This window comes from Euphorbia lathyris, chromosome 4 (assembly GCF_963576675.1).
Source record: "Euphorbia lathyris chromosome 4, ddEupLath1.1, whole genome shotgun sequence".
Classification (NCBI taxonomy): Eukaryota; Viridiplantae; Streptophyta; class Magnoliopsida; order Malpighiales; family Euphorbiaceae; genus Euphorbia; species Euphorbia lathyris.
This window is the reverse complement of record NC_088913.1, coordinates 42592961-42655180: the sequence shown is the minus strand read 5'-3', so window position 1 is coordinate 42655180 and position 62220 is coordinate 42592961. Positions and strand designations below refer to the sequence as shown.

General features: G+C 38.2%; 1 protein-coding gene across 2 annotated transcripts; it reads right to left on the bottom strand.

Moving 5' to 3' along the window:
- Nucleotides 1-22833: 22833 nt before the first annotated feature.
- LOC136226846 (transcription factor bHLH10-like) lies at nt 22834-24261 on the bottom strand. Of its 2 annotated transcripts, none has more exons than XM_066015504.1 (3): nt 23615-24261; nt 23104-23550; nt 22834-23022 (listed from the first exon to the last, which is right to left on the bottom strand). In XM_066015504.1, the coding sequence occupies exons 1-3, from the start codon at nt 24137-24139 to the stop codon at nt 22927-22929; spliced, it is 1068 nt and encodes a 355-aa protein (XP_065871576.1). In that variant the 5' UTR covers nt 24140-24261; the 3' UTR covers nt 22834-22926. The 2 variants fall into 2 exon arrangements, with proteins under 2 accessions (XP_065871576.1, XP_065871578.1); XM_066015506.1 differs by having other exon boundaries at nt 23104-23520; nt 23615-24256.
- Nucleotides 24262-62220: the final 37959 nt, after the last annotated feature.

Genomic DNA, 62220 nt, shown 5'->3' with positions numbered 1-62220 from the left:
CTTCGATGCGGTAAAGTTAAGCATAGGTCGGAGATGCCAATCGTAGCCTTGAGGCTAGCCAGGAGAGGTCTTCCGATAATGGCGTTATATGTTAAGGGGATGTCCACCACCACCCATTCGGCGGTGTCTTCTACCATTTCGTCGCTTTCTGCGAGCATCGCTGGGAGAGAGATGACTCCCTTCATGGGGGACTTCTATTTCTGACAATCCAACTAGGGGAAAAGTTCCTGCTCGGAGGGCCGTGTGAGTATTTTTCATGGCACGGAGCGCTTTCCAGGTAAGCAGATTTATCGAGCTTCCCGTGTCTACTAGTACCCAGTGCACCTTAAAGCCGACGATGCTAATAGTGACCACGAGGGCTTTCGAGTGGCTAGTCCGGAGCGGTGGCTATAGTGTCAGGGTCTGATCAGCTGCTTTTCTCTTTCGGGAGCTCTCCAGAGGTGGACAGAGTGCCGGCGCTCCCTCTGTTATCACATGGATCTCACCTTGGAACCTTGGTCACTTTGCCTCATCCGTTCGGCCAGCGTCGCACTGCTTCGGGCTTTGCTATCTTTGTCTGATGGGTCTTGGTGGGGCACCTTGTTGTGTGATATGCTCGATTTCCTTTTGTAGTTGGTAGCAGTTCTCCATGGAGTGTCCAGAGGATTTGTGGTACTTGCAGTATTCCTTCTCGACGCGGGTTTTTGCTTTGTCTGCCGACGGAGCCAGGTGTGTGTGTGTCGTCGAGCCTGGTTCTGTGTAACATAGTGTACCTCCTTTCCTCGGGACCGGTCCCCTCTGCATTCTGATTTTGTCTGCTCCACTTGCACCGGGAAAGGCATGGGGGCTTCCCTACGCATCCGTCCTCCATCTCGCGTTTCCCCGGTTAGCCTGCTTTTCTCTTCTTTCCGCAGGTCTCCTCTGGCTTTGTCCTTTTCCGATTCTTCGTATCCTACTGGCCGATCACAATCGTCGTGAGCAACTTCCAGATTGAGGCCCTTGACCTGAGAGGCCATGTGGTTGAACCTGGAGAGGAAGTTCCATAGCGGTTCGGTTGTCCGCTGTTTGAGCCCATTGAGATCCGAGCTGATCTTCCTTACCTTTACTACTGCGGCGAATCTAGAGAGAAAGAGATCTTTCAATAGATCGAAGGAATCAATGGACTCGGTAGCCAGTCCTCGATACCATTCTTGCGCACTTGCGGAGAGCGTAGTGGGGAAAACTTTGCACATGACATCTTCGTCCTTGGAGTAGAGGTTGATGGTGCTCATGAAAGAAGCCACGTGATCATATGGGTCCTCGGTTCCCGAATATTAGGATAACCGCGGGGCTTTCCATTCGTGAGGGAACCTCGTTTCAATGATGCTTTGCACTAGCGGAGTTTTGCGGGAGGTGATGCTTCCTCCCATCACTCCCCCAAGCGTCCTCTTGTTCAGAAATCTCTGGATCTTCTGCTCCAGTAGGTCCTCGCTGCAGACGGTTGCTGGTCATCCGGAGGTGGCGCCACCCGCGCCTAGGGCTGGCGGGGCGGGCTCGTGTTGTCTTTCGGGGAGCACGTCCTGGGCCGCCGATCCACTTGTGACATTGCCAGCTTGCCGCGGTGCTGCTGCCTCCTTGAGATATTGCCATATTTTAACATTCTCCTCCTGCAAGTTTTGTTGCTGTTCCATAACCTTCATCTGAGCCGCCGAGCGAATGGCTTGGGTTATCTGAAAACCCCGTTTGGCGCTGAGAAGTTGCGTAGTGTTGTATGCTCCTTCCTCCTCGAGATCCACTTCCTCCATCAGTGGAGCCAGGTTCCTGGGAGAAATTAGGGTAAACAACGCAGGACGCGCCTCGCCGGTCATCGAGCTAGTTGCTGCTGCGCTCGGTACTCCAGCAGGGGTGAGCTCAGTTGGTGTCTGCATCTCACCGAATGTTTCAGAAAATCACTCGTAGTCCACGCTCACCGCACCAAATAATTAGGGAATGCACTACAGTGATTCAGGCAGCCTTGGCGGATTCCCGCGGTTCCTGGTAATCGCCTCTGTGCGGGGAGCGGTCCCTGCGAACACTCCAACGATCAAGACAATTTGATATTCAATGGGGATTAACAAAGGAAATATTCAAGAAGATGTGGGGTTAAGACAGTCTATTCAAGAAGCACCCCCCTTTTCCCTTTCATTGTTAGGGGTATTTATAGGAGATCAGTGTGGGCTTCCGGGCCCCTGGGCCTAGTCTTGGGCCGGGATATATATATTCCGAATCATATAGTATTAGTGCTAGTATGGTGGATGCTTGGCTTGTTGCTGGTGATTTTAATGATATTGCTCTTATGAGCGATCAAAGAGATGGAGGGAATCATTATATTAATCGGTGTCTGAACCATAAACAGAATATCGATTTGTGTGGATTGTCGGACCTTGGTGCAGCAGGTCATAAGTTTACGTGGAAACGTAATAGCACATTTGTTCTCCTGGACAAAGTTTATGCTAATATCACGGCTCGTAGTAGGTTTCCAGAGGCGGCTGTGCTGAATCTTCCCTTCCGTCATTCTGATCATTGTCCTATCTTATTCAGACTGGTTAGAGCTCCTCATCCTAAAGGGGTGAGACCTTTTTGGTATTTGGTGGTGTGGGAGTCTCACCCTGAGTTCAAAAAATTTGTTCAGGACAATTGGAAGCCTCATTCTAATGTGTTACAAGCGGCAAATGGTTTTAGAAGTAACGTGGTGGGCTGGAATAAGAATGTTTTTAGCCACATTATCAGAAGGAAGCATAAATTCTGAGTAGGATTGCCGGGATTCATCGCGCCTTGGAGATCAGGTATGACCATAGTTTGAATTGTCTACTTAGATCTCTTCAGAATGAGTTGGAAGCTTTGTTGCGGCAGGAAGAGTTGCTTTGGTTTCAAAAATCAAGGAAAACTTGGATTAAGGACGGAGATCGAAATACTTATTTCCATCTCTCTATGGTTATCAGAAGGCAAAGAAATCGGATTGAAGCTATCAAAAATCCTAATGGAGAGTGGGTTTATGAGGATGAGGACATTCGTGATTTGGCCCTGAATTTCTATAAAGAGTTATTTCAGGAGGATCAAGTGGATTTGGATAGAGCTCAGACTAGCGCTACTTTTCCTACAGTTAGTGAAGAGAAGATTCTTGAAGCCTTTCACCCGATTGATTATAAAGAGATTAGTCAGGCTATCTTTAGTATCGGGGCTACCAAAGCTCCGGGTATTGATGGGCTCCCGGCTGGTTTTTATCATAAACATTGGGGAACGGTTAAGGATGGGATCTGCAGTTTTGTCGAGGGGGTTTTTAGAGGTTCTGAGGATATTAGGCTGGTTAATAAAACTCTACTGGTTCTGATTCCTAAGGTGGAGAAGCCTTCTTCTTTCTTACAAATGAGGCCGATTAGCCTGTGCAATGTTCTCTATAAGGCTGTTACCAAAATTGTGGCTAATAGACTTCATTGTATTCTCCCTAATATTATCAGCCAGAATCAAGGTAGTTTTGTGTCTATAGACAGATGATGGACAATGTCGTTATTGCACAGTTCATTCGATGAAAGTTAAAAAGGGTAAGCGCGACATTGTGGCTTTAAAACTTGATCTGGAGAAAGCTTATGATTGCCTTAATTGGAGTTTTCTTCTTGAGAGTCTGGAGAGAGCTGGGATCCCGGAGAATTGGAGGAGGTTAATTGAGGTTTGTATTACTTCTCCAGTTTTCAAGTTTCAATAAATGGGGATATGTCTGAGGATTTTACTCCTACTCGGGGTATTCGTCAGGGTGACCCTATGAGCCATTTCTTGTTCGTTATTGCTATGGAGAGGTTGACTCACCTTATACAAAAGGCTGTGGATTCTGGGAGTTTTCATCCTATTTCCATTAATAAGTTTTGTCCCCCTATGACGCATTTATTTTTTGCGGATGATGTAATGATGTTTGTCGAGGGTAGTAAGGAGCAAATTCGGGTGATTATGGATATTCTTAATTGCTTTTGTTCTGCCTCTGGACAAAAGCTTAATATCCAGAAGTCTCGGATTGTGTTCTAAAAATATAGATCAGGGCGTTTGTAAAAGGCTGAGTGAGTTGCCAGGCATTCCTCTTACCAATTCTTTGGGCAACTACCTGGGGATTCCTCTCCATAGTGATAGAGTCTCTAAAGCGTCTTTCAAGGATGTTTTTGACAAAATCAATTGTAAAAATGCTAGTTGGAAAGGTAATTCGCTCCCTCTTGCAGGTCATCTTACTTTGATTCAGTCAGTAAACAGTGTTGGTCCCTTATAACGTTGCAAGTATAGTTCCAAGGGGGGGTTAGGAACTATTTAAACGTTTTCTTAAGTTTGGGCAAACTTCTTTTCTTAAGAGAAAAGGTTTTAACAGCAGTGCTGAGTGATCAGTAAGATACTGGCTTAGTCAACTGGTGACTAGGTCAGTTTCTTGACTTGAGTCAGGAGATAGCACTTAAAGTCTATTTCTGAGCTCAGATGTTCGATGCGCACAACTCAACTTGACCTCTTTACTTGGTCAGTTTTTGGTTATTTAAGCAAGCAATATATATAAGGAGTTTAAGGTAAGAAATACGTTACTCAACAGATTTATCCAGGTTCGGCTTCTTCTAAGCCTACGTCCTGTCCCCGGAACACGTTCCGAGATTTCGAATCCTCTACTGAGCTCTTTAAAGGTAGAGCCTCAAACCTTTTACAATCTTAGCAACTGAGTATAACAAGAGTACCTTCCTCTATACCTCTACTCAATCCTAATCTCTCGCTGAGTACTATAACCGAGTACTCAGCCTCTCCTTTCTACTTTCTAGAAATGATAACTGTTTGTCCTAAACAATGATTTGCTAAGACACCTTAGATGATTGAATAATCACTCTAGACTTTTACACAAAAGATATTGAATGTAGTGTAAGGTTGCTTTGCTTTTTGCTTGCAGAACTTTGCGTAGAGATTTGGTCAGCGTAATGGCTTGATCAAGTTCTGTAAGTGTTGAAGCTTCTGATGGCACTCTATTTATAGAGATGTCTGGGCATCGGTCATTTCGAATTTCGAAATAACCGTTGGAGGGAAACGGCTTCCTGTCGTTGTCATCCTGACTTGCTCAAAGCTCTCGGCCAATCAGATTTGTGTATCTTCTGTCCTCGGTCAACTCAGCTGAATGTCTCCCCTTTTATGGTAAAGTCAACTGGACATCATACTGTGTCATCTGATCTTTACCCAAAGTAGAAATACTTTGTCTGGAAGTTTTCCTTAGCCAGCTGCTGTCTTGTACGTTTGTCGAATCTACTCAGCAGCTTCATCTTGAAGTTGTTCCCGAAGGTCTTCTAGATCCTTCTTTCGTTGAGTTGCGTTTTGTCCAAAGCGACAACGTTTTGACAAACGCGGGCCGAGTAGTACTGAGTTGTTTGACTTGGGCTTTGACTTCCGTATTGGGCTTGGGCCTTTTGATTCTTGTGTCTTATAAACAATTTAACTCAACATTGAACAAACACATTAGTAGAACAAATCAAAGCATTTAAACTTAGTGTGTTTAGAATATGTATTTCAATTATACTTAAACAATTTTGTCAAATCAAAATTATGTGGAAAGGTGTTTCAACAAACTCCCCCATTTTGATGTTGGCAAAACTATTCAGCGAGGAACTCAGTATTGAGCTCCCCCATGATAGTTGACCTAACTTAGCAAACTCCCCCGTAAGGGTTGACTGCTGACTTAGTTTTACTCTAAACATTTAAAGGTTTAATCGAGTAAGTCTAAGGTCAGTTTTTCAGATAGGTCAGCTCATGTAACATATTCTATTTTACTCAGTGTTTAAGCGGAAGGTTTTATCATTCAGAGGGCGCTGAGTAAATTGTTGTTCAATGAGTTTTATAAGACAATGTTTTATAAACACATAGGTCAATGTCAAACATGTTATCAGCATTTGATTCAATCAATAAGTTTCATGAGTATTAAACATAGCTGATTTAATTGAAGATACATAATGACATTATACACAACATCGTATACAAATAATTCATAACTCAGAGTTTTGAACGGAAGATGCAAGTATTGATATTCAAAATAGATAGTCAGTGTTTACAATCAACAGTTCAAAGATAGGCAAAAAGAAATACAGACTACATGCTTAGCCTATACTGAGCTAGCCTATATATCTATTTCTTTTTCTTCTGTTGGGACTGACTTGACCCATGCTATGTTCTTGCTGGTGTTCTCACTTGATCTTTCTCCCCCGTTTTGTCAGCATCGGGAGGAGGAATTCTAAAGCTGTCGGTTAAGACAGCCCTGGTTAGTTCGTTGGACAGCACTTTAAGTCGGTCAGCGCTTTCATTTACACCATAAAAAATGGCAACACCCTGATTTGAGACTTCATCAGGTATTTTGAGTTCGGCAGCACTGATCATACTGACGATGAAAGCTTCAGACTTACCAATCCATATAAGCGCATCAATCAGTCCAGCAATGACTTGATGAAAGGTTTTGAGTAGGTAGGTGTCAAAGTACTAACGCTGAACATTTGTGTGACGGATGTGATTGAAGGTTTGCCTTGTGATGGACATCATTTCGTTTTGTTTCATTTGGTCAGTGTCCATCTCCTGCTTGTTCAGATTTAGCAGTCGAACAGCTTCCCCAATTTGCTCTACTGAGCACTGAGAGTAAGAGACCATTTGCGCATTGGTCTTGAGTTGCTCGGTGTGAAGCTGAGCAAAAAGCATCTTTACCTCATCAGAAGTTGCATATCCAGGGTTCACAGCTGACAAGGTCTGTACTTGCTGTTGTAGAGCATTTAAGTGTTGCACAGTTGTCAGCTGGATCTCGGCCAGCTTGGCGATGGAATCCTGCTTAGCTTGCTGTGTTTGATAGGAGATGATGACATTCAGCAAGTCCTTGAATCCCTTAACTTCGTTGAGAAGCTGAGTGACCTGGGAAAGCTGAGTAGTCTCAATAGATGAAGACCCAGCAGCAGGAGGAGTGGATTGTTGAAGGTCTTTGATCAACGCTTGCATTGAGTCGATTATTCTTTTACCGGACTCAGTGGCATTCAGATAGCTTTGAGAGCCTTCAGTGGCATTAGTGTGACCGGTAGGAGGAGGAGTCAAAGGAATGACATGGTCAGTGACTGGAATGGTGTTTTCAATCTGCACTTGGTTCATTTGAGGACGAGTTTGATCGGCAGATAGATGAGTTGGAGAAGTAGAAACTCAAATACTGTCTGTGCTGACGGGGGCAGATGTGTTTGGAGTCAGCACAATGCTTGGATGGACAGCATTAACAGCACTCGTCTCAACCTGACTTGTTGAGGTGGCAGAAGCATTTTGGATGCCGCAGGTTTTCTACCAACAAATCTGAGTTTTAGGGCAGAGGGGTCTTTGGTTGGTTGTTGAATGGAAAAGGTAGGAAGAGTTGTTAGTTCAACAGGAGTCTCACTGACTTCTTTCTGACTTGCCTTGATGAGTTTTCTTCTTCGAGGAGGAGGAGGTTTGTCAGCTTGAATAGACTCTCCTAAGTGAGAAGGAGAAGTTTCTTCCTGATCATGATGAGGGAGGTCAGCTTGCTCTTGGACTTGATCAACATTGTGTTGATCAAGTTCTTGCTCTTCTCCAGCAGCCAACCCAGTATTGGCTTGCTCAGCTTCAATTTCACTAGCTGTCTCCTCGGAGTCAGCATCATCGTTGTTCTCATCATCGTCATCAGAATCCCCATCCAATTCTTCCTCAACTTGTGCAATGAACTGGTCATCCAGATGCACCTCTTCTTCTTGTTCCTCAGACATAGTTCCTAAACACTGTGTGTAGTGAGAGTCACCAGGCACAACAATGTTAGTAGGGATAGTATCGAGGGGAGTCAGTGTAGAAGACTTGTGCTTCTTCTGAGGTTGCACATCAGCATCTGTTCTGTCCTCAGTTTCAGGCTCATCTTGCCTGTTCCTTTTCTCAGCTGACTTAGGTCTCTCCTGACCCTTAGTACCAGCTGACTTTTGCTTCTTAGCTGGAGACTCAGTATCATGTGAGGGAGTCTCAATAGCTTTCCTCTTACGAGAAGCGGGGGCCTTAGTTCTTCTCCCTTTCTGCGAAGCAACTGTTTCCTCAGCTTGTCCAGCAGCAGCAGCAGCTTTACCTTTCTTCAAAGGCTGACCGTACTTCAATGCTCTCAGCGAAGCCGCTGTGATCTTAGATCCTCTAGCTGTTTCTTCATCAGCCAGGTCTATCTGATGATCAATGAGGATCCTAGTGATGAACGATCCTAGCCTCAGCGTGCCAGTACTGCGTTGGAAGCCAGCGATAAGGAATACTGGCATGTTGATCGGTTTGTACATCAGCATATGCCAGATGAAGCATTGTTCGAAGTTCGTTGCTGAGGTAGTGCAGTTGATCTTCGAATAGATAAAATAACTCAGTAGATAATGAGCCATCTTCTAGTGCTGACCCATAGATGAAGCTGAGACTTCTCCTGAGTGGCCTTTAGGTTTGTAGAAGTTGACCTCGTACCCAGTACCATCCTGATCTCCAGATCTCCTTAGCCTTGCTCCCTCAGTTTTTAATTTGAGCAAATTTCCTAGGTAGAGAGGGTTGATGAAGATGGTTTTCTCTTTCACCACGGTTACCAGGTAATCCTGGTTATCATCAGCAACGCGGAGGTTGTGGTAGAACTCCTTAACAAGGTCAGGATAGGTGTGATCCCTAATCGAAAACAGGTCGGTCCATCCATTCTGTGAAATCCACTCACAGAAGGGTTGTTCTGATTGTACGAAGGCTTCAGATACCCATCTTGAGGGCTCAACCTTCCATTCTCGGACGTTTTCTAAGACCTTTGTATAGGTCCTGACTTTTTCAGGCTTTCCCTTACCAGAGGAGGTTTGGCCAGTTTTTCCTTTGCTCGGTGATGTGACCTTGGTAGATTCCGGCACAGAGGTTTGCCTGGAAGTTTCATCGGAGCTGGGCTTAGAATGACCAACATCGGAGATGTTGAAGGTAACTTTAGTCATAGTTGAAGAATGCGTTTGGGAAGCTTTGAGAGGTTTTAGAGAGAAAGTTTTCTTTGCCTTAGAATTCGGTAGTCGTAAAGAGAAAGCAATGGGGATTTATCCACTATTTATAGCGGTGAAGTGTGGATCTTAACGAATCCATGTGTCAGTTTTGCCTCGGGATTGTGAACCGACAAAAATCCTGGCTTTTATGACACATTCGGCGCGTACGTCATCCTAGGTGGCTATACGCGTGCTTTTGCATTTATTCTAACGGATCTAACACTCAGCGTTTAGAATACTAAGCGTTTCATATTCTGAGTGGTCAGTATTGCATAGAGGGATGATTTCTAAGTTTAAACTAACTTACTCAGTGTGCAGGTTTACTCAGTATTTGCTGTTCAATTAATTTCAATGAGTACTCAGCAAAAACAATCATTCAGCATAGTAATTCACTCAGCATGCATATTCATTTAGTTCAGGAATTTACTGAAGAGGATTAAACATACCAATAGCTTCTCTCAGTATGCTGAACTGCTCACGGGCCAGTGGCTTCGTGAAGATATCTGCAAGCTGCTCGTCCGTTGGGACAAAGGTCAGCTTGATCTCACCCTTGAGTACATGATCTCTAATGAAGTGATGTCTGATGCTGACATGCTTCATTCTGCTGTGTTGAATTGGGTTCTTTGAAAGATCAATTGCACTTTTGTTGTCACATTTGACGTCAATTGTCTTTGTTTGAACACCATAGTCTTCAAGCTGTTGCTTAATCCATATGACTTGAGCAACATAATGACCAGCAGCAATGTACTCAGCTTCAGTGGTAGACAAGGCTACTGACGCCTGCTTTTTGCTGAACCAGGATACAAGACAGCTTCCTAAGAAGTGACATCCTCCAGAGGTGCTTTTACGTTCCAGCTTATCCCGTCCATAGTCAGCGTCAGTGTATCCGATGAGTGTGAAATCATGAGTATTGGGATACCATAAACCTGCGTTCACTGAGCTTTGCAAATATCTAAGGATTCTTTTTACAGCTATGTAATGAGATTCCTTAGGGTTAGACTGATATCTAGCACAGTAGCATACTGAAAACTGAATGTCCGGTCTACTGGCTGTTAAGTAAAGTAGAGAGCCTATCATACATCGATATAATTTGCTGTCTACTGACTTACCATTCTCGTCAGTGCAGAGGACAGTGTCAGTGCCCATAGGAGTGGATATTGACTTGCAATTTTCCAAGTCATATTTCTTTAATATCCCCTTGGCATATTTGGCTTGACTGATGAAGATGCCATTCTTTCCTTGTTTAATTTGAAGACCGAGGAAGAAGTTGAGTTCTCCCATCATGGACATTTCAAACTCAGTCTGCATTTGTTTGCTAAACTCCTTGCACATTGATTCGTTAGTTGCACCAAATATTATATCATCAACATAGATTTGGGCCAGCAGGGTATCTTTACCCTTTCTCTTAATGAATAAGGTTGTATCAGCTTTGCCCCTGACGTAATTTCTAGTCAGCAGGAAACTGGTCAGCCTCTCATACCAAGCACGTGGTGCTTGCTTGAGGCTGTACAGAGCCTTTTTGAGTTTATAAACGTGGTTTGGGAATTTAGGGTCCTCAAAACCTGGAGGTTGATTAACATAAACCTCCTCGTTTATAACTCCATTAAGAAATGCACTTTTGACATCCATTTGGAATAATTTAAAGTTCATGTAAGATGCATATGCACATAGAACTCTAATTGCCTCTAGCCTTGCCACTGGGGAAAAGGTCTCACCATAGTCAATACCTTCTTGCTGACTGTAGCCCTGAGCTACAAGTCTTGCTTTGTTTCTGACTACGTTCCCTTGTTCATCCAACTTGTTTCTGAAGACCCATATTGTTCCAATGGTCTTCTGACTCTTTGGATGAGGCACTAGCTCTCATACATCGTTTCTTCTGAATTGATCGAGCTCCTCTTGCATTGTGTTCATCCAGAATTCATCTTCCTCAGCATCAGCGAAGTTCTTAGGTTCCTGTACTGAGACAAAGGCTACATTGCTGAGGTACTTCCTGAGTTGATTCCTCATCATCAGGGTATTCCTAGCAGAATCAAGGATTGCACTCTCTGAGTGCCCTCTTGGAATCCTTATCTCTTTAGGTAGATTTATGTCTTATGTTGTCTGTGTTTCAACAATCTCTGCAGAAGTAGATGGGTCAGTGAAAGTAATCTTAGGTTCACTCTTACTCTTGGTCAACCTTTTAGTAAATGACTCAGTAGCTGGTTCTTGGTCAGCGATTACTGAGTTTGGATCATCTTCAGTCAGCGGCTGGTATCTACCTGCAGGGTTAGTTTCGTCGAACTCCACATGTACTGACTCTTCTAGAACTTGAGTTCGCTTATTAAAAACTCTGTATGCTTTGCTGTTTGTTGAGTAGCCCAAAAAGATAGCCTCATCAGCTTTTGAATCAAACTTTGCTAAGCTATCTTTGGTATTTAAAATAAAACATTTACAGCCAAAGGCACGAAAGTATCCAATGTTGGGCTTTCGTCCTTTCCAAAGTTCATAGGGGGTTTTCTTTAATATAGGTCTAACTAGAGCCCTATTAAGAATATAGCATGCTGTGTTAACAGCCTCTCCCCAAAAATACTTTGGAAGCCTATGCTCATCCAGCATTGTCCTGGCTATTTCAACCAGAGTTCTGTTCTTCCTTTCAACAACCCCATTTTGTTGATGTGTTCTAGGAGCAGAAAAATTGTGGTCAATGCCGCTGGCTTCACAGAATTCAACAAACTTTTGGTTTTTGAATTCTCCACCATTATCGCTACGGATGTGAGCTAATTTTAGATCTTTATCATTTTCAATTTTTCTAACCAATTTTGAAAATGTCTCAAAGGTCTCATCCTTGCTACTCAGCAAGATGACCCACGTGTACTGAGAGAAGTCATCTACAATGACCAAGGAAAATCTTCTTCCACCCAGACTCAGCGGCTGGACTGGACCGAAGAGATCCAAGTGTAGTAACTCTAACGGACGCTTAGTTGAGACAATATTTTTGCTGTGAAAAGATTGTTTGGTTTGTTTTTCAGCTTGGCAAGCGTGGCATAATTGATCTTTTTCAAATTTAAGTTCAGGCAGTCCCTCAACCAGTTGCTTTCTTGCTAATTTGGCCAGGAGGTCCATGCTTACATGACCAAGTCTCCTGTGCCATAGCCAGGAATTTTCTTCCTTTGATACTAAGCATACAATTTTTGAAAACTTTTTCTCTAAGTCTAGCATAAAGACATTATCTATGCGAGGGGCAGTTAAAATTAACTCATTTGATTCACCCTCGTATATTTTACATCTAGTAGCATCAAATATAACTTTTCTCCCATTGTCACATAGATGAGCTACGCTGAGTAAGTTATATTTGAGTCCGCTGACTAGGGAGACAGATTCAATAGTAGGATTACCTCCAATGGTTCCTGACCCTACTATCTTACCCTTCTTGTTGTCTCTAAAACTTACACTTCCTCCTCGTTTACGCTCAAATGTGATGAACTGAGTTTCATCACCAGTCATATGCCTTGAGCATGCGCTGTCAATATACCACATCTTTGACTTCTCGGCACATCTCAGGCTTACCTGCATTGTAACTAGTTACTTTTAGGTACCCAATTCTTTTTGGGTCCTTGCTTGTTAGGTGCAATAGGTAAAACATCATATTTTATTTTATGGCGACATACTTGGACAGTATGGCCATTCTTTCCACAGAAGTCACAGCTGACCTTCTGTTTAGGATGTTTCACTGACTTGTCAGCACCCCAGTGCTGAGCGTGCCAGCACACCTTAGTGGTGTGTCCTTTCTTCCCACAAAAGTCACACTGGACTTTTCGCTGGGGATTCCATCTCTGCTGAGTACCTTGGTACTGAGTTCTCAGAGGAATGTTTCTTTTATTTGGAACCTTTAATTGGTTCTGGATAGTTGTGACGTCCTTTCTCAGTTTCTTTGAAACTGATTGGACTTCAGAGACAGACTCATGTATGATCTTCATGTTATCATGCAGAGTTGAATTGTCCTGAAGAAGGAATCTGAGGTCACTCAGTTTGACCTCTTCCACTTCGTCACAGCGCCTGCTGAGTGCTCTAACTTTCTTATTACACTTCTTGACAAGTGTGTAGAGATCACTCAGGGCATTAACCATATAGTTTCTGAGCTGGGGAAGAGTAATTACCTCATTTGATTGCTCCTCGTCATCTGATGCGACAGATAGGTCAGTATGCTCAGAGATGCACGGCTCAGTAAGTTCGTCAGCCATGAAGCATATCTTCGCTGACTCGGTGGCCTCAGCTTCTGTAGATGAAGACTCATCACTGTCGCTCCATGTAGCCACCATTGCTTTCTTGCCACTCTTCTTGTCTTTCCTCAGTGTGGGGCAGCTTGACTTAATATGGCCAGTTTGATGGCACTCAAAGCATGTAATGGGCTTTGAGCTGTCCTTTTTGTATTTGCTGTCGCTTGAGTCAGCTTTATACTTATCAAACTTTCTATAAGGCTTCTTAGAATATTTGTCGTTCTTCCTGAATAGCCTTTTCATCTTCCTTGTGAACATGGCCATCTCCTCGTCATCAGTTGAGCTCCCGTCAGTGGAGTCAGCTTTCATGACAAGAGACTTCTGCTTCTTGTCTTCAGATTTTTCCTTCACCTCAAAGTTTTTCATAGATATCTTATGGGTCAGCAACGAGCCGATGAGTTCGTCATATTTGTAGGTGGTTAAATCCTGAGCTTCCTCAACAGCGGTCTTCTTTGCTTGCCAGTCTTTAGGAAGACTCCTGAGTATCTTTTTGACTTGTTCTTCGTCAGTGAAGATTTTCCCAAGTCTCTTGAGCTCATTAATGATGTTGGTAAACCTTGCATTCATGTCTGAAATGCCCTCATCATTGTTCATCTCGAACAGCTCGTACAGTCTCATCTGCTGATTCACCTTGGACTCCTTTACTTTATTGGTTCCCTCATAGGTGACTTCCAGCTTTTTCCAGATCTCTTGCGCCGACTCACAACCTGAGATTTTATTATATTCTGCAGCATCGAGCGCACAGTGAAGCATATTGATAGCCGAAGCGTGATTTTGAAGCTTCTTAAGATCATCCTCTGTCCATTTGGCCTCAGCTTTTACAACTGTTTGGCCAGCCACAACTTCGACAGGTACAAATGGGCCTTGAACTATAGATAGCCAGACACTCATATTTGTAGCCTGAATGAAGTTTTTCATCCTATTCTTCCAGAAGGTATAGTTAGACCCGAAGAATAGGGGAGGCCGAGTGATGGACAGCCCCTCAAGCAGTATCTGAGTTGTTTGGTTTCCTGGGAGAAACCGAGTACTGTTTTCGCCCATGGTAGGGATCAGCTCAAGGTTGTTAGACCTTTTACAGTGAGCTTTTAAGCTTTGATACCACTTGTTGGTCCCTTATAACGTTGCAAGTATAGTTCCAAGGGGGGGTTAGGAACTATTTAAACTTTTTCTTAAGTTTGGGCAAACTTCTTTTCTTAAGAGAAAAGGTTTTAACAGCAGCGCTGAGTGATCAGTAAGATACTGGCTTAGTCAACTGGTGACTAGGTCAGTTTCTTGACTTGAGTCAGGAGATAACACTTAAAGTCTATTTCTGAGCTTAGATGTTCGATGCGCACAACTCAGCTTGACCTCTTTACTTGGTCAGTTTTTGGTTATTTAAGCAAGCAATATATATAAGGAGTTTAAGGTAAGAAATACGTTACTCAGCAGATTTATCCAGGTTCGGCTTCTTCTAAGCCTACGTCCTGTCCCCGGAACACGTTCCGAGATTTCGAATCCTCTACTGAGCTCTTTAAAGGTAGAGCCTCAAACCTTTTACAATCTTAGCAACTGAGTATAACAAGAGTACCTTCCTCTATACCTCTACTCAATCCTAATCTCTCGCTGAGTACTATAACCGAGTACTCAGCCTCTCCTTTCTACTTTCTAGAAATGATAAGTGTTTGTCCTAAACAATGATTTGCTAAGACACCTTAGATGATTGAATAATCACTCTAGACTTTTACACAAAAGATATTGAATGTAGTGTAAGGTTGCTTTGCTTTTTGCTTGCAGAACTTTGCATAGAGATTTGGTCAGCGTAATGGCTTGATCAAGTTCTGTAAGTGTTGAAGCTTCTGATGGCACTCTATTTATAGAGATGTCTGGGCATCGGTCATTTCGAATTTCGAAATAACTGTTGGAGGGAAACGGCTTCCTGTCGTTGTCATCCTGACTTGCTCAGAGCTCTCGGCCAATCAGATTTGTGTATCTTCTGTCCTCGGTCAGCTCAGCAGAATGTCTCCCATTTTATGGTAAAGTTAACTGGACAGCATATTGTGTCATCTGATCTTTACCCAAAGTAGAAATACTTTGTCTGGAAGTTTTCCTTAGCCAGCTGCTGTCTTGTACGTTTGTCGAATCTACTCAGCAGCTTCATCTTAAAGTTGTTCCCGAAGGTCTTCTAGATCCTTCTTTCGCTGAGTTGCATTTTGTCCAAAGCGATAACGTTTTGACAAACGCGGGCCGAGTAGTACTGAGTTGTTTGACTTGGGCTTTGACTTCCGTATTGGGCTTGGGCCTTTTGATTCTTGTGTCTTATAAACAATTTAACTCAACATTGAACAAACACATTAGTATAACAAATCAAAACATTTAAACTTAGTGTGTTTAGAATATGTATTTCAATTATACTTAAACAATTTTGTCAAATCAAAATTATGTGGAAAGGTGTTTCAACAAACAGTGTGGCTCCCAATCATGTTATGCAAGCTTGTCGTCTTCCTGAACCAGTTCTTAATAGTTTGGATAACATCAATCGGCGCTTCCTGTGGGGGGACTCAGAGGAGGGAAGGAAAATTCATCTTGTTCCTTGGAAGGAGGTTTGCCAACCTAAAGGTATGGGTGGCCTTGGGATTAGACAGACAAGGGATAATAACAAAGTTTTGTTAATGAAACTCCTTTGGAGGATGTGGCAATCTCCATCGGCTCTGTGGGTTCGGCTCCTGTGCGGGAAATATAGGAACGACGGAATTTTTGGGGGACAAAAAGAGAGAGTTCAGGTCTGTACCTTTTTATGGAAAGGGGCTAATGTAGTTTTTTCTGAGTTTTGTACTGGTATTGGTGTTGGAAATTAGGCTAAGGTATAGCAGCAGAAATATAAAATTTTAACCTATTTCCATTAACCCTAGGATCCGTTAATCGTTATTTCATATAAAGAGGGATAAGAAGAATTACCTTTTGATGATCAATCTATTGTTGTTAATGAAGTGCCCACAACTCTTCTTTGAGTTCCCAAGCACAAAATAGAACACAGGAAGATTAAGTTAGAATCAACCGTTGAATAGCAACCAAAGTAGATTGCCTCTAATTAATCAACACAAGATCAAGGATAAAAGAAATAAATGAAATCAATTGATCGGAAGGAAGCCGTAGAAAATCTCGTCCTCGAACTGGGAGTCGAAAATTCTCTCTCTTGCACTATATAGGATTTCAAAAATCACTCTAGGGTTAGCCTTAGTGTCTTTGGCCGAAATTCCCATGGGTATTTATAATCTCTTGTATCTAATCCCTAGTTAGATAGAATTAGGTTACTGAATAGGAATTCAATTCGGAATAGAATTCCTAATTATTATCTCATTATATATCTAATATATTAAGGATAATAATAATAACCTTATTGGATAATAATAGGAGTATTATAATCTAATTAAAACTCCTAACTTATTTATCTCTTAATTAATTTAATTCATAATCCTAATCTAATTAGAATTAATAAAATCAAATTAATTATTCATGTATTTTACTACATGGATTTCGACCCCCCCTATGGTCCATGGGCCTTATTGGGCTCAATTGGGCTTCCATCAATTAATTAACATCTATCTTTCTTTTAGGTTCCAAGTCTTATGTGTGACCCATTAGGTTCCTATTACTTCTAGCCGTATGCAACTATTAAATTAATTTTCAAAGAATTATATTTAATCTTTGCATAACAGAATAATGTACAGAGTATGTGATTAGCAAGTCCGTAATCATTCCCCCAGAGCCATAAGAAGACAGGTTGATTTTGTCGTTAACCTTTCTGTATTAGTTACAGTATAATTCGATCCTTTATCAACTACATCCTTGAACTGAATCTTATGACTATGGATGATGTCAAGTCACATATAGCGAGACGTTCGTTTTACTTGTACAGGCCGAGTCAACTTGAATAGATAGGTTAAGTGAAATCTGTATTTCAAGTCTTAAGCTATCACCTTGCAAGGATTTAGAGTCGAGTCTTCCACAAGCGATCCTTGGATGTATCTCCCATTTATCGGGAGTGATAAATGCTCAATCCAATATATAACGATCCCGCAATCACTTCCTGTGATACCCAATGTCTACTGTTCACACCCCAGAGTCATCTCTGTTAAGGATCGTGTTACACCAGAGTCAAAGCGTCACATTCCGTAATCCAGAATACCAATTAATATTCCTTTGAGTCTGAGGATTAGTTATATCTATTAATACCAATGAGATGAACATGTGACAAGGATGAATCTACCCATCCTGTTATCTCAAATCGGATCCCCAATCCTAATGAACTACTTTTCATCGGATCCATGTAACTGTCCAGATATCTGTATATATGAAGCTTGTGAGATCAGCTTTCTATCGGACAGAAGACATTGTTACATGCAAGTCTCAATAGTGATATATCAATCCTAAACATATCACTTGACTTGGGGTGGTTTTAAGTTTATTAGTTTATTATAAAGTTTTGTCTCACTTCATGCTTGTATGAACACTTTATAATCACTTTAAAACAAACTTACGGATTTCCTTTTATTAGACTTTATTTAGTGCTTAAAAGGGATTGCCTTTATATAGTTATAAAACATATATTTCATTAAAACAAATGATATAAAGAACAATTCATTTATATTAAGTTTGTATCCTAGAACAATTGTCTATAGGACACTAAACCCCAACAATTGGTTGGTCGGTTGGGAATGGTAGATCGATTAGTATTTGAAATGATGCCTGGCTTGGGAAGCGGCCTTTATCAGAGATTTGTACTTCTACTCCGCTTCCTGAGGTCCTAAATTGGAGAATTGCAGATGTTGTGTCTAAGGAAGGAGAGTGGGATTGGTCTAAATTTGAGCTTTTTTAAAATCTTGAAACTCTCCTGAGAATCCGGGGAGTTAAAGTTAGCAGTTTGGAGGAAGATGGTGATTCTCGCTGTTGGTCTTTTACTAATAATGGTGCTTATTCTTTTAAGTCTGCTTTTGAGGCCTTTAATCAAAATTTGGATGGATCTCCCTCTAACATTTGGAAAGGCATTTGGTCCTTGAAGGTCCCTTATCGTATTAGGAGTTTTCTTTGGCTTTGTGCTAAAAATAGGCTTATAACGAATGTTGAAAGGAAAAGACGACATTTGGTGGATTCTGATGTTTGTAGTAGATGTAAAACTCATGCAGAAACCAGTTGCCATGTTTTTAGAGATTGTGCTTGGAGTAAGGCTGTGTGGAGGAAAGTTCTGCCTGAGCAGTGCCTATATGCCTTCTTTTCCTATTCTGAACAAGACTGGTTTAGTAAAGGTGTTGAAGGGAATTTGTTGGATGAGCTTGAACATGGAGTAATTCTGTTTGCTGTGGTCTGTCACCAAATTTGGCATTGGAGGAATGTTGAGGTTTTTGCAGATGGAGCGGTTGTCATTCCTAATTTACTAGCTTTCTTCTTCAAAAAGGTTAATTCTATTATTGGGAGTTTCAAAATTGATAGTATAACTGGTTCTAACCAGATGTCGAATGTTCATCTAATTGGCTGGGATAGACCAAGTGAGGGGATGGTCAAGTTGAACACCGATGGACCGCGCAAAGAGGACGGAAAAATTGCTGCCGGCGGTGTTTTGAGAGATGCAAGGGGTGCCTAGGTGTCTGGCTTTGCTTAGAATCTGGGTTTGGGATCCTCTTTTATTGCTAAGCTTTGGGGTATTTTGTCTGGCCTTAGGATGGCAAAGGATTTAGGAATTAGGAGGCTGCTTGTGGAGTCAGACAATCTCAAAGCTGTCAGGATGATTTCTAATAAAAGGACTTTGTGTTTAGGGAGTCAGAATTTAGTTAAAGCTATTAGAAGGAGTTACTCCTCTTTTGATTCTATCAACTTTTGTCACGTTTACCGGGAGCAGAATCGGGTGGCTGATCGGCTTGCTGCTGAGGGGCATGAGAGGGCCTTGGGCGTTTCTATTTTCTCTTCTCCTCTTGATTTCTTGTTACCTTTGCTTTCTGATGATGTTGTGGGGGTTAGCTTTCCTAGGCTAATCCCGGGTTAATTTTTGTTGGGTTGTTTGTTTGTTTTTCCTTTTCTTTTTCTTTTTCCTACCAAAATAATAATAATAATTTATTTGCACAATTAAAACTAACGAAAAATATGTTAACGTGAAAAATGAGATGAAGTGAAAAACGAAAAACACGAAAAATGCAAAAAATACAAAAAAAAAAGAATCAAAATCAAATACAAAATTAGATTAGCTGAAATCAATTTAATTAGTGCATATATATAAAAAAAATTAGTTTTTTCTCGTTTTTAAATTTTCATGTTTTTCTACTTTTTGCGTTTTTTAGAATGATAAGAGATTAGATTGAGCTGTGAGATTTGATATATGAGAGGTTAGAGAAGCTTTGAGAGTAACACTTAAGATTACATGCTTTGAATGTAATGAGAATTCAACTCATTTTTCTATGTAATGGGGATTACAAGCTTTATTGAACAAAATGTAACCTATGCTTTTCTCATTACATTCCAATAAAATTAAAAATTGCATCCAAACATAGTAATAGGCTTTTGATATAATGGGCATTGTATTACGAAGTCCATTACGTCTTATCAAACGTACCCTTAATGTATTTAATGATACATTCTTTATTTCTAGTCGTTGGTGCCTTATGTAGGGATGTAAACGGGTTGGGACGGGACGGGGAATGCATTTTCCATCCCCGTCCCCGACTAGTCGGGGATTCACCATCCCCATCCTCGCGAGTTAAATGAGGACAAACTTATCCCCATCCCTGTCCCGTGGGTAATCCCCGTCCCCACGGGAATCCCCATTCCCCATTTACAGATGTTCAATAAATGTTATCCACATTTCCTATTCCTCATTCACTGCGGGGAATCACATTTTATGTTTAAAAAATCAGTAAAGATAAAAACGTTTAAGAAAGAGTGGCTAATAATACCAAGTATTAACATCCATTCTCAAATTTTTCAAATAAAACAAAAACTAAAAATTGAAACAACCAATCACCTAATTAAAATGTACTTAAATCATAAAAAAAATCACTTATCATGGGGAATAATCGGGGATCCTCATCGGGGATTAATGGGACGGGGACGGGATCCCCGCGGGGCGGGGATACCTTTCCCCATCCCCGTCACGAGAGACAAAAGTATCCCCATCCCCGTTCCATGGAGATCCTTATCGGGGATTTCTCGTCCCCGTTGGGGCGGGTCACCGATGGGGACGGGGAATCCCCGCCCCATTTGCATCCCTACTTTTATGGAACTATTTAATGCTATTGATTGCAGTGGTTGCATGGGAAATGGCTTAACGACAATAAGGGTGAATCTATCTTGGAAGGAGTGTATGTTCTAGCCTGGCGGACATAGGTCCTTTACGAGGCGTATCCACGTGGCGAGGTCTTTTATGGCATATGGCTTCTGACATATGGCGTATGGCTTCTGACATACGCCATTGCCTTGACTTAGCGGATCTTGTCCCACGGTGGAGCGTTATACCAATTCATCCTTCTATGTATGGATTCTTATGGATTTGTCCAAAGATAATATCTAGATCTTATTAATACTTTTAGAACAACATAACTTTAATTTTTCAAATATTAATAACAGGTTAATGTGTAATTTTTTGGTTTGTATATAACTTATGTAGTTATTTGTGTCAAATGGCTCGTATTACGTTTTTTTACCAATATTTAGTTTAGGGCTTTTTATATGAAAATTATATTTGACTATAAAATTATAATTAAATCATATTACCAAAATTAATTCTAAATATGTCACTATTTCCTATATATCATAAATAAAGCATGATTTTATATCATAATTTTAGAATTTTAGACCCTGGAAAATAAATCTTAAACCTCTAGTCTATAAACTTTAATCCTTAAAATATATTAAAAGTATTGTTTTGCTTAGTTTGACAAAGATGAAATTTTTACTTGGGCATGCTTGTTAAAGAGATTTTTAAAGTAAAATTAGAAGTTTGAGTAATATTAGAGGTTTTGACTAGTCAAACCTCTGTAGTGTGTTTAGTGAAGAGATATTTGAAAAAGTTGATTGGATTCAAAAAGCTAATTTTGAAAAAACTCATTTTATAAGCCTTTTCAATTAGTTTATTGCTCCATCTCTTTTTATGGACATTTTTACCCTCTAATTAATACCCTTTAATCTCAAATAAATGTTTTACCATGTTCTTATTTGATATTTTACATAAATAGCTAGCAATCAAATAATTTTATCAAACAAGTTCACACAATCCACTTGTCAAATTAGCTAGTCAAATCTGCTAATAAAAAAGGTAACCAACTAAGAGTTAATGTAATCAGCTAACAGTTAATTGTTAAACATGTTCTTAATATAATTCTTCAAAAATGAATTTTCGTATAAATTTCCCTTTTAATTTTATTAGTTACTCATGTTAACCAACTTAATTTTCACGTCCCTTTGTGTCAATTCATTTAAAATTGAGTTGTGTTTATGTTGATCTAAATCATGTCTTTTATCAATTTTAAGTTCTTAGTTATACATATCAAGGAGTCGAAAATTTAAATTCTTACACTTTTTTTTTTTTTAATTTCAAATCTAAAAACCATTTGCATTTGAATTTTGTTAATCGAACTTTTAAAGTCAATTAATTCCATAAGTACTAATGTTGAGCTTAACTATTAATTTATGATTATTGTCAAAAACTTGGACATCAAGTTTTTTTTTTTTTTTTTTATTTGTGTGGGGAACAAGTCTAGTAATCATGGGGATGAAGCCTTGCGTCCTATCAATACAAGTCTCAAATAAACACAAGATTGAAGTACTGTATGGTGGAGCAAAGAATTATATGAAAGCAATATAAAGGACAATTTCTACTATATGCAATATTTTTTTAATCCCCACCATATGTTGTATTTTTTTGTGGCGATATAAAACATCCACCATAATATATTACATGAATTGTGGCAAAATTATAGTGTATACTTATATTTTGTGGGAAAATTATGAATTCCCACAAATATATTGTAATTAGTGGGGATTTTAGTTTCCTCACTAATTTTTCACCACAAAAAATTCAATTTCTTATAGTGATCATTTGCGTTTAGAATTAATGAATTTTTTTAGTTCGTGAGTTTCATAAATTATTTTATCTTCAGTAAATATTCATCATTCCTCGTAGATGTGGACATAATTAGCCAAACTGCATAAAAATTATATTGTGAGTTAATTAACCTATAATTTTTTTTGATCGTATATCAAACTTATTTAATCAATACCTGATTCAGTCTAACAACCGGAATATATAAACTAATTTTGATATAAATTTATGTATAAAACAGGTATAAGCTGAAATGAAAAAGATTGTACTATTACTAAGGGTCATTTATTTTGTGGAAATAATATTTTCTTGGCTTTTCAAGTTTTATAGTCTTAGAATGAGAAGTTATATTTTTGAGCATTTGATGTAAGTGTTAGAGTATTATTTAAATTATGGAATTAAAACAAAATGATGAAAAAGGTTTTGAACATAAATGAATTCATGAAAATCATTACAATATAACTAAAATTTCATTTAAGTGCTAGTTGTGATTAAAAAAGAATATATGAAAAGAGAAGGCAAGGTAAAAACAATAATGTTTGAGCAATTAATTAAACATCTGAAAATAAAAAGTAAATAATCTTATTTAGGCGTTGATTAATGAGTAATACTAATTATAGGATGGAGTTGAAGCATTAGGTCCTTGGAGTACTTCCATAATCCTGTTTGCGATGGCAGTTGCATAAACACAAGATCCTTCAGTTATCTGCGCAAATGGATTAGAATTAGAAATAGAAATGAAGAAAATGAAGATGTAATTAAGAAAAAGGATGGATGTAATTATTACTTTGGTGTTAAAGAGAAAGCTATAGTAATCACCAACATGGCCACCAGCAACATGATGAAGATCAAGGTGAAGTTCATCAAGGACTTTCGATACATAAAGCAAACGATTCATTCTCTTTCTCTGAACAAGTTTAATGGTAACTTCATCATCGATTATTCGAACATCAACTTCACTATCCTTTGATTTCCTTTGAAGCCAAGAGCTTCTTAGTGATCCATTTCCATTCTTGAATGCTTCTTCACCACCGGGTTCCGTTGAATCTAATTCTTCTTCTGTTTTGAGTCTCTTGATGTTCCTGTCTCTACCATTACCACTACGACATCTCTTCTTCTCCACTAACATTTTCAGTTCATTTACGCTTCTCATTAGCTCTTTTATGTATCCAATTGCATCTCCAACTATTGATGCTCTATCTTTCTTTCCCATCAAACAACCATACAAAACAATCTACTCAATAATAATAATCTCAAATCAAATAATCAAATCAAATAATAAAACAAATCTCAGGTACCTTGGTAGGGTTAGGAACTAAATCCCTTAGGATTTGGTAAGTATCCTTGACGTGTACTCTCCTTTGGCGTTCATTCACGAATTGTTTGCTTACTTTTCCAGATTTCCTTATTGCTCCTCCTCCTTTACCCATATTAAAATTGAATTCCATTACTCCATCATCAATCTGCTGTTCTCCTTCGCAATCCTGGTAAAGTGGAGATTGAAACAAATCCCTAATCAAAGGAGGTTGGGGGAGGTACAAAATAGGGTCAGAAGAAATATCGGGCATGGGAAGGTCTCCGGTGAAGGAGATTGAAGAATTGGGTAGGAATGAAGAGCATTTGGATAAGTGGTAAAGGGTGAGATCTGGTACTGGTAAAGAAGAATTGAAAGGTAAAAGGTGATTATTGGATGATGAATCTTGGAGTAAAGCCGCCATTTCAAGGTGATTCTGAAGCTGAATTTCCATGGCAGCAGAAGAAAGGTCTTGTGTTGAAAGTCTGTGATTATTGTTCTCTTCAAAGGAATCTGTTTGTTGGTACATTTTTCTTTTTTCTGGAAGAAGAAATCAAATCAAATTACAGAGGAAAAAGAAGTTAGGAAATTGAAAAAGAAAGAGAGAGAAAGATGGAACTGCAAAAGGTGCATGCCATACCATACGTATTATTATTCTCACAAAGGGAAGTTGGTTACTCTCATTCTTCCTACTGGGCCCCACTCTCTTTTCTTTTCTAATTTTATTACAAATTCAGTCTTGCTTCCTTAACCATCAAAAAAGTGACCACTCGATAAAGTAAATTATCTACCCTCCTTTTTTTACATTTTCTTTTATTCTTTCTTTAACATGTATAAACAGATTTTACAAAGGAAAATTATAAACTTGGGTCAAATAGGAGATTCATTTACATATTTAATTCATTTACTCAAAGTACTGTATATTTAGATTATTTTTGTATGACTTTTCCAAAATACCATCAATATGTTTGTAATTTTACGGCGTGGCCGTCAACCTCCCGTCTGACTTCGTGAAACGATGCTTTCGCAACGTATGCAAAGCTAATGTTTGGCTTAGTTGATGATTTTAATCCGCATATGCGAAATCTGGACGTGTTTTTAAGAGTGTTCGCAAAGTGGTATATAACAAAAAAGGTCAAACAACAAGAGATTCTAACATTAAATGCATAATATTATCAAAATTTACAACAAAATTGCCACAATAAACTCCTTTCAAATCATTTCAAAGTAAACGTGGTGAATCTGGAGGGAAATTTCTCTCTTTACAGGAAGTTCAGACTTTTTGGGATAATAAATGGAAGTGCAGACTTTTTGGGATGGATGTTTTCCATGGTGCACACCAAGGTTGGTACAATCTCTCATAACAAATCATTTTAAAGTGAATGTTTCAATCTTGAGGGAAATTTCTCCCTATATAGGAAGGAAAGTCATCTCCCCTACACCTCATAAGCCGCCTTCCAAAAAGGGATGTTATGTATTCAACCACCTTCAGAAAAAATTAACCGTGTTAGGCAGAAAAAATGACGATTTGTGTTCATTAAATGAGGATTAGCGAAGCATGCAAATGTAAATGTGTAGAGAAGATGATGATTTTTCTTAGCGAATCGATGTTTTCGCGAAGTATGCAAGGTCTGAAATGTGACGATCTACGTTGCATACCGATGCTTTCGCGAAGTCTGCGAGTGAAATCATGAACTTTTCTACTCGCAGACTTCGCGAAATAATCGATTCGCTAAGTAGATCGTCACGTTTCAGGCTCTTTCTCATTGCAGATCTTCACGAAATCATCGACTACGCGAAGTGATTTTCAGGGAAAACAGAGAAAACAGTAGGTACTTACATTTTTCGCGTCTTTCACCCTTAAAATCGACAATAACAATATGATAAATTGAGAAAAATAATGAAAATAACGTAGAATAACCATTTCTTCGATGGTCACAAGAAGAAAGAAACAAAGGAACAAGCAGGAACAGGAATATGAAGAACCATGGCTTCATTTTCTAGGATTAGAAAGATGAAGAATCAAGAGATGAAGAGAGGAAGAAGAGAAATACATTGTGATGTGGAGAAATTGTGCACATTTCGTGCAATTTAAAGAAAGAGAGAAAGATCAAAGGTCTGAAAATCATTTGGGGAAGAGCAGCGGGTTCGCGTAACCGGAAAGGAGAAGAGGGAAGATAAAAGGGTAAGGTATTTTGGAAAAGTCACACAAAAATAGTCTAGATATGTAATAGGTTAAGAAAATGGGTTAAATATATAAATGAGTCTCCCATTTAATTCAATTTTATAATTTTTCCATTTTACAAATCAAATTGTTCAAATAAATAATTTGAGATTCTTTTTGGTTATTTATTTATTTATTTAAGCATTAGAATAAAAATAAAAACCAACTAACTTGTACCAACAATCCCCAATAATAAATATCTCATAGCAACAATAAACATCTGTTTGTTTACTACTATTATTTATTATTAGCTAATTAATTATTAATATTTAATAAAATTATAATTAAATATTACTGTTAGTATATAAAATGTTTAATACATATATATTTTAAATAAATTATAAAAATAAAAATTATAATACATAAATTAATAAAAAAAATAATCTAAATAACTAAATAATAATTAAAAATTTCTACCAAAAAAAAAAAAAAAATAATAATTAAAAATATTAATCTATTGAATAAAGCAAAACATTGTCCTTTCGAAAATAATATTATAAAAATATTAATAATGTTAAATAATAAATATGTTTTTTTGGAAATAAAAAGAATAAATTTACCAACATCAAATAAATACAGATAACTATTCATGAAAAACTAAAACGTATGAAAAAAGCTCCAAATCGCTAATGTTTTGGAGCTTTTCATAAAAAAAAATGTTTGTATATATTTGAATTTTATTTTTATTAGGCAATTTGTAAATATAACCCTGTGATTTCACTGATTTACAAATGGATGATTGTGGTTTTTTTGTTACTAAAAGAAGATTAAGGTCTTCGCCTTAGCAAAACTAAGAATTTTTAGGTTGACATCGTGAGTTTTGACTATTGATAATATCAAATTAGAAAATTACAATTAAATTTGTTTAGTGCTACATTTATCATAGAACTATGTTTTCGATTTTCCAAAAATAATAATTTTTGGAGTTTTCTCTCTCGTAATAAAAGTTACCTAAATTACCTCAAAATTAAAAAGTTAATCAATAGTCAAAAAAACTGAGAGTGCCAACAAAAGAAATCTCTTGTTTTGCTAATGACGAGTACCCCACTCCTCTTTTTACAAAAAAAAAAAACATATACTCTAATTTACAAACAAACGAAACCATATTGGTTATATTTGAAATTTGCCTTTCTTTTTTTTATAATCTTTTTTACAAGAAAATGGATATTTCATTAAGAAACAGAATTCAAAGCCATACAAATAAAAGTGGGGGCGCAAAGACCCAAATCCCACGGTCAGACTCAGAACTAGATGCCCTAGTTAACAAGTGGGCAACCCAATTTGCAGTCTGTTTAGAGAATATAACTATATTAAGATCCTTTAAAAGAGCTTTATCCAAAACAATGACAAAATGAGAAACCAGCACACTAGTACTATTAAGTGCCAAAACTAGGAGTTACGAATCCGATTAATCAGTTAATTAGTGTACAATTGTACTAAATTGGTAGACAAACATTAAATATACCAATAATATAATCAGTTACGGGCAATCCAAAAACTATTATACTTAACAAAGATTCTAATAATATAATTCTAAATCAAATATAACTTAGAACAATAAATGACATATACTAATTATATAATAAATCTAATTTCTAATTATATTTAATTTATTTCGTTCTGTTCGGTTAATTCGGTAATTTTGATTTAAAAACAAACCGACCGAAATTACCGAAATATTATAAAAAATAAAACCGAAACCGAACCTAATAGACTGAAAACTGAACTAAAAAAACCGAAATTTATCAGTTCGGTCGGTTATTTCGGTTCGGTTCGGTTTTTGCACACCCCTAACAATAACTCAACATAATTTTACGAAACACTAATAATTGATCAGCTAATAATAAACAGTTAACAACAACAGTAAACAACTAACTACACCAGCTAACAGCAACAACAACTATCAACTAATAGTTAAACCAAACAGACCCTAAAAGCAGCTATTACACTATATTTTATGTGGTTTGGAATAAAAACATTGTTTCAAAAAAAACACCCATAATTATGAATAGCTAAACTAAACATGTCGTTAATTAAGAAATTATAAATTTATAAAGATCCCCCCCAAAAATATAAGATAACAATTAATCACCAAAAGTATAAGATGACAACTTAATTTTTGTTTTTATTTTTTAGACATTATTGTATTATTATTTTTTCGAAAAAAATAAATAAATAAGTACTACTAACATAGACAACAGATGAAACATCGTAACTTTAAATTTACAGAGAAGCAACTGTAATTTAATTTTTATCATCTGAACTATTTTGAACCTTCAGATCTAAATTATTTATTTTATTTTATTTTTAATTATGAAATAATAAGACTATGAATAAATTTTTTTTATCAATATATAGTTTTTTCTTATTTTTTTTATCATCATTCATGTTATTTATATACAGTAAAACCTCTATATAGGAATACACTTGGGACCGAACTATTTGTATAACAATTGGGAGGTTATTACTAAATAGAGTTTGGTATAATAAAAAATTTCAACATATATAATTTTAAATTTTAAATAATACCACTTGAAATTGGTTAAGATTATCATAGGCATACATGGTTTATATATAATGTATAACAATAGACATTAATGGAATAAATTAAATATTTAGAATTTCAATTTAGAGTTTAGGTTTTCAATATATAGATAATTGAAAGAGTTTTATGGGAAAAATATAAACATCAATGAGAATACTAAATATTTATAATTTCAAGTTGTAGTTTGGGTTTCCAACTCGTAAATAATTTCAATAGTTTTTTTTAATATTTTATGATTTAGTTTGAATTCTTAATATATACATATAAATATATAATTATTACTATATGGAGGCATAATTTCTAAAGGTGGGACTTGAAAAGTGTATAACAAATAACGTTTGTGAGGTTATTCCTATTTATAACTGGCTCAAGTTGGGACCAAGTTTTTTTTATAACAAAATAGAGGTTATTCCTATATAGAGTATTCCTATATAGAGGTTTTACTGTATTTAGGTATTTAATCATCTTGTTGTTGTTTTTAATTTTTTTATAGTACCATCTTGTTGAATTTAGATTTGAACTATTCTTAAAAGTCAAATCTGGAATATTATTTAAGAAAAAAGAGTTGTTAACTACTTCAACTAACAGTTTATATTATTTTTCGGTCTAAGTGCTTCAAATTTTCCTATTTTGTGGATCTATTTTGAAGAAGAAGTTCATTCTTCCTCCTTCTCTCGGGTTAAGTTTAATGTATTTTTCTTTATCGTAATTTCTTTTTAATCAGTGTTTATATATTTTATCGGATCTCTTTATCAGTTTGAATTGTATTTGCTCTCTATTATTTTGCTATTCAAACGTTTTTCGGATTTAGCAAGAACGGAAATGATTTATTTTGTCCGTGGATCAATATATCTACATGGTTTTAACAAAAAAGGGACTTAGATCCGACCTAAATGATGGGTAAATTTCACCAATGGTGTACAACCTTTGCCTCATTTCACACTTTGGTGTACAACCTTCATTTTGTCACACTAATATATACGAACTTACAGGTGACCTCACACTATGGTGTACAGCAGGTAAAAATGACCGGTCAATGCAAAGTCAACGCGCCACATCAGCGGTTTGACCGGTCAAAAAGTCAAAAATTGACCCACCACATGTGCAATTACTTTTATACCCTTTTATTTTCCACTAATTAAAAACTCCTACTTTCTTCTTCCTCCAACTTCTCTCTAACTCCTCTCTCTCTCTCTCCTTTTAATTTTCTACTGCTCCTTTTATTGGCCCATGGTGGATTGTGTCCTCCTTGCAACAACAGATTCTTCATGCATCCTCCTCACAACAAAGGTGCCTAAAAATGCAACAAATTCTTCATGCGTCCTCCTCACAGCAGCTATGAAAATTATCAATGACACAACTTCAAACGCAAAATTATAACAAGATCTGGGACTAAAACAAAATGGATAATTTAATAATGATTACCAATTTTCATAATGCAAGTTGAACATGTGTAATGATGGGTTGTCTAATGATTACATGATTCAATTTGGGGGGTTTTTGGATGTGGGTTTAGTTTAGAGTGAGAAAGGGAGTGAAGAATTTGAGGAAGAGAAACCATTGAAACTGGGGATTGAATACAAATTGAATTTGGGATTTTTCTGGAATTGGGAAGATGGTTAGTAAATCACATTGTGTCTGCTTGTAACACCTGGATACTAATTAGCAAATTAATAAATTAAGCTAGTGTAAGTAAATTACCTATTAAAACATGCTGACAATGCTAAGATAATATGCGATAGGATTGGTGTGTTAGAAATCTTAGATTTCATCATAATATTAGACAAACATAATTGCCTAGATGTTTGAATAAAATGATTTTCACAAACACTTAATAACAGTCAGAAGAGCGTACCTTGATCCATGATAATTATAATCGAGTTCTTCTGGAATCACGAGAATTGTGTTTCTCTCACTTAACCCTTTAGACTTTACAGATTTTCTAGATGGAGAGAAAACGACTTTTAGATAAGTTAGAGAGAGGACCAATTCTTATTTATGTTCTATAAATATACCTTCCATCAAGGCATCTCTTCATCCATAAGGTACATTTTCATTAATAAACCAATAGGATTCAATGTACCATTTGGTTGATCAAACATGATGATTGATCGTACCCTTACGTAAACTGGCCAATAGGATTTATTGTTTTATTTTATCAAACCATATAAGTATATAATATACTAGACCATATTTTAACTTGATGTAAATTATGGAAAATCCAACATTCTCCCACTTGGTCCGTATGAAATTATATATATACAGTTTAATAACAAACATAAGGCGCGCATTAAAAATAAATCCATTACCATACTGGTCACAACATAAAGTCATTATTAAGCAATAAGACTAATAAGGATCATAGCGGTCGTATGTCAGTTTATCGACATAGTTCCTTCCATGTATCACAATATAAATCTTATGCTTTACATGAACTATAATAAGGTTTTTCATGATGGTCCAACAATAATGTCTTTCTTGGAGACTATATCCTGTTTAATTCCCTTAATGCATTCATGTATATATACTATTCATAAGAAACAGGATTCATAAAAATTTATATCAGAAACAATATTGAAATGAGCTCAGAGTGTCAAATACATTATAACGTAAGATATAATTATAACATCATTAGTGATATCCGATAATCCCCATTCTTTCAACATGTTCCCTAAATACCTTAGGGGATAATCCTTTTGTCAACGGATCCGCAACCATAACATTTGTGCTAATATGTTCTATTGACACTCTTTGTTTCTGAACTTCTTCTTTAACAACAAGGTATTTAATTTCCATATGTTTAGCACCTTGAGAATACTTGTCGTTTTTTTTTAAAAAAAAAACTGCTGCAGAATTATCACATTAAATTTTCAGCGGCTTGGCAATACTATCGACAATTCCAAGTCCTGAAATAAAGTTCTGCAACCATAATACATTTATCGTGGCCTCAAATCATGCCACGAATTCAACCTTCATAGTGGATGTAGCAATTATTGATGCCTTTTAATATATGCTTTCTGAGACAATCCCAATAATCCTTGTGATTTTTCACGAAATATTTCTATTCCAATCACATAGGATGTCTCAACCATATCTTTTATTTCAAAGCTTTTAGAAAGAAATTCTTTGATTTGACGTAATAAACCAAGATTGTTAGTTGCAATCAAGATATCGTCAACATACAGAACTAGAATTATAAACTTACTCCCACTGATCTTCAGATATATACATTGATCAATAATGTTTTCCTTAAATCCAAAAGATGAAGGAATTAAGAACAAACGTTACTAGAAAATTTTCATTCACTTCCATTTCCATAGACTTTAGTCTTGTAGCAAACATTTCAATAATATCTTGATGCATGGTACAAGAACCATCAAACTTAATAGTGGTTAAAGTACCCATTAGTGTCCCAGCAAGAGACTTATCAGCAGACTCAGACTGGGAACATTCTTCCACAAATTTCATAAATTCCCTAGCACTTTCGGTTTTATTTATCGTGGACTTTATGTTGTTTGCTACTGTCATTCGCATAAACATTAAGCTTAGTCTGTTAGATTTTTCCCATGCTTTATAGGCAGATCTCTGTTCGGCACTACTAGTAGCGGTAAGTGCATTAGGTGCATCAATTAAGAGTGCCAAATCAAGATCTAAAATGCCAAGGTGAAATTGAATTTGTTCACACCATTCAGAGAAATTAAGTTCATTGAACTTAGTTACAGACATAGCTTGCGAATGAAGAGAAACAGGAACAGATGCTTTAAAGATATATAAATATACCCATCCATTAATGCTTTGAGTAATAAATTTAATTTCAATAATATAGATCCATAATTTTACCATCATCAAATGTACATTGAAATTTTCCTTTGGGTAAAATAACAATATACAACAATCAAACAAAACATAATTGATGCTTAATTTAATTACACGTAATTTGTAATTAATATACTCCAATTAGATATATTTGTTATCTTTGGATATACTAAACATGTCTAATCAAGCATATCAATTTACCACATAATGTCCATAAATTATTAAATAATCAATCAACCTTTGGGCGATTCATAATATTTTATAACAATGAACTCCAATATACTCGTGATAAAATATTTTCATATTATCTCAGTTATAAGCATCACATACACACGAGTAATTCAATTTTCTTTAATATAACATCTATAAAACCTTTCTAATTTGGCCACTTTGGTGACTAACAAATTACACATAATATAGATATCAAATTAAATATATATACTCAGAACAACAGTTCATATGTACATTATGCATATAAATAATTTGTGCCCATACTTAAACCTTTGCCTTTAATTTGAACATTGTAATATTGATAACATCGGGATATTATCGCAAGGATCAAAAGAGATAATCGCCTCAAGTATGCCACGTGGCATAGGAAGCCGCCCGGTGGATCCCCCTGGGTTAGCTCTAAGAGATCCGCTGGCGGATCTCTATGGCGAATCTCTCCATTTACCTAAGTAACGGCTAACCGTCAACTCGGCCATAATGATCATTAAATGAATCATTAATAGTCTTAACCCGCCAGGTTAAGAGTAACTTGTAACCGCCATTAAATGAGCATTAATGGAGACTCTCTAGTTACCTAGAAGTTACAAATCCATCAAACTATAAATAGCCTACGTCTAGGCTATCGAGGTATATATTCTTACTCTTCGCTAAGCTTTGTCCATACAGTTTATTCTCCATATTTGTCACTGACTTTGGCATCGGAGTGTCCCCAGCCGATCCCAACGGCGCCTCACAGGGACGTGATCCAATCAGAAATTTCTCCAGTGTTATCAATTGGTGCGGTGAGCGTGGAATCCTTGGTCAAATAAAGGATTTTTTGTTCACACTGAAACTTCATGACGAAGGAAAGACGAAATTCCTCCTCTGAGATTAAATCACTGATAATTACACCGCCAAGTGCTGGTCGCACAGATACGACCACTCCTGAGAATTGTTATAAATGTCACAAGGAAAATGGCTATGCGGATGCTCGCTGGAAGTTGACTTGAAAAACCAAACGACTTGGTGGACAAGGTAAATTGGATCGATTTATCCAAATAGAAGGAAGAGAAGATGATAGACTCAAGGAGGACTCGACGAAAAGGAAGAGAAAAAACATAATTAACGTCATATCTGGCGGACCTGGTTATCAGCCAACGGCAAAGAAGGCAAGGATGACCACCCTTGAGAGAATGTCATTAAACCGCCCTTTTTCAGATACAGGTCAGAAGATTGCACCCCATGCGGACGCACTGGTTGTCACCGTGAGGGTTGAAGGTTGGGAAATGAGGCGAGTAATGATTGATATGGGAAGTTCATGTAACATCATTACGCGAGGAGCATTCGCTAAACTCAAAATTGATCCTGTCCGGGTAGAACCAACTGTGGTCGATATTTTAGGAGTAACTGGTCATACCATTCAGACGAAAGGTCAGGTTACTTTGGACTGCGAGCTTACTGGGGATGATCAAGTTTGGAAAGAAGATTTGGAGTTTTCAATCTTAGATGGACAATTAGCTTACAATGTTATCCTTGGATGACCTTTTATCTCCGAAGTTGCAGCTCTTATCTCCATTCGCCATTTAACACTCTACATTCCCACGGTCAAGGGATGCATGATGGTCAAAGGTTGTCAAAAAGTAGCCCAAGAGACATATTCTGCATCCTTAATGATTCGCCCTCAATCTAAGGAGGAGGATGAGGAGGAACGCGTCACAATGGCTTTGGGGGAAACCGAAATGTACCCTGTGGCGGATGGGAAGCAGGTGCGGATAGCTAAAAGTCTACAAGGTGAGATTAGAGACGCAATCACCAAAGTACTTGGCGAAACTGAAGATGTTTTCGCGTGGAAGGATGAAGTACTCCCCGGGATTAGCCCAGACGTGATCACCCATAAACTCAACATTGACAAAAACGCGGTTCCTGTGGCTCAGAAGAGGAGAAACCATGGTCCGGAAAGGAAAAAAGTGATTGAGGATGAAATCGCCAAGCTCCAAAAGGCGGATGCCATCGAGGAGGTGCTGTATACCCAGTGGTTGGCGAACATCGTACTAGTCAAGAAAGCTGGCGGGTCTTATCGTATGTGTATCGATTTCACAGATCTTAATAAAGCTTGCCCCAAAGATAATTATCCTCTACCGTGCATAGACATGCTTGTAGATGGAACTTCCGGTCACGCAATGTATTCCTTTACTGATGTAAAGTCTAGTTATCATCAAATCCCTATGGAGCCCTCGGATAGAATCAAGACCTCGTTCGTAACACATCAGGCCACTTATTGTTTCAAAGTTATGCCCTTCGGGCTCAAGAATGCGGGAGCTACCTATCAAAGGATGATGAACAAGATATTCGCGGACAATAAAAGTGGTAATTATTCCGTCTACGTAGATGACATGATCATTAAAAGCACGACGGCAGAAAGGCATGCAGAAGATATAAAGGAAGTACTGGGCGTACTGTGACACCACAACATCAAGTTAAATCCCGAGAAATGCACTTTTGGAGCTACATATGGAAAATTTTTAGGATTCATGATCAGTGAAAAAGGAGTTAGCCCAAACCCTGACAAAGTCAAAGCAGTTCTTGAGATGCAAGCGCCCCGGAACATCAAGGAGGTACAACGCCTTAACGGGCGTATCATAGCCTTGGGCAGGTTTATTTCTTGCTTAGCCCGTAGATGTCAGCCTTTTTTCGAAGTTATCAAACAGCAAAAAAGCATTCGAGTGGAATGAAGATTGTCAGAATGCCTTTGAAGGAATCAAGCGGTTCCTCATAGAACCACCTATGATGAGTCGACCTGTGAAGGGAGAAGATTTATACATGTATGTATCGGTCATGGATAAAGCCGTATGCACGGTCATGATACGGGAGGAGGATGGCCAACAGTTCCCAATTTATTACGTGAGCAAGGTTTTGAAAGATGCTGAAACCAGATATTCAAGACTAGATAAAATGGCACTGGCTGTTGTAACCACGGCAATACGCCTTAGGCCATATTTTCAGGCGCATACAGTAATAGTTCGTACCAATATACCAATAAGAAAAGTATTGCAGAAGCCGGACACTTCGGAAAGGTTGATGGAATGGGCGATCCGCCTAGGCGAATTTGATGTAAGATATGAGAGCAGGTCATCATTGAAAAGTCAAGTCCTGGCGGACTTCGTGAATGAATTCACTGATGAGGGGATATCTCATCCTAAACCTCCGTTAGAAGAATGGTCGATGTATACCGACGGGGCTTCATCGGCGGAGGGAGCAGGGGTGGGAGTTGTGATCAAGGGTCCCCATTACATAAAATTACGGTACGCAGCAAAATTAAATTTCCATGCCACTAATAATGCTGCTGAGTACGAGGCCCTGATATTGGGTCTACGTATACTTCAAGAGATCACCCCGGAGCGGATCGTGATCTACAGTGATTCAAAACTAATGGTCAACCAAGTCATCAAGAATTACGAGGTAAAAGACGAGATCCTGGCCAAATATGTAGCAGAAGTCAAAAAATTGCTAGATAACCTTGAAGCTAAAGAAGCCAGATGGGAATTGGTTCACATACCAAGAGAATCCAACACAGAGGCGGATCAATTGGCTAAAATGGCTTCTTGTGAGGCAAACTGGGCGGATCCGGACTGTCCCTTCGAGGTAAAAATGGCCCCGACGTTTGTATCTGCAGAAGTAACCCTACTCACAACAGTGGAAGATGATTGGAGGATGGTTATCCGCCAATACTTGCTAAATGGAACATTACCTGAGGATAAAGAAGAGTCGCGAAGGATAATCAGAAGGGCAGCTTATTTCTCCTTGATCAATGATGGTCTTTATAGAAAATCCTTTAGCCACCCTTGGTTGAAGTGCATTCTACCTGAGGAGGGACAGCAAATCCTTAAGGAGCTACATGAGGGATCTTGTGGATCACACGAGGCATCCGCCACGATTTTGAAAAAATCCAGGTTAGCAGGTTTCTACTGGCCCACGGCCGAGTTAGACGCCCAAAGTTTGGTAGAATCTTGTCACAGTTGCCAGATTCATGCAAATGAGTCACACACCACCAAGCACTTCCAAAAACCAATCATAGAGGGCCGTTCGTTCGCCCTCTGGGGAATAGACATTGTTGGCCCATTTCCTCCAACTCGCCGGCAAAAGAGGTATGTAATAGTGGCGGTGGACCATTTCACCAAATGGGTGGAAGCCGAGGCTGTTTCCTCCATTACAGCGGAGCGGATAGTGGAGTTTGTTAGGGACAACATCGTGGGAAGATACGACATTCCACATACTATTATCACCGACAACGGGACACAATTTAACTGTGGCAAATTCAAGGCTTTTTGTGAGGGATTGGGCATCCTGAACAGATTCGCTTCCGTTTATTATCCTCAGTCCAATGGAATGACCGAAGTAACCAACCGAACAATTGTAAAAGGGATAAAAAAGAGACTAGGAGAACACGACAAAAAATGGGCGGATTAGCTTACGAGTGTTTTGTGGGCCTATCGTACAACTCCTAGAACTGCTACGGGAGAAACGCCATTCGCCCTTTCTCATGGAGTGGAGGCCGTAATCCCAGTTGAAATACAAGTCCCCAGTGATCGAGTGGCCTTTTATTGCGAAGAGGACAATGATAAACGGTTAAGGGACCGCCTAGATCGGGTTGAAGACCGTAGAAACCAATCCTATGTGCGCGTGGCAGCGTATAAGCAGCGGATTGCCTCTTATCATGACAAAAATGTCAAGCTTGTGGATTTGAAGATGGGGGATCTGGTGCTTCGTAAAGCTGATAAAATCCAATCTCGAGAAGGCAAAGGCAAGTTAGGGATCAATTGGGTAGGTCCATACCAGATAGTGGAGAAGGTTGGACCAGCCACATTCAAAATACAAGATACGGAGGGCAATACGCTACCACGCACATGGAATCTCCAAAATCTCCGCAAATACTTCGTCAGAAAATGAAGCACGCTCACGGTCTTGAGTACTCTTTTTTCCTTTAGCAAGCTTTTTTTTCCCATGTGGGTTTTCTTGTTAAACGGTTATCAAATGAAGCTCCTTTATAAAAGACCTATTCGCTGTAATAAGGTGTCTTTTCCATTAATAAACATGGTTGATCAACTTTACATCCTTTACTGTTGCAATTTCAGTATGTAACAAAGAGAACATCCCGAGTTCTCTACATTCACAATAGATCCGCCACTAGGCGGATCACGGTCACCGATAGAGTTAAAACGATCCTTGGACGCAAGGTCTCTACACTCTCATATCCTTCCCAGAGAAGGATTTATAAGTCCTGCGGGCGGATCATTTCACCTCAAAGATAGGTAACAAATTGAACCCCTGGGCAGCTTTACTTCCTCCAAGAAGGAATAGAACAGCTTCAAAAGCTTCACAAAGGTTCATATAATGGAGTATGGCTGGCCACCTACTCCAATCTTTAAGTAAAAACGGAAAAATAGGGTTATCCCCTTTCTTCTTCGCCCTCACTACTTGAGGATCCTCCTCCGCATTCATAGATTCGCCACCAGTAAAGATACCACCTAAGGAACAAAATGCTCACCGAAGCATAGAACGGCACGCAGAAGTCCAAAAGCCCTGAAGGACTTTAAAAGCCTTTTGAGGGGGCTTCTGATAACATCGGGATATTATCGCAAGGATCAAAAGAGATAATCGCCTCAAGTATGCCACATGGCATAGGAAGCCGCCCGGTGGATCCCCCTGGGTTAGCTCTAAGAGATCCGCTGGCGGATCTCTATGGCGAATCTCTCCATTTACCTAAGTAACGGCTAACCGTCAACTCGGCCATAATGATCATTAAATGAATCATTAATAGTCTTAACCCGCCAGGTTAAGAGTAACTTGTAACCGCCATTAAATGAGCATTAATGGAGACTCTCTAGTTACCTAGAAGTTACAAATCCATCAAACTATAAATAGCCTACGTCTAGGCTATCGAGGTATATATTCTTACTCTTCGCTAAGCTTTGTCCATACAGTTTATTCTCCATATTTGTCACTGACTTTGGCATCGGAGTGTCCCCAGCCGATCCCAACGGCACCTCACAGGGACGTGATCCGATCAGAAATTTCTCCAGTGTTATCAAATATATAAAAATAATTATAGTCCGTAAGTATTAAAATAAAATAAAAAACTTCGAATTCATCTGACAATTAATGGCCCTTGCTCAGTACAAACTGATTTGCCCAGTAAATATTAATTCAAACTCAGACACATCTCTCTAACATATGGCCGACTTAATTGAAAATGGCCATTCAAAATGTAAACATATTTTGCAATTAATCAAGCATAGAGAAAACGATAACAGTGCCTTTGATTTAAGAACATGATAAAGTATATAAAATCAATAATTTAATTGTTGTTGTTTCTTTTCAAATAACAATTAATCAAATCTTGCATAATACCATAAAGCTTCATCATTGAACAAATTAAAACAATTACATGAAATCAATTTTGGTTAAAGCATATGACACAATAAATTATGTGAAAACATAATCGGAAAATCATCAATTCACAACAAGGCTCTGATACCACATGTTAGAAATCTTAGATTTCATCATAATATTAGACAAACATAATTGCCCAGATGTTTGAATAAGATGATTTTCACAAACACTTAATAACAGTCAGAAGAGCGTACCTTGATCCATGATAATTATAATCGAGTTCTTCTGGAATCACGAGAATTGTGTTTTTCTCACTTAACCCTTTAGACTTTACAGATTTTCTAGATGGAGAGAAAACGACTTTTAGATAAGTTAGAGAGAGGACCAATTCTTATTTATGTTCTATAAATATACCTTCCATCAAGGCATCTCTTCATCCATAAGGTACCTTTTCATTAATGAACCAATAGGATTCAATGTACCATTTGGTTGATCAAACATGATGATTGATCGTACCCTTACGTAAACTGGCCAATAGGATTTATTGTTTTATTTTATCAAACCATATAAGTATATAATATACTAGATCATATTTTAATTTGATGTAAATTATGGAAAATCCAACATGGTGAATAATGGTTTCTGGCAACGATGGAATCTTATGGTGGTATTTGAAGAAAGAGCTGTAAAGCTTAACAATTAAGCTTGGATGTTGGATTTTTTTTTCTTGGTTGCAGTGTTTTCCAGAGGTTTTCTTTTGTAATCCTGATTAATTGAAAATTGATCTTGCTGTTTGGTTTTTTTCTTGGTTGCAGCTTTTGAGGCATTCAATAAAAAAACAACCTAAAGAAAAAAAATAGTTTAGAGCAGTAGGAAACTATGGAGAAAGGTTTTTTTGGCTGGATTGGTACAAAGAAACAGCTTTCATACCTGTAGATTAGAATTTATTAAAAAAAAAATTGTTACAGCAGCCATAGAAGAGAAGAAAAATTGAGGAGAGAGAGTGTATTTTAATGGCGGAGAAAATAGTTTGGGATTAGATATGAAGGGAGGAGAGAGGAGAGAGAATGCACTTTAATGGTTATAGGAGGGAAATCATTTAAGGATATTTTAGTAATTTTATAAATAGTGACTCCACTTTTTTAAATTAGCTGGATAAAAAAAGCTGACATGGCAGGTTGACCAAGCGTTGAACGGTCATTTTTACCTGTTGTACACATAGTGGGAGGTCACATGTAAGTTCGTATATATTAGTGTGACAAAATGAAGGTTGTACACCAAAATGTGAAATAAGGCAAAAATTGTACACCATTGATGAAATTTACCCCCTAAATGATTAAGATTCGATTGCTGATGCTTTTCTGCGGATTTGGATTTCCATGAAGTATATGTTTTATGGGCTTTTGTGTGTTTTATACCTTTTATAGGTTTTTATGCTCTTTGTAGTCATTTTCGTCCCTATTTGGATTTTGTAAGGTTGTTTATCTTACTCGTTTCTTGTTCTTGTTGTACTTATTCTTTTCCAGTCTAATGAAGATATAAGCATTTTCATAAAAAAAAAACAAATTGATATATATATTGCTTATGAACTATTTCAATTATTTAAGACGGATATGAATTTTTTTTCTTTACGAAAATATTAATATTTCATTAAATAAAAAAAATTGCAATACAACATCAAAGTAGTAAGAAATAGAACCTCACATACGTATAGGGTAAGTTTGATGCATGATCAATTAAGGCAAGAAAAAGACTACAAAAAGCAGAAGAAAAAGCCAGTAAAGGTACGACTAACATAGACAAGAGACGAAACACATTTCTCGTAACTCCAAATTCAACTGAACTATTTCAAACCTTCAGATCTAAATCATTTTTTTCAACCATGTAGATTCAGTAATCTATATATAAATAAGATATTACAAAAGTAAAAATTATAAATAATATATGCACTTCAAACGAATTAAGAGATAATGGTAAAATATACTAAATCAAACTAAAAAAACTTAACAAAAGAAAGAAATAAAAATACTAGGAATAACAAAAACGGTGGATTCCTCATTTTTGGGGAAAGACAAGACTTTGTTAGGCTGGTGAAGAAAATTAATGGAGGAGCGGTTCCAAAGAAAATAAAATAGCTTTAATTAGTGAATTAGGATATGAATTTATTTGAGAAGATTATAGAAAATAATATTTAGATATTATCTACATTTGTGGGCAAGATGTAATAAAAAAAAAGTATACATAAATATTTTATATCAAAATTTATTATTCAGTTATAAATATTAGTATTATTATTTTAATAAAATATCTTTCTTTATGATAATTATTAATATAAATAAATTCCATAGAAATAATTTCTCATACTTTTTCTTTTTTTAGCAATTCTTTATAGGTTAATTTTTTTGAATCAAAGAATGCTTTTATTAATCAGTAGCTAGAATTAAGGTTGCACAAAACTAACCGAAAAACCGATTTTCGAAACCGAAACCAAACCGAAAAATAGGTTAACCGTAACCGATGGACTAGTTTACGGTTTTTATTTTAAAAACCGATGGTTAACCGAAACCGAAAAATAAACCGATTACGTATTAATACACATAAAACTAGTATAAATATATGTAGAAATTTAACTATCAATCTATAAATATACATATTTGTATTTAATTTTTAAGTTAAAAATATCAAAATAACTTAAAACTTATTTGTTTTGGCAATTTTGTTAATTAAATTTGAAGTTACATATTTTTATTTAATATTTAAATAATTATATATTTATTTTAAAGTGAATAATTATAAATGTAAAGTGATATTTGCTACGAAAAGTCACTAATGGTTAACCGACCGAAATATAGGTTAACCGACCGAAGTTTATATTAATTGAAATATGGTTAACCGAATTAAATGGACTGGTTAATGGTTTTTGTTAATGGACTGGTTAACCGACCATGTGCACCCCTAGCTAGAATGTTACACAAGAATGATGGTGGGCTTAAAAACCACTCCCCCTCAAGAGTGCCTAAGGTCGCTTGATGTGCCAGCTCATGTGCTGCGACATTAGCAGACCGTCTTATGAATGAAATTGAGCAATTCACTAGAGATTTAAGAATAGACTGACAATCGCTGACTATGACAAGAAAAGGCGAGGAAGCCTTAATTGTGCGGGTCATTAATTGGACTGTAATTTGGGAATCCGATTCAACGAGGACATTGTGCCAGTTATTCGTCTTGATCCAGCTAAGGGCTTCTCGGATTGAGAGAGCTTCAGCTATACCCGCGTCACCTGCACCAGCAAAACAACCACATTTTGCTGCTATGAACCCTGTGTCGTGGCTGTGTATCAAGAACCCGAAGCTTGCAGTGTCGTCTGCTGTCCATGATGCATCAACATTCAACTTAAGGAAGCCCTGGGCAGGCGGAACCCAACCGACGAGGACAGCAGCAGCATTACCAGATATTGCAGCAGCAGCAGGTGCAGCTCGCGCTTGCTTCCACACGGCCAGAAAGCCGGATGCTCGTTCGAACATCACCGCAGGCGGAGAAGTGTGGTCATTCCACGCCCTGTCATTCCGGTTTAACCATATCTGCCAGCACAGAACTGCAGCAAGCGTTATTACGTCCCTCGAAAGGGAAGCAAGGTACAGCCAGAAATCCCAGAAAGAAGCTACTTGGTTACTAACATCCCCGACCGGCGATACTATCCACACAGCACGAGCGATAGGGCAGCAGACCAGCGCGTGGAAAGTATCTTCCATTGCTGCTGCACACATACTGCAGACTACAGAGACCGGGACCCTCTTCTAGTGTAGTGCCTTGATGCGCCTTCGGTGAAGAAGACTCACTAAGGGATAAGTGTACCCCGTCGTTATCAAGTAATAAATTTCTGGTTAAGTCCAGGTTATCGTCCACATGATTTATTTCTGCAAGTATCGAGTTACTTGGTTTCAGGTGTTATCTAGGCTTAGGGGGTTTTGAGTTGGTTTTTCTAAGTTAATCTACTCCTAGGTTGAATTATACTATTCCTAACTAAGTTATCTGATTCTAACTAAGTTATTCTACGCCTAATTAAGTTACTCTACCCCTAATTAAGTTAAACTACTCCTAAGTGATCTTTTACCAATGCAATTATCCGAAGGGACATGAAGGGATACGATGATAATGAAAATAGATTGTTTAAGCAATTGAATTAAAACCTAAGTCACTTGTGTCCGAGGCGATTAACCCGACCTATCCTCCTAAAGTCCCTAGTTCGTGATTCCCTTGTAAGACCGAAACTAGCTCTAAGGCTCAACAATTTGGGCTTAATCTTCTATAGGGTCGTCAATCCTATAGGCACTGACTAGGTCAGATTCAGCTCGTAATATGTGCCAACTTGATTTTGGGATTATCGAATGAGTTAAACCAATCAGACAAAGCGTAAGACAAAGATTAAAGCATTAAAACAATTGAATGAACAAGAACTATAATATATATCAAAGATGAAAGTATTGTCACGAAGTTACAATGAGCCTAGGATTCATAACATGTATCAGAGGCTAGACAGAATATAAAAGAAGAAAAATCCCTTTTAGGGAACCTGTCTACCAATGCAGGCGTCTTCCTAGGACTTAAGGATGGAGCTTGAGCAATCCTCGGTGAACGGAGCTTCGGAGGTGTCTTCAATGGAGGTTTGAAGGATATGGAGGAGGTGGAGAGGATTTCTCAAGATGAAAAGCTAAGAAAATTACAAAGATAAAAGATCCCTAATTTACATTGGAAAAATCCTATTTATAGACGCGGCTTGGCCCCTTTTCTTGACCTATTTCGTGTCCTTATGCAGGTAGGAAGTTGTGGGGTCCATCGTGGCGTTGTGGGGGCGGAATTGGTCTTTTTGACCAATTCCCCGCAGGCCACCAGAGGGCCTGCTCGGCGAGCAGGCACAGCCTGCTCAGCGAGCAGGCACAGTGCCGGGGCAGTGCCTAGGCAGTGCCCGGGCTGCGCGCCGAGCAGCGCCTGGGCTGCTCACCGATGCTCAATTCGCCGAGCGACTGCCGGGGGTCCCCGAGACACGATTTTTGCCTGAAATTGATCATGTTTTAACCTGCACACGCACATAAACTCCAAACAACATTAGTCCAAAGGCTAAATTGACCCGCCAATCGCTTATTTGAGCAAACGCTTCGTTTGGTGCGACTTTTGACGGATCAATTAGCTTTAAAAGATAACGGAATTATAATATGCATGCAATTTTGGCCGTATTTGCCTAAATTGATCATAAAACGAGCCTAAACAACGAAAAGTAAATAAAACATTTCCAATTTCTAACTAACTCACACAAAAGCATTTAAATGCGAGAATTGCTCGCTTATTAACTAAATAACGCTAAAAACCGTTCTAAAACCGTACCCAAAAGATAGGGTTTTTTTACCCCTATCAAACCTCCTCGCACTTAAAACTTTACTTGTCCCCAAGTAAACTAAAAAAACTAAACCCGCAATCACAAGCAAGCTAGAAAACCTCCCGGTTTGACTAGGTGCTTGACACAATTTCGAGCATCTGTAATTACATGCATTCGGAAATACAAAGTAGAGACACGATATCCAAAAGCCGCATTTCAATTATCATAGGTCATATGTTTTAAGAAAAAGGACACATGTTCAATTAAACGAGCTTGAGGGGATCGCTAAGTAAAACACCTCACCATAGGTAGTTCACTCATTTCACACAATTTTCGGTGGCTAAAGTGTTTACTCTCGGCTTATGTTCTTGCTTAGGATTACGTTGATTTTGCACGTTCATCCGAGTTCCTCTACTATGCTATATGACTCCGATGATATCAAAAACAGCCTCGAATTGGGGTTGTAATGTGGTTAGAGGGTTAAAGGTACAACAAGGGTTAATAGTTCTAGCGCTAGAAAAACAAAGTTCAAATGGCTTTAGCAAATATGAAGTGACTGAGTAGTGATAAATGTGCAAGGGTTGCTAGGTCGTCGCCCCGAAGCGGCGCGCCACCCCAGGACCCGAGGGTGGTGTCAAATATGCAAGGGTTGCGGGTAAATAAGCTAGTCCACGGTAATGGTAGGGGTAGGGGTAAGGGTAGTAGGTTACGCTTTGGGACATGGAACATAGGTTCTTTGACAGGAAGATTAGCTGAAATTGTAGATGTTATGAAGAGGAGGAGAATAAATATATTATGCCTACAAGAAACCAAGTGGGTTGGAGCTAAGGCTAGAGAGATAGCTCCTTGGGGTTATAAGCTTTGGTACTCAGGAAAGGATAAGGGTAGAAATGGAGTAGGTATTCTTATTGATAGGGAGTATATTGATGAGGTAGTAGCGGTGTCTAGGAAGAGCGATAGAATTATGAGTGTTAAGCTAGTGATAGGGGATGAGGTTGTGAATGTCATTAGTGCATATGCGCCACAAATAGGATTAGATGTGTCTATAAGACAAGCTTTTTGGGATGACTTAGAGGAAGTGGTGCAACAGGTTCCTAGGGATGAAAAAATGGTACTAGGGGGTGATCTCAATGGACACGTGGGTTCTAGGCGAGATGGGTTTGAGAGTGTTCATGGAGGGTATGGTTTTGGAGATAAGAATGAAGCAGGAAATGATATTTTGGAATTCGCATCAGCCTATGACTTGAGTATCATGAACACATGGTTTATGAAGAGAACATCCCACTTAGTGACTTATCGGAGTGGCGGTAATGCGAGCCAAATTGACTTCTTCTTAGTAAGGAGTGCTTGGAGAAAGAGTTATATTGATTGTAAGGTGATCCCTGGTGAGAGTACGACAACCCAACATAGAGTAGTGGTGCTAGATTTTCGAAGTAGGAAATGTATAAGAAAACAAACACCTCAAGTAGAGACTAAGATTAAGTGGTGGAAATTGCAAGGGGAGAATCAACAAAAATTTGTGGATGAGATGACCAAAAAAGATATTTGGACTTGCAATATGGATTCAGATATAGATTCGATATGGAATAAGATGGAGCATAGTATAAGGGAAGTAGCGAAGGAAGTTCTAGGGGAATCTAAAGGTAGCATGCCACCGGGTAAGGACACATCTTGGTGGACAGAAAAAGTACGACAAGCAGTAAAGAGTAAGAGAGAATCCTATAAACTATTAGGGAAATGTAGGAGTGACGAGAACTACGAAAAATACAAAGAGGCTAAAAGGGAAGTAAAGAAGGTCATACGAGATGCTAGAGCAAAGGTGAATCGGGATCTGTATACAAGATTGGATACGAAAGAAGGGGAAAGAGACATATATAGAATTGCTCGGATGAGAGATAGGAAGACGCGAGATCTCAGAAAAGTTAAATGTGTGAAGGATGTGGACCAGAAAGTCCTAGTTGGAGATAAGGATATCAAGGAACGATGGAGGTCCTATTTTGATGACTTATTTAATGGAGATCGCCAACAAGATGTTGGAGATATAAGTATCCATCACGATATGATAAATCATGAATGCCTGCGGAGAATTCAAAAGGGTGAAGTCAAAATGGCATTAAGTAAGATGAAGTTGAAGAAAGCAGTAGGACCTGATGGCATCCCTATTGAGATTTGGAGATGTTTGGGAGAAAGAGGAATCGAATGGTTGACGACGTTCTTCAACAAAATTTGGAGAAACAATAAGATGCCATCAGAATGGAGGAAAAGTACTTTAATCCCTTTGTATAAGAACAAAGGCGATGTCAAAGATTGTGCCAACTATCGGGGAATCAAATTAATGAGTCACACTATGAAACTTTGGGAGCGAGTGATTGAACAAAGGCTAAGGAGGACGGTGAAGATCTCGGAAAACCAGTTTGGCTTTATGCCGGGAAGATCAACTATGGAAGCCATCCATCTAATGAGACAATTAATGGAGCACTATCGAAATAAGAAGAAAGACTTGCATATGGTTTTCATTGACTTGGAGAAAGCATATGATAAGGTACCAAGGGAAGTACTTTGGTGGGCCTTGATAAGGAAAGGCATTTCGCGGAAATATATTGACATCATAAAGGACATGTATGAGGGAGTATGCACGAGTGTACGTACTAGTGTTGGGAAGACTGAAGAGTTTCCTATTACGATTGGAGTGCATCAAGGTTCCGCACTAAGCCCATTTCTTTTTGCCATCGTTATGGATGAACTAACAAGTTCACTTCAAGATGGTATACCATGGTGCATGCTGTTTGCAGATGATATTGTGTTGGTTGAGGAGACGAAAGAAGGAGTGGAGATGAAGTTGGAACTATGGAGGCAAACTCTAGAATCTAGAGGCTTTAAGTTGAGTCGAAGTAAGACAGAATATTTGGAGTGTAAGTTTAGCGGCCGTAGGAGTAGGGAGGCAGGGACAATCATCCTAGATGGGAGAGTTGTTCAGGCCTCGGATTGCTTCCGGTATTTAGGATCTATTATCCAAACGGATGGAGAAGTAGATGGAGATGTTGTTCATAGGATTAAAGCTGGTTGGTCGAAGTGGAAGAGTGCTACGGGTTTCCTTTGTGATCCCGGCATGCCTAATAGATTGAAGGGAAAATTCTACCGGACGGCAATTAGACCAGCATTGTTATATGGTACGGAGTGTTGGGCAGTGAAACACTGCCACATCCATAAGATGTCGGTGGCGGAGATGCGTATGTTGAGATGGATGTGTGGTCACACGAGAAAGGACCGGGTGCGTAATGAAATAATTAGGACAAAAGTAGGGGTCACATCTATTGAGAATAAAATGAGAGAAAACCGACTAAGGTGGTTTGGCCATGTGAGACGTAGAGCGCTTGATGCGCCGGTTAGGAAAACCGAAGAGTGGCAAAGGGATGTAGTGGTGAGGGGTAGGGGAAGACCTAAGCAAACTTGGAGGAGGGTGATCGAGAGTGATATGAGTTTATAGGGAATTGAGGAAAATATGGTAGTGGATAGGACGGAGTGGAGGGAGCGAATCTGTGTCGCTGACACGACTTGATTTTCACGGTTTTATATGATGGTTCATGTTAGCCGACCCCGAATCATTTCGGGACTAAGGCTTTGTTGTTGTTGTTGTTGTTGTTGTATTACTCTCTTGTTAGGATGTTTTCTTGAGACGTTTTGATTTTAAGAACTGGGGAATGAAGTTCTTCCCTTTTTGTTCGTCTCTCTTCTTTTCTTTTCTTTTTCTGTTTTTTCTCTTTTCCCTTTTTTTTCCTTTTTTTTGGGGATAGTGATGCTCATTCACTTCTTCGCCTTTTGGCTTGCTACTATGATGCCATAAACAAAGACAAAGCGCTAGAATTGACAAAGGCTCGATGTGAGCTTTGCAAAAACTTTGGGTTAAGTAGCAAACCAAGTGATGGTTTGCAAAAATTGGGTTAGAATGAAAGAAAAATCTATAAACTACAAAAATATAGGCTCAAAGGGGCTTCCTAGAGTGGATGAAAAAGAGAAAATAAGGTAAAGAAAAGGGTTAATTCTAATGAGGCTGATTCATCGTTTATCATCTCAAATCATTGCATGTAGGTTCAACACAGTATTAGGTGCAAAATCTGTAATCTTTCCACAAGTCAAAGCATTCACACAAAAATGTCAAGAAAAAGAGCTTTTTGATGTTCGCTCTTGGGCTCAAATTCAACTCACAATTCTTTGGGTTTCAATTTTGTGTTTACTAGTTCTCCCCAAACTCAAGTTTAACATCACATGCCTTCAATTCTTAAGTTATCTACCTAAGTAATGATTTTAGCATTTCTTCAAAAGTAGGGTCTAAATGCAAACTTTAGCTCATGCTTTTACAGATACAAGGATTGTGTCCTACACCTAAACTAGTTGTCATGCAATCTTAGATTCGGTTCTCAGCCCTCAAGGACAAATAACGAAGTTTAGATTCGAAGGAGGTTCACGGTTTTAGGTCCTAAACATGCAAAACATAAATAAAACCCGAAAAACGCAAAACTAAACTAGACATGACGCAACAAAAATTTAAAAAATTATACAATTTTTGTAAGTTTGTCTACCCCTCCTCCTCACACTAAAAATATGCAATAAGTTCCAACATTGCATCACAAACCATAAAGTACAAGTGCAAAAAGTTAGGGTGGAGAAGACAACTTACTGATTTTATCGCAATCGCCAAAAATTTGATGATTTGCGGTGCCAATTTTTTATTATTATTATTATTATTTATTTATTTCAGCTCCGTTCGGGAAAAAAATCCCGAACCGTTGCTTATCTCGGCCGAGCAGCGGGCTGGGCCTCCTGGGGCAAATTTTTTTTTTTTTAATTTTATTTTAAACCTGAACACTTAAAAAAAATAAAAAGAAAATAAAAGAAAACTAAACAACTAAAAAAAATATTTATTTTTTTATTTTTTTTATTTTTTATTTTTTTTATTTTTTTAAACGAACACTTAAAAAAAACGTAAAAGAAAACTAAAAAGACTAAACTAAAAGATCAATTTATAATCTAAATAAAATAAACCTGAAAAGTTTTATTAAAACTTGGGTTGCCTCCCAAGAAGCGCTACGTTATAGTCGGTGAGCTCGACATAGAATTCCGGCCTAGATGTATGCTGACATTCGCGTTAGGAATTCAAATTCCTGAATAAATAATCCGTACATGCAAAACGGATTATCAGTTTCAAAGAATTTTAATAAAAACAAAGGATAAAATTTAAATAAGTTATGAAAAAATTTAGTTTGCTCCCTTTTTGATTCCCTTGGTAAATCAAAGAGAATGAAAATTTCTGGACTTGGAGCAAAACCGAACTCTTCTATTTTTGGATTCTTCTCTAGAGGCTCAATTTCAACTGATTCCTCAATTAATATTGAAACTTTTGGTTTCTCATAATTAGGGATCAGTTCTTCATTGTTAATGGGAAAAAATATTACCTTATCAACCTGACCTACCAAATTGGGTTCTTTAATTGATTCGTCCGCGGTTGAATCAACTATGATCCCTTTTTGTATGCATAAATTTTTAATTGAGGCATACAAATCGTCAGTTTGATCTTCGTGAGTAGATAGAAAGTTAAGCAAATGCGTAATAGAATCCTTATTTCCATTGTTTCTAGCCATTTTCTCAAAAAAGAAGAATCATTAGAAATAACAATAAAAATTAAAAACAAATATTCACAAAAAGAAAAGTATAAAGGATTATATATAAACAAGTATAAACGATTATAAACAAAGGATATTCACAATGAATGCCTAAACTAACAAATCGACCTTTGGTTTGATATTGCAGAAGAAATAAATCCCCGGCAACGGCGCCAAAAACTTGATGCGCCTTCGGTGAAGAAGACTCACTAAGGGATAAGTGTACCCCGTCGTTATCAAGTAATAAATTTCTGGTTAAGTCCAGGTTATCGTCCACAGGATTTATTTCTGCAAGTATCGAGTTACTTGGTTTCAGGTGTTATCTAGGCTTAGGGGGTTTTGAGTTGGTTTTTCTAAGTTAATCTACTCCTAGGTTGAATTATACTATTCCTAACTAAGTTATCTGATTCTAACTAAGTTATTCTACGCCTAATTAAGTTACTCTACCCCTAATTAAGTTAAACTACTCCTAAGTGATCTTTTACCAATGCAATTATCCGAAGGGACATGAAGGGATACGATGATAATGAAAATAGATTGTTTAAGCAATTGAATTAAAACCTAAGTCACTTGTGTCCGAGGCGATTAACCCGACCTATCCTCCTAAAGTCCCTAGTTCGTGATTCCCTTGTAAGGCCGAAACTAGCTCTAAGGCTCAGCAATTTGGGCTTAATCTTCTATAGGGTCGTCAATCCTATAGGCACTGACTAGGTCAGATTCAGCTCGCAATATGTGCCAACTTGATTTTGGGATTATCGAATGAGTTAAACCAATCAGACAAAGCGTAAGACAAAGATTAAAGCATTAAAACAATTGAATGAACAAGAACTATAATATATATCAAAGATGAAAGTATTGTCACGAAGTTACAATGAGCCTAGGATTCATAACATGTATCAGAGGCTAGACAGAATATAAAAGAAGAAAAATCCCTTTCAGGGAACCTGTCTACCAATGCAGGCGTCTTCCTAGGACTTAAGGATGGAGCTTGAGCAATCCTCGGTGAACGGAGCTTCGGAGGTGTCTTCAATGGAGGTTTGAAGGATATGGAGGAGGTGGAGAGGATTTCTCAAGATGAAAAGCTAAGAAAATTACAAAGATAAAAGATCCCTAATTTACATTGGAAAAATCCTATTTATAGACGCGGCTCGGCCCCTTTTCTTGACCTATTTCGTGTCCTTATGCAGGTAGGAAGTCGTGGGGTCCATCGTGGCGTCGTGGGGGCGGAATTGGTCTTTTTGACCAATTCCCGCAGGTCTGCTCGCCGAGCAGGGCGAGCTGCTCGGCGAGCAGGCACTGCTCGTCGCGAGCAGGCCACCAGAGAGCCTGCTCGACGAGCAGGCACAGTGCCTGGGCAGTGCCTGGGCGGTGCCGGGGCAGTACCCGGGCTGCGCGCCGAGCAGCCTGGGCTGCTCGCCGATGCTCAATTCGCCGAGCGACTGCCGGGGGTCCCCGAGACACGATTTTTTCCTGAAATTGATCATGTTTTAACCTGCACACGCACATAAACTCCAAACAACATTAGTCCAAAGGCTAAATTGACCCGCCAATCGCTTATTTGAGCAAACGCTTCGTTTGGTGCGACTTTTGACGGATCAATTAGCTTCAAAAGATAACGGAATTATAATATGCATGCCATTTTGGCCGTATTTGCCTAAATTGATCATAAAACGAGCCTAAACAACGAAAAGTAAATAAAACATTTCCAATTTCTAACTAACTCACACAAAAGCATTTAAATGTGAGAATTGCTCGCTTATTAACTAAATAACGCTAAAAACCGTTCTAAAACCGTACCCAAAAGATAGGGGTTTTTGACCCCTATCATGCCTCCATGGTAGGTAGGCAACCCGATAAGGCCCTCCAAACCAGATTTTTAACCTTTGGCGGGATGTGAAGATTCCATACCAGATTCCAGGCATGATTAAATTGCTGGTTAAACCCGTCCGTCGACAGCGAAGATGCGTGTCTGTAGCCACTTCTAACAGTATATATTCCTCTCCTTTCACCCAACTAGTACCACGAATCCGTCATGCACCTCTTGAGCTCTTGATCACGGGGGAGAAACAACCCGCGAATTAAACCCACATCCCAGGCAGACGAATCTGGTAAGATCAAGTCACAGACCAGCTCCACATCGAGATTAGGAAGCCTGTCACTACTAACAAACGGTTTCCGTGTGTCAGGCATCCATGGATCGGACCAAATGTGTACCGTTGTGCCATTACCAATCAATCGGCGAGTTCCTGAGGCAATCAGCGACTGCGCCGCGATGATGCTTCTCCATAAGAAGCTAGGATTAGTGCCGGTATCAGAATCCAAGAAGGAACAAAGAGGAAAATAGCGGGCTTTGTATACCCTTGCAACCAGGGAATCAGGATTGGTGAGTAGCCGCCATCCCTGCTTGCCTAGTAGTGCACGATTGAAGTGTCTGAGCTGTTTAAAACCCATTCCTCCAAACTTTTTTGGGACACACAGACTCTTCCATGATTTCCACCGAATACCACCTTGGCTGTCAAATTTCTTGCCCCACCAGAATGCATTCAACATTTGCTCAAGCCGGTTACGCAAGCCATCCGGGATTAAGAACATGCTCATAGCATATGAAGGCAGCGCCTGTAATACCGACTTGATAAATACCTCCTTTCCCGCTCTTGACAAGAAACGAGCTTTCCAACTTCTCAAACGAGCCTCAAACATTGAAGAAATATAAGTGAAGACCTGTACCTTATTCCGACCAATTACTGAAGGCAGCCCGAGGTATTTGCCAGACATGTCTGAACCTAAAACACCCAAGATTGCACATGTCGAATCTCGATCTGTACCGGGACATCTTTTGCTAAAAGAGATTGAGGATTTATCGTAATTGACCTTTTGAGCAGACGCCAGCTCATAATCGGATAGACACTTTTTAATTGCTTCAGCTTCAGAGCTTTTTGCACGGAAGAAAAGGTAGCTGTCGTCAGCGAAGAATAAGTGGGAAACCGGTGGTGCTGTACGAGCTACCCGACAGCCTTGTATCATACCCTCAACTTCCAGTTTTGTCAGAGCTAACGATAGGCCTTCAGAACAAATTATGAACAGGTATGGAGAGATCGGATCTCCCTGACGGAGACCCCTCTGGGGGATAATTGGCCCGATCGAGTAGTGACCTTGCTGAATCATATATCGTGCCTTACACACGCACTGCATTACCAAACTGACCCAACTTTGTGAGAAACCCAAGCGGAGCATCATTTGTTCTAAAAAACCCCACTCAACACGGTCATATGCTTTGGCCATATCAAGCTTCAGAGCAGCTATACCAGATCTTCTAGATGATTTTTTGTGGATATAGTGGTTAATTTCATAGGCAAGCATCACATTGTCTGAGATTAGGCGGCCCGGGATAAAGGCACTTTGAGATGGAGAGATAATGTTATTCAGGACTTGTTTAAGGCGATTGGCTGTTACTTTAGAAATAATCTTGTAGATACATTATATAAAGCAATTGGCCTCAGATCAGAAACCATTTCTGGTTTGGATTTCTTTGGGATGAGAATCAAGGTTGTGTCATGAATGTTATCAGGTAGAGACCCCGCGTTCAACCAGGCTAAGCAGGAAGCAGACACCTGTGGACCAACTATATCCCAGTGACGTTGATAAAATCCAGGATTAAAACCATCCGGGCCCGGGCTTTTATCGGGGTGCATGGAGAAGACAACTGATCTAATCTCATCTATAGTGAAATCAAGAAGCAATTCCGCATTCATTTCAGGGGTTACCTTTGGCTGTACATTTTCAAGAATATCATTCGCTGCGCTTCCTGTCGAAGTGAACAAATCCTAAAAATACGATTGGATCAGCGGAGCTAAGCCAGAATCCCATTCACACCAGACACCAGCGTCGTTTCTCAGGCGGTTAATGGCATTTTTCTTTCGTCTGTTCGTCATCGCCTTATGGAAGAAGCTCGAGTTCAGATCACCGCCTTTAAGCCAAAGCTTTTTGGCCCTCTGGCACCAGTAAGTTTCCTGCTGCAGAAGTAAGGCATCCAGCCTGTTCCGACACACCAGAACTTGCTCCTGTGAGCGCTGATCAGTCCGCCCTTTCAGCCAGCGGATATTAGATTGACATGCCGCAATCTCAAGTTTAAAGCGGTTTTGTAATGATTCACCCCAGACTAGTAGTTGTTCCCCACACTGAACCTGTCTGTTGACAATATCCATCGGTTCATTGGCTGACCATGCAGAAGCCACCTGTTCCTTACAATCCTCCTCATCCATCCAACAATTTTCAAAATGGAAGCGACGCTTCCATGCATACCCAACCTGCGCGACGACTAGAAGTAGAGCCGAGTGGTCAGAGCAATGGGCTTCTTCGTTTAGGATCTTAGCTTCCGAAAACAAAGCTAGCCAATCCAAAGATGCAAATGCACGGTCAAGTTTTTCCTCGACAACTGAATCAGAACCCCTGCTCTTCTCCCAAGTGAACCTGTGTCCAATCATAACAACATCAAACAAAGAACAAGCACTTATAGTGTCAGCAAAACCCTGCAGAAGACTTGGTGGGTGCCTCCTGCCTCCCCGCTTCTCTGAATGTGAGAGCATATCGTTAAAATCCCCTATAATCACCCATGGTAGGCTAGAAGCATTGTGAAGGGTCGAAATTAACTGCCAAGACTCACGACGACGACGCCTCTCAAGGAAGCCATAGAAACCGGTTAATCGATACTCCGGCAAACCTTGCATAGTAATACGAACATCAATGAAGTTTTGGGAAAAACCAAGGAGTTGAGTTGATCCCGGGTGTCTCCAAAGGAGGGCTAAGCCGCCGCCCAAGTTGACGGGGTCGACGAAGAAAAGCCCAGTAAACAGAAGTTTTTTTTTCAAGCATTCAACCTTTACACGGCTGCATTTTACTTCCATGAGAAAAATAATGTCAGGCTTCAAGCGTGCAACAAGGGCCATCAACATACGAATTGTACGGGGGTTGCCCATACCCCGACAATTCCAACTTAAGGTGCTCATTGTTCTTCGCGGGTCTGGCTGACAGATCCCGCTGCTGGTGTTTCGTTGACTATAATCGTATTCTCATCACAGTCCATAGGGCCTTTGGTCTCTTCTAAAACCGATACATGGGTGGTAGAGTTTTGGCCTTCGTGCCTCCTTCGCTTGGTATCAGTGACAAAAATGCGTTCATCCACCACAGACTTTGCTTTACTAGTTCCCTTTAGTAGCTCAAACTCACTAATTTTGCTGCTCACGGATTTCTCAGGCATACCTGTTCCTGCAATGTTTAGAGAGGCAGTATCAAGTGAGGCTCCGGAAGTATCGGCAGAATCTCCCCCATTCGGTGCAGTAATAGGTAGGACTGGGTTTGTGGGCAGTGGCGGGTTGTCCAGTAGCCAGCGGGACTGTGGCTGCAATGTCGTTCGTCTAGTAGGAGCACGGAGGGAGGGACCATACGGTTTAGCCGCTTGATCAGGGTTGGGGAGGTCCAACAGAGAGGGGCACTATTTATCGGCATGTCCAATTAATCCGCAGAAGAAACAGAAGGTCGGTAGACGCTCGTATTTGAAAAATACCCAGGAAAAAGCCCCACCTGCTTTTGCAATCTGCATTTTCCTTTTAAGAGGCTGAATAGCATTTAACGACACACGAATTCTCATATAAGTACGGTGAGGGCCTGTGAAGTTGTTTGAATCAGATTCTATGAATTTCCCCAGATAGTTCCCAATACTGATAGCCACTTTCTCAGATATGAAGCCAACAGGAAGCTCATAGATTTGTACCCAAAATTCTGCAAGGGATAGTACCTCATCACTATTTTCTTCTCCGGTTCCAAGGCGCTTAGTCAACAGGAGGTTCTGTTCAAAGGTCCAGGGTCCACCTTTAATGACACGTTCCCGCTCAAACGGGTGGAAGAAATCAAAACGGAACAGGTTATCTCCAATAGTATTGATGCACAATCCCCGTGACGGACGCCAGAGGTCCGCCAGCATGTTTTTCATTTGAGGGATTCGAATAGGGCGATCTGTGAGGAACCTTCCAAGGAGACTCCATCGCTGCTGTTCCGAAGCACTCGGTAAATCTTCCGCTTGGAGGATCAAGCCGGAGTTGAGTTCAGTGGTGAGGGTGATCATTGTTGTTTCGTCTGCCGGAGATGTCATGGCGGCGGCGACGGCAGGATTTAGGGTTTGACATGTACACAACTCGTCAAAAGCGAGACTTTCTTAATTTCTTTTAAACTTCAGTTAACAAGTTATGTTTATAGGTTTAATTAATTTCGCTAATTTTGATTCATGTATAAAATCAAATGAAAAAGACACATGTAAATCAAAATTAAAAAAACTAATTGTGATTAAATATATGTATTTATTTGTTTATTTAATTTGAGTCAAAATTGTACCCAGTAAAATTATAATCATGTATGATGCGTTTCAAGAAAACATTGCATTTGTGTTGCCTACTTACCCTCTCTTTATCAATGCTATTAATTTTTAATTTCCTTAAATATAGAAATGTTAAGCATTTCAAAGTTTTCTTGGACTCATTAATATTTTTTTTTTTTGCAATATGAAATTATAAACGAAATTACAATTATTAAGTACTTATATATATATTTGGATTATTTCTCATTGTATGGTCATTAGATTATAAATACAACAATCAAATATGTGCATGAATATATATCACTTCCAATATATATATATATACACTAGAGAAGACTCCCATGTTGCACGGTAAGCGCTATGGGTATTATCCAGCAGTCTAAGTACCAGTACCCGAATCAGTAGTCTCCGTACCCCTTGCAGCTAGTCGAGTTGCCTTACATGATGGGGTCACTTTTTAGTTAACTACTGTATTACCTGCCAGCCTATGGAAGTGCCATGATATATAATATTTTATCAAATAATCTAAACATTTAAACATATTATTGAATTTGAAAACATGTATTGTGGAACGGAATGAGTATTAATTAACGTTTTGAAGTTTTAGTTATTTATGATTAAAGTATAATTGTTAATTATCTAAAAAAATTAAAAAATTAAAATCCCTTCAAAATAATCTTACATTAAAATACGTGGTCTTAAATCCTAATGCATATCTATCTTCAATTCAACAATTGGTATTAGCATATATATTTGAGTTTAATATCAATATTTTGCAATTAAATTCACAAACTTATTCAATTTAATAGTATATGACAAAAAAATGTAATTTGATTCTATTTTTGACGAAACTCTTCTATTCTATTTGATCTTTAGTTAAAAACATTGTCCAATATAAAATGAATAACAAAAATCAAAAGTTCATTAATAACATACTAAGAGAGAATCAATATTGTTAATATATATTTTATTTGATTCTAGCTATAACATCTTCTTTTTGTTATTAATAAAGTAGTAAATAATTCTCAATTAAAACAGAATTCTCAAAAAAATAAAGTAGTAAATAATTTTATTTGCAATAAAATTTCATGTTAGTAACAACCATAAAGTCAAAAAGAATTCTCAATTAAATCATCCAAAAAAGCTTGCTTTTTTCTATAATCTTGTGATATGAGTATAAACTGGTCAATTTAGGGAAGATGATAGTTGAAACTTGAAAATAAACTCATAAAATTATGTAGCAATTAAATATAGTGCTGATATGATCTCTATTGATCTCTCATCTTGCTATGTTGCCAAGAATTGTTTAATATTACTTGCAATCCTATTTCAGATTTGCTATAAATCTTTTTGTCATTTCAAATCATTCTTCGAGTTCAAATTTAAAACAGATTTTGCAAAATAACTACTATGCCTTTAATCTGTTGGGAATGATGCGGAAAATTATTCCGTAGAAATAAAGATGAGAAAAATAATCAATAAAAATGACACTGATAATTTAACGTGGTTCGTCCTTACGGACTACGTCCACGAACAAGCTCGAGAGTAAATTATTCCACTATAAAATAGTAGGCGTACAAAGAGAGTGTTCTCTATAAAATTTCTAGAGTTACAATAAGATAAAACCAAAATAGTAGCACTCAGCTGTTTCCCAAAAATATCCCAAATAATTATCTTACTATTTTGTCTCTCCTCCGAAATGATTGGCTACCCTCTGAAATCACTCTAACTCTCTCGAAAATAACTTACTCTCTCTTACAAATTCTTTTGCTCTCACTCTCTCAACATAAAACATCTCCTTGGCTTTTATAAGCCAAGGACGAAGAATGGTCAGCAACAATTATTATTGGTAAGTAATTGGTGCCAGCAACAATTGTTGGTTGGCAATTAATTGCCATAGTTGATCACCGAAATTTCGGTGGTTAACTTTAATAATTGGACCACAAATTTCGGTGGTCCAATTTTCATTAATTAATTTTTTTTAATATATACATACAAATTACTAAAAGCAGTCCCTTATTAATTGGGATTTCATAACAATTATCTCCCTCCTGATTATATAGGGGCTTTTGTTACTCCTGCAGCCATTCGACAGTATTCAAACTTCTCCCTTGGTAGAATTTTTGTTAACATGTCTGATCCATTTTCATCTGTATGGATCGTCTTAAGTTGCAGTAGCTTCATCTCCAACACATCCCTGATCCAGTGATATCTCACATCAATATGCTTTGATCTGGAATGGAAAGATGAATTCTTTTCAAGGTGAATAGCACTCTGACTGTCACAAAATAACTGATATTTTTCCCGGCGGAAGCCAAGTTCGTTAAAGAACTTCTTCATCCATAACAACTCTTTACACGCTTCCGTTGTTGCAATGAACTCTACTTCAGTTGTGGAAAGTGCAACACACTTTTGTAGTCTTGACTGCCATGACACATCTCCCCCTACAAATGTAATCAGATACCCTGATGTAAACTTCCTTATGTCAGCATCACCAACCATATCCGCATCTGTATAGCCAACTAGTACTGGTTCGGTATTTCCAAAACATAAACACATTTTTGAAGTACCACGAAGATACCTGAATATCCATTTAATAGCTTCCCAATGTTCCTTTCCTAGATTTGAAAGGAATCTACTCACGACACCAACTGCATGTGCAATATCTGGTCGTGTGCATACTATGGCGTACATTAGACTTCCAGCTGCTGAAGCATACAGAACTCTGCTCATTTCTTTCTTCTCTTTATCAGTAGAAGGGCTCAGCTTGGAACTGAATTTAAAATGATTAGCAAGAGGACAACTAACCATTTTAGCTTTATTCATCTTAAACCTTTGAAGTACTTCTCCTACGACAACCATATCTTCTTGGCGCTTCTGTCTCGAATAATTCTCATGCCAAGAATTTGTTTTGTTGGCCCCAAGTCTTTCATGGCAAAAGACTTGCTCAATTGTTTCTTCAGATTGTTAATTCTGGAGATATTCCTGCCAACAATCAACATATCCTCCACATAGAGCAATAAAATAATGAAATCATCATCAGAGAATTTTTGAACAAAGACACAGTGATCTGAAGTAGTCTTCTTGTAGCCTTGCTCCCCCATAACTGACTCGAACTTCTTATACCACTGCCTCGATGTCTGCTTTAAGCCGTAAAGACTCTTCTTTAGCTTGCAAACATAATCCTCTTTTCCTTTCTTCTTGAAACCCTCTGGCTGCTCCATGTATATTTCTTCTTCCAAATCGCCATGTAGGAAGGCAGTCTTCACATCCATTTGCTGAACCTCCAGGTTTTGACTTGCTGCTAACCCCAGCACAGTACGAATGTATATCATCTTCACCACCGGTGAGAAAATCTCATCAAAGTCGATGTCTTTTCTTTGACTGTATCCCTTCACAACCAATCTGGCTTTGAATCTTGGTTATGAGCTAACTTCTTCGTTCTTGATTCTGAACACCCATCTGTACTTCAAAGCCTTCTTGCCTTCAGGCAACTTCACCAGCTCAAAGGTTTTATTCTCATGCAAGGATTTCATCTCATCTTGCATGGCCTCGAACCATTTTTGCCTGTGTTCATCATCCATGGATTCTTCAAAGCTTTCTGGTTCTCCCTCATCAGTCATTAGGACATAATCGTTCGGAGAATATCTAGTAGAACATTGGGGTTTAGTGTCCTATAGACAATTGTTCTAGGATACAAACTTAATGTAAATGAATTGTTCTTTATATCATTTGTTTAATGAGATATATGTTTTATAACTATATAAAGGCAATCCCTTTTAAGCACTAAATAAAGTCTAATAAAAGGAAATCCGTAAGTTTATTTAAAGTGATTATAAAGTGTTCATACAAGCATGAAGTGAGACAAAACTTTATAGTAAACTGATAAACTTAAAACCACCCCAAGTCAAGTGATATGTTTGGGATTGACATATCACTGTTGAGACTTGTATGTAACAATGTCTTCTATCCGACAGAAAGCTGATCTCACAAGCTTCATATATACAGATATCTGGACAGTTACATAGATCCGATGAAACGTTGTTCATTAGGATTGGGGATCCGATTTGAGATAACAGGATGGGTAGATTCATCCTTGTCACATGTTCATCTCATTGGTATTAATAGGTATAACTAATCCTCAGACTCAAAGGAATATTAATTGGTATTCTGGATTACGAAATGTGATGCTTTGACTCTGGTGTAACACGATCCTTAACAGAGATGACTCTGGGGTGTGAACAGTAGACGTTGGGTATCACAGGAAGTAATTGCGGAGTCGTTATATATTGGATAGAGCATTTATCACTCCCGACTCTAAATCCTTGCAAGGTGATAGCGTAAGAATAAGAAATACAGATTTCACTTAACCTATCTTTTTTAGTTGACTCGGCCTGTACAAGTAAAACGAACGTCTCGCTATATGTGACTTGACATCACCCATAGTCATAAGATTCAGTTCAAGGATGTAGTTGATAAAGGATCGAATTATACTGTAACTAATACGGAAAGGTTAACGACAGAATCAACCTGTCTTCTTATGGTTCTGGGGGAATGATTACGGACTTGCTAATCACATACTCTGTACATCATTCCGTTATGCAAAGATTAAATATAATTCTTTGAAAATTAATTTAATAACGTTGCATGCGGCTAGAAGCAATAAGAACCTAATGAATCACACATAAGACTTGAAACCTAAAAGAAGATAGATGTTAATTAATTGATAGAAGCCCAATTGAGCCCAATAAGGCCCATGGACATAAGGGGGTCGAAATTCATGTAGTGATATACATGAATAATTAATTTGATTTTGTTAATCCTAATTAGATTAGGAATATGAATTAAATTAATTAAGAGATAATTAAGTTAGGAGTTTTAATTAGATTAATATACTCCTATTATTATCCAATAAGGTTATTATTATTATCCTTAATATATTAGATATATAGTGAGATAATAATTAGGAATTCTATTCCGAATGGAATTCCTATTCAGTAACCTAATTCTATCTAACTAGGGATTAGATACAAGAGATTATAAATACTCTTCCCTTGAGATTTTCGAAATCCAAGCAAGCCATACCCTACTTGTGATTTTTGAAATTCACCTAGTCCAAGAGAGAGAAAATTCGACACCCCTAGTTCGAGGACGAGATTTCTCTACGGCTTCGTTTGATCAATTAATTTTCATCTATTTCTTTTATCCTTGATCTTGTGTTGATTAATTAGAGGCAATCTACTTTGGTTGCTATTCAACGGTTGATTCTAAATTAATCTTCCCGTGTTTTATTTCGTGTTTGGGAACTCGAAGAAGAAAAACAAACAAAAGGGAGAAATTCGTTTTACTACTCCTACATCAGGTCAGTTCACGATTTCGTGGATTTCCGGAGATTGAACCGTCGGATCGTCACGATGTTTGGACAGGAGCTTCTAGACATATTCTTCCACGTTTCCACCGAAGGGATTGTCGTTCGGAGGTCTGGAAGGTCTGTTTCGGATAGGGGAAGTTTGGTAGACAGTTTCTATCTCTTTTGAAGTTGTGGGCACTTCGTTTGCAACGGTAGATAGAACTTCTAAAAGGTATTTCTTCTTATCCTTCTTTATATGAAATAACGGTTAACGGATCTTATGGTTAAATGGAAATAGGTTAAAAATTTTATATTTCCGCTGCTATACCTTAGCCTAATTTCCAACTGTAGTATCAGAGCCATCGTTAAATCCGTTATTTCATATATGAAAATTTAGAAGTTTTCAATAGGATTGAATAAATATTTATAGTTAGGATTAATTAACAAATTGGTTTGATTAATTAATTCTAAGGATAGATAAGTTTTAATTAATTGTTAATTAAAATAGATTATGCGTATGTTCCTAATTATTTTGGTTGATAATCATGATAACGAAATCTATTAGTTTTATAGTTAGATTGATAAAATCAGTTTTATTAATTCTAAAAATAAAACGGAAATCTATAGTAGTTTTTCCTATTTTCTGAAAATCGTTTTAAAACCGTTTTAGA

What these genes read in the sequence shown, in the direction of transcription:
- LOC136226846 (XM_066015504.1), bottom strand. Translation starts at nt 24,139, where the DNA reads ATGTACCAACAAACAGATTCCTTTGAAGAGAACAATAATCACAGACTT. An exon ending in TAGTTCCTAACCCTACCAAG is followed by an intron (nt 23,551 to 23,614) that starts GTACCTGAGATT and finishes ATTATTGAGTAG; the next exon opens with ATTGTTTTGTATGGTTGTTT. An exon ending in GCTTTCTCTTTAACACCAAA is followed by an intron (nt 23,023 to 23,103) that starts GTAATAATTACA and finishes CCATTTGCGCAG; the next exon opens with ATAACTGAAGGATCTTGTGT.